Source organism: Schistosoma haematobium, chromosome 4 (assembly GCF_000699445.3).
Source record: "Schistosoma haematobium chromosome 4, whole genome shotgun sequence".
NCBI classification, from domain to species: domain Eukaryota; kingdom Metazoa; phylum Platyhelminthes; class Trematoda; order Strigeidida; family Schistosomatidae; genus Schistosoma; species Schistosoma haematobium.
In genome coordinates, this window is record NC_067199.1 from 23,989,532 (window position 1) to 24,061,620 (window position 72,089).

At 33.6% G+C, this 72,089-nt stretch overlaps 2 protein-coding genes across 4 annotated transcripts in view; both read left to right on the forward strand.

The window, feature by feature from the left end:
• Positions 1 to 5,340: 5,340 nt before the first annotated feature.
• Positions 5,341 to 45,287, forward strand: MS3_00007704 (uncharacterized protein; the record flags this gene model as incomplete). 2 transcript variants are annotated; one of them, XM_035729836.2, is made up of 25 exons in its annotated part: positions 5,341 to 5,510; positions 6,400 to 6,505; positions 7,000 to 7,118; positions 7,873 to 7,966; positions 10,431 to 10,535; positions 11,672 to 11,748; positions 12,718 to 12,828; positions 13,389 to 13,578; positions 13,740 to 13,808; positions 14,631 to 14,694; positions 15,506 to 15,642; positions 17,743 to 17,898; positions 27,577 to 27,693; positions 31,433 to 31,518; positions 32,728 to 32,854; positions 33,920 to 34,089; positions 35,309 to 35,414; positions 36,167 to 36,288; positions 37,047 to 37,140; positions 37,995 to 38,102; positions 38,307 to 38,383; positions 39,260 to 39,370; positions 39,917 to 40,133; positions 44,191 to 44,340; positions 44,391 to 44,444. In XM_035729836.2, exons 2-25 carry the CDS (start codon positions 6,479 to 6,481, stop codon positions 44,442 to 44,444), a joined length of 2,688 nt encoding a protein of 895 aa, XP_035585321.2. In that variant the 5' UTR covers positions 5,341 to 5,510; positions 6,400 to 6,478. The 2 variants fall into 2 exon arrangements, with proteins under 2 accessions (XP_035585321.2, XP_051066572.1); XM_051216022.1 differs by lacking the exons at positions 5,341 to 5,510; positions 6,400 to 6,505; positions 7,000 to 7,118; ... (8 more) ...; positions 17,743 to 17,898; positions 44,391 to 44,444 and adding exons at positions 27,392 to 27,544; positions 37,308 to 37,399; positions 43,554 to 43,690; positions 45,056 to 45,287 and having other exon boundaries at positions 37,441 to 38,102.
• Positions 45,288 to 57,694: 12,407 nt separating this feature from the next.
• MS3_00007705 (uncharacterized protein) overlaps positions 57,695 to 72,089 on the forward strand; it is a 16,435-nt gene continuing 2,040 nt past the window's right edge. The window contains exons 1-6 of one of the 2 annotated variants that reach the window (XM_051216023.1): positions 57,695 to 57,749; positions 59,502 to 59,615; positions 63,145 to 63,567; positions 66,621 to 67,092; positions 70,043 to 71,070; positions 72,006 to 72,089. The exon at positions 72,006 to 72,089 is cut by the window's right edge and continues 2,040 nt beyond it. In XM_051216023.1, the coding sequence (XP_051066573.1) occupies positions 59,559 to 59,615; positions 63,145 to 63,567; positions 66,621 to 67,092; positions 70,043 to 70,536 (1,446 nt within the window). In that variant the 5' untranslated portion in view covers positions 57,695 to 57,749; positions 59,502 to 59,558 and the 3' untranslated portion in view covers positions 70,537 to 71,070; positions 72,006 to 72,089. Of the gene's footprint in view, positions 59,616 to 63,144 lie in introns of both variants that reach the window. The other variant, XM_051216024.1, reaches the window with a different exon arrangement.

Here is a 72,089-nt window from a genome sequence, read left to right on the forward strand (position 1 = left end):
TACAGTATGAATAACCAATTGATTAAACAAGGAAACTTCCTATTAAAGTTGTCTTTAACTTCTTCAATGGCGAAATCGGGTTTTTTTTGTTACCATAAATATGTGTACAACTGTAAGTCTACCTTTTTCTGACTGATTACTAGAAAAAATCAAGGTAGATCCAAATTCATGATTTTTAAAAAATGAAATCAAGAGTTTAAACTAATTAAGCCATCTGCTGTAGGCGAGAGTTTGTCAAGTTTGTTGTTCAGACTAATAATTATCTGATTTGAAAAGTGTGGTAACATTTGTTAAGTTATGATTTTAAACTGTACATTCAGTGGATGAATAATCTATAAAGTTTGATCCAATCGTTAATCACTAAGTTGAGTAAATTTGGCTGGACTCTAATTTAGGGACGACCTTTGAACGAATCTTGAATGACCTTGACAATTATTAGCCAATCAGAAGACAGTTAGTATAAAGTGAAAATATATTATAAGGAAGTAATGAATTACAGTGGATATTCTTCTTTTACATGATTTAAAAACTTGTTAAGGTTCAGAGGTTCTGAATTCATAATGCATATGGTATAGAAACTCGTCCATAGGGTTAGGGGTTGGAATTTAGGTTTAGGGTTAGGTTAGGTTAGGGTTATGGTTAGGTTGGGGTTTAGTGTTAGCGTTAAGGTTAGGGTGGCGAGATTCTAATTTAGGGACCAGCGAATCAGAAGCGTTCGAGCGATTTCAAGTTCACCGAGCCAAGTTCAACACGTGATGCTAATATACGATCGGTGTACAACGGATTTTAGAGGAGAGGTGTTTATTGAGTGGCTACAACCCTAACCCCTAACCCTAACCTAACCATAACCCTAACCCTAAACCTAAACTCTAACCCCTAACCCTATGGACGAGTTTCTATACCATATGCATTATGAATTCAGAACCTCTGAACCTTAACAAGTTTTTAAATCATGTAAAAGAAGAATATCCACTGTAATTCATTACTTTCTTATAATATATTTTCACTTTATACTGTCTTCTGATTGTCTAATAACTGAAATTGCTCAGACGCTTCTGATTGGCTCCTCCTTAAATTAGAGTCTCGCCGTAAATTTATGTCTATATATTGTTTATTCCAGCTTGCATTTATAACTATTCACTAAATAAATTGAGAATTTCTTCCTTGTAATCATTTAATGAAGTGTATATTAGAGCAGATATTTTATATAAAACGTCCGAGTCTCTACAGAACTCATACGCTTGAGACAGTTTTCTGTTTCATATGATGACATAACTCTATATTCACTTATAAATAAACGCTTTAATTTGTTTTTTTCTAACTGGTCAACACATAGCAAGTAACATATTACAGTTGGTACTTGCAGTTTAACACTCTTCTGACCATTCAGAAATGATGTTAATAGATTTTTATGTCATTTATTGAACACTGTTTTAAAATCTGTATCAATGCATAAGAGACTTCACTTCATCAGGTATTTGAACTTTATTGAAGTCTCAGCTTGTCCAGGTAATATGAATACGTAATGACAAACTCGGAATGCAATGTCTGAGTAGTGTGCTTAAATATGATGAGATATGTTTTAATAATTCGATCGTTAACCACAATTTTAAATTGTGTAAAGAATAAAAATAATATATTTGTAAGTATAGTAAATATATTATGAAAGCAGGTAATTTGGTTGATTCGAGAACTGCTTTTAAGTCTTTATGTAGAAATCTGTAAAGGTGAATATTCAGATTATTCAACGTTACAGTCACATTATTCGATAATGAGACTATCCATATTCACATTTCAAAAGAAAGATCATTGTAAATATTGGAATATATATATAATATCTATATACAATGATAAGTTGTCGAATTACAACGTTTCCATTTCACACCACTTATATACACGTACCTCAGTAACTAATAATGTTTGTAAATATAGGGATTGAAACCAAGGTGTATCATAGATGTAACTATTGTGTACATACCAATTCCTTATATAAATATTTTCAAATCGGGATTATTTTCAACTTAGAAGTATAATTTTCTGACATCTATCAAAATCTTCTTTTAAATGTTAATTAGTTTACTCATAACAAAATGTTTACTTTGAGTTCATAAAATGAGTTCATGTTCAACGAATTATAAAAGAGCAAAAAATTATTTGTTTAATTATTTTCTTACAGAACCCAGCCCTCAATTCACATATTATTGTTTCTATTTCTTAAAATTTTTTTGTGACACCCTTTAATGACATTGTAAATATGATGAATCACTTAATATACTAGGTCAACAGGTTACATTTACTTGGTTACAAAAGTATATAAAGAAAATGAATAGACTTTTAAATCATTTACAAATTGAAATTCAAATGGATTTTTCCAATCTTGTACATACATTTCTTTTTCTTTTGTATATATCTAAACAATGTACATCAGTTTGTAAATTATCAAATGATTATAAATATGTAAGTATCATTTATGATAGATTCTATTAATCATTTCTAGTATCATTCAAATATTCAAGAAAGTAAAACTAAACGAAATGTTTTTATAAAACAACTGAAAGTGATACCCTACTACACAGAAACTATTAGACAACATGCTCATTTCGAAATAATACGAGTAAGTTATTAAACTATTTCTTATCATTATTATTTGCTTTTTGAAGAGTTTGTTGATTTATTAAAATTCATATATAGATTAGGAGAAATAAGTTTATTCTGTCTAACAACTTTATCCTTCATCTCATTGAAACTATTTTGTTCTCTCGTATTTCTCAATTATTGTAGACAAAAATAATAGAACCTGCTATAAAGATATGGCAGACACTATTAAAAGTAAAAGCAAGATCTAAACATTTAATTTATTTATCCAGGTAAATAAAACTTGTTTCTACTATTCATTATTATTTATTTACTTATTTAAACCCATGAATATTCGTACAAGAGGGCATTGAACACATATGCGCCACATAAGTCGCTTCATTTGTATGTGGGCTGTGATACTGCCTGGGTGCTCAGACTGAAGCAGGTGGTTTTCTTGGAGGGCCACACCCTGAGCCTTTAACCTAAAAGTCTGATTCACAAGGCAATGGAGCTACGTCAGGAGATGTAGTCCCGTAGTAGCTAGTGACCAACAATTGGTTCATACGCCATTTGTTCCTTCAGGATCCTGGAGCCCGTGTACAACATTAGTTTCGAATCAGGGTTTTCCAACTCTCATAGGTAAACTCTCCGTGTCCACTCATTCGATTCAAATGCCGGACATTCGCTTTTCGTCCTCTCAATTTCGTAAACAGCACGCCCGCCACAAGGAGACAGTGAGTAGGACTTCCTTGGTAATGGCTGTATACGCTTGGCCATGTGAGAGCATTTCCAGGGAGTGAGAGCTGGCTCTCCATATCCTTGGCCTTATCAGGGTATTTGAGGGCTACTGTTCATTACTTCTTCATATTAATTTATTAAACTCTTATTTTATTTATATATATAATAATAATTTCAAGGATTGCATTAAGTGTATGCTAGTTGAATAACGGAATGTTAATAATTCAATAAAACTTATTAATATTGTTGATTTTCATTAAAGAACATTTTAATATGAAGAAACAAAAAAAAACTTTGAAGATGAAAGAGAATTATGCATTACTTTTTATTTCTTCAAGTATTGATTAGAAAAGTAGATCCATAAAAAGTTCACATCTTAAATTCGACAGACATTCCAAAGTATTTTACGAAATGTGATTACTTGAGTATTGAAAACTTGAATCCATTGGGTTATGACAAAAAACATAATACAAATTGAAGTTATTGTGAATTGAACTGATGTAAGATAACAATAAATAATAACAAATAGCCTTACATATCTATAATTATCTTATGTTGCATTTTTAATCACCTAATGACTTATTTCGTATTAAAATCACCATGAATGTTAAACTAAGCTATAGATCGTGGTTAAAATACACAAGATTAGATGTAAGCAATACTGTTTCAAGAAGTGTCTTAGTGTTATTGATGCTTTCTAAATCTATTGATGTCACACCACCATTGAAAACCTGGAAGCACTCGATGGTCGTTTCGATCCCGTCTCAGTGGTTCAAAGATTAACCGTCTTCACGCGAGACCGAAGGTCCTGGGTTCGAATCCCATGGATGAGCACTGTTGAGGAGTCCCACAATATGACGAAACAGTCGTCCAGTGCTTCCAGGTTTTTAATGGTGGTATAAAATCTATCGATCATGATCCCAATCAAAATGTTACCCATCTCCACAACCCCATACTGTTAACTTTCTAAATCAGAGTAATTTATTGTTAATAACACTGTATTTTTTGTTTTACTAAAGAAGTTGTATAAATCATTCTAAAGACGCAAAGATACTTCCTAATGGTACGCGGTTTTATTACTGTAGAGAAGGATGTAAGGAGGTATCAGAATGTTATCATGGTGTTATTCCAGAAATGTACTTAGATGTAAGTGAATTTCATTCAGTGATAAAATTGCAAACATTTCAAGCTTTCTGAAAAGAACTTATCCGTTTGTCTATTTTATTCTGAAGAATATTTGGTGTTTTTTTTATCCTTTATTGTAAAATTTACAAAGAATTCACTTTATTTCGATTAGTTTTAATACTTCAAATCTATAAAGGTAGAAAATTTCGAACATTGATTACATCAAGATAGACATTATTATTTGCAGTTTTACACTGTGAAGATTCTACTGAGCAGAAAGAAATTTTAGAAGAAATGATTCTCTGACATCAGCACAAAATTGTCATCGTTTATATGGAAGTCAAAGTGAATTTCTAAGCAAAATAAATCTGAGTAGAATAATGACAAAACAAAATAGATAAAAATAAATTCAATCTTTAGTTTACCATAGATATTAACACTGGTATTTATTATCTATAATATAACCATCGTTAATAAAGCGATTCCTATTTGGTTTTATTATCAACCATTCAACAGCACAAACAATTTCTTTTCTAGTTTAAAGGTGATTTTCCTGAATACTCAACAAATTGCCAATGCAGCTACTTAATAATAAGAACTGAAAGCTAATCATTTAATATATAACCTATTGATAAACAATCAAACCATTAATTATAATAATAATGTGCAATGAACATTAGGGTTTATTCATGAGAACAATTTAATTTGAAATTCTTGAAATGGTTTGAGAAAATAGAGTTGTTGTCTACTGCAGGTTTCATTACTTAAAGCTTCAATTAATTATTCTCTGTAGAAGAATATGTAAATCAATTATCAGGTATTTTAGAAAAGCAAGATTTGTATTTTTCATTTTTATTACACTACTCACTAAATTACTTATAATTTATTATTTATAACTAGTACTGCCATACATATGTACAAGGACAACCCAAAATAAGTGGACGTCGTGGAAAAGGCATAAAGTTTCATCACTTATTATATATTGTTGATTCCCAGACAATTTCCCTTTGTCGAAGTGGAAACACTGTGGGTTATGCACAGTTTTGCAGGTTGGATGGACTAACAGACAGGTTAGTTGATTTAAGACAAACAAACTTGGAAGAATCATATTTGTCTGTATTGTGTTTCTTTACTAATTAGTAGAAACAAAATTTATAAACTTTATAATTAGCACAAGTTCTAGCTGTCTATGCAATATGTACTGGATGTTATGACGTGAAATCAATTTTGTAAATTATGTAGTTACGGGACGGCACTTATATAATGTATGTTTGGAAATACGAATTGATTGTTTCTCACTTAATATACATTTCAAGAATCACCAAACATTTATTCAAAATACATTTATGGTTAATGTCCTAAAAAGGTGCGATGTTTGTGGAATAAGACTAAGTTCATGATTTTGTCTAATCATTCTGTCATAGAACGAATGTTATTTAATTTATGACTTTATATTTCAAACATTTAAATGTAGTCTCCAGTCAGAAATCATCTAACCTGAAAACTCCATAGGATTAAGAATAACCATAAATTGAGTTTATTCTTACTTGAAACTTCCTAAACTCATCTTGAACGAGTCACTAAACTTCCAGGTTGAAAATAATTGTTGATAGTAATGATGATTTTTAGACATGTTTTCTTCAAAACATATGAGATGGTACAGTAAAGTTTGCACTGGTGCTGCTTTACTCATTCACTATACTCCTTTAAATGCTGACTTCAGTGTAAGTTCTTCCTTTTCCTTCTTTATTTATTATTTCTTACACTCGGATTTTCATCGCGTTTGATATAACAGTCCTTTTTAATTTTTATTTGGTTGATTTCTTCTCTTGTTGGTGCCAGGTTCAATGTTGATGTTGACTAGCTGTTATGTTAAACTATTGACGACTGGTAACTAGTTGTAGTGTAATTTACGATTTTAAACAGTTCGGTAGTAATTTCATTTGTTTCATTTTGTAGGCCAATAGCTGGCTACACAAATCTCTGCCCGAATAACATAGAACTTGGTTATGAAAATATTAGACTGGCTATTTCAACTATGGCACACGAATTGGGCCACGTTTTGGTAATCTGCATTGATTTATTTTTAAAATAAGAATAAATATAGTTTTCTAAACTGATAACAAATAAATGTGTATTTAGTCACTATTGTAACTAATCCTGTGTTGATGGTCAAACACATAACTAGCAATTAATGACTACCGGAACAGATATTTCAAGTCAAATCTTCAAATTTATTCATTATGTCTGAGTAGAATTTAAGGAAATTTAATCATCAGATTTGAATTATGATAACGAAATGTTATCATAGCCCCAGAGGGGCTCCAGATGGAGTTTGAACAAGTTTGAGAGATTTATCACAAATTAATACCATATAATCGTTTCTTAGGATATCGGTGCTAAAAACGTAATACTTTTATAATAGTATATTAAATTTATTTTCATTATACTAGTTAATGCTACATTTGATGATAGGCTTTTAATATGGGAACTCACATTTTTTCTAGTATTCTCTTATATTTTACTAATCCAATCAGTTTTCATTTATATTTTAAAAAGGGTTTCAACTCGGAAGCTTTCAGATATATGCGAGACGAGCGTGGTGAACCAAGAACGATGCGTGAACCTGCTACGAATGAGCCTATTTTAACGGATTCACTAGGATACAGAATTCCAGAGTGAGAAATAATTGTTTTGATGTGAAATATGGGTTATTAAAACTTCATTATTGCGTTTAGTTTGAAATGATAAATTTAACAGAATCTCGAATTTTGGAGTGTCATCCATCGAAATATAATTTGATCCAATAAGCTTGACTTCTTAACAGACTGAAGTTGAAATTTTGTGTGAATTTTTAAAAAAAGTTTTATATTGCCTATGATCTTCCACAATAGACACAGCAAATAAAAATAATATTCTATTATATAATGAATCCTATAAAGTACAGTTAATTTAGATGAACGGTTACACTAACGCGAGTTATAACTAAGAACAAAAAAATAATATTGAACTATCCTAGATTCATACTTTGTTTTGTTAACTAGATAAAAAACAAACATGTTTGACAACTATTATCATCCATAAGGTTAATATGTATGGTAATATATATACACATTCCCAGTAAACCACATGTTAAAATTATTATCTAGACATATCCTAGGTAAATTAAATTAAAAGCCATATTACTTTACAGTAAGGCTTACTACTTATCCAATCATTAAGACAATGTAGTAGTTAAGATACATATAGTATAGATGTTTTGTTAAGTCTAACTATGCTTCTTATTTTACTCTCAAAGATACAAAATTACTGCGATATCATATGGCCTTGATGAACTGTATGATCTTGAAAAAAGTGTTTAGAAGTTATAATAATTGATCCAAATGTCATCGTAAACGAAATATTTTTGTATTATTGTTTTGAAACGTTTAGCGAATCAGTTTTAAGCAATGTTACTCGTATTTGGAAGTCTGCTAAAACAACAGTTTATCGCCATTCGACTGCGCTTAAAACACCAATGATGCTGGTGAGTTTGTTTTTAATTGCATATATAAACGTCTGCTATGTTGAAGAAATTGAGTAACGTTAATTTTATGTCAAGTGCTTAAGAATAGTCTTGAATGGTAGAGATAATGTTGAACAAATAAACGGTTAACGGACGTATTTGAACTAATTATCTATGTGCTACCAGCTTACTAAGTCTTGATCTTCTCATGATGACTTGATTTACACTTTATTTCAGTTGACAATTTTCTATTATCTTTTCTTGTGAAGGAGAGGTTATCATGTAAGTTCCTTTTATCAGACTAATTTTCAATATGAGTTGCCAATCACCAATGATAATCGTGCGAAATTGAAATCTGGTTATTAATTTAATCTTTTAGTTCAGTTTGTAGAGGAGAGGATGAATACAGGGAAGGCTATAGAAACCGAGATTTCATTTTGATTCCATCTTCTTTGTCAGTTATAACCATTCGAAACTGAAGAGGCACTCGAAACACATCTTGCTAACTAATAGAAACAGAATACACCTTTAGTTTAATGATGTTGTAGATGAGATAGTATTGGACAGTCACTAGATTGTTCATCTAATAATACCAATTATTATGTGAAAAACAAACTGAATTGTATTGATTTTCTGTGGAGTTTATGAATGTTTCTGTTTCTTGCAAGTACAATATGCTAACATAGATATTTTGAATTGGCTTTAATTGAATCTGACTAATAAGGATAAAACAGACATTCAGGTTTGTTGTTTGTTCAGAAAGCTGTCATAAAACTAATAAATAAATCGGATTTAAAAGTAACGGTAACGATTAAAATCAATCAATCATTCAAACATATTTGTGTCATCCCATTGAATATGTAATGTCAAAAAGCTTAAAAAACTCATTTCAGTTAGTGTGACAGATTCTTAGTAAATATGGATGAATTATAAATGTACTTTTGATTGGATAAGAATAGGATGTGAGCATTTTTAATTGTTCTCGTGTGCAGTTTAAATGCTAAATTGGTAAGTTGAAAAAGAAAGACGACGGAATGTGTAGATTTTCTAATAGTTTGAATAATCATAAGGTAACAGATAGTTTTTAGAATGTTTTCTATAATGGTTACTAACACAAATTCTGTCTTTTAAAATTCATTCACAGTGGTGAACCTCTAAAATGTAATGCTACATCTTGTGGTATGTGTACAAAGCCTATACTTAGGCACACAACTTCGTGTATAATCGTTTCTATTCTATGATCTGAAAAGTCTCACGTTTTGCGTACGCTGTTTTACACAGATGCTACATGAAATACTGTTCACCAGATCTCAAGAACTTTCTTTCTTAACTGTTACCAACTACTGGAGATGTGAATGAGTCATCGGACGCTAGTTAGACTTAGGAAAGATATCATTTTTTTATTTTTACTGAATGACCAGTTCTTGTGTTATAAACATAATTAGATTATAACAGTTTGTCTCGAACTGTGTATAAAACTTAATGCAACCTTATTGTAGAACCCTACCTGAGATGATAGGTTTTAGAAATGTTTCATCACTGTTTATAACTTTTACTTTCATGTAATTGGCAGCAAACTCATGTACCGAAAATAAGCAATCATGTTCCATTTATTATGATGACATCTCGAAATTACGAGTATAATGTTGGATAAGATCGTTTTAAGAATATATTATAAAATTTATTTCATGTCAGATTCGCTTTGAACAAGTGAAAAGCACAACAGGCATTTTAGTGTGTTTATTTTAAATAAGTGTAAAGAATTTATGCCCAAATTTTTTCCACCAACAAAGTTTTTGACGTCTTGAATAACTAATCTGTGTGATCCGAAGATATTCTAAGCGGGAAAATTCCCATGTACCAAACCTAAGTTTTAAATAGACCTAAATATTTCGAAGATTTAGTTACATATTTCACTGTCATTAAGATAAATATCCTTTAAGAACAAACAATACGGTACAGTTTATTTTTTAAAACTTAGATAATTTGAGAGCTGATATACACCATTAGGAAATTAAAATTGTTGGATAACTTCTTGTTTCAGAACATTTAGCGATATATTTTCTTTCTTATTTGAAAAACTGCTTACTCGCGATTTCAAAGAGTTCAATTTGTGAATCTCCGATGGTTTACTAGTCTTATTTTCACGTGGTGTTGCCTTACTTGTATCTTCCCATTGTTATTTAGGACTGCAATTGATCATTCTCATGTTGTCATATGTGAATCCTGTGAGAATTGCCTCGATATAGCCAGGGTGAACATCAACTCTGGGATGCAGGTGCATCCAACTGACGAGTCCCAAAGAGGACAAAACGCGCGTCCTGGATTCCACTGCTAGCCACTATCCATCTTTGCTTACTAGTCTTACGTTGATAATAAGATTATAACATATTATGAATTAATATATGCATAACAGTGTGTCATTTATTTATTGTTAAGAAGTAACTGACGGTAAAATATCTTTTCCGAACCTTTTTAAACTTAGAAAATGGCGAAAGAATACTTCAACTGTCACGAACTTGACGGTGTTGAACTTGATAACAACGATCAAGTGTATGCTAGAGGTCATCTTGAAAAAAGGCTAATTGATGTGAGTGCTTTGTGTGTAGCTTGATTTTTATATCATTATTTTATGAAAATATTTCTGATTTTTTAACAGGTGACAATAAAATAACACCATAATCATATGATCACCAGTGACTAGTTTGAAGAGAGGATTGCCTGAACGTTTGTGAGAAGCTATAACCAACGAAGTTTAATCACATGGAATGTAAAATAGTTTCCATCAGCTACACTGAAAAATGGTCAACGATAAACAGATTGAAGTTAAACATTTAAAGTACCGAATACCGATCCAGTGGTCTAATGTTTAAGCTCTCCCTGTGGGACCTGAGTGTCCTAAGTTCAATCTCCAACAGAGTCGTGGGTATGCACTGCTGAGTAGTCCCTAGAATGTGATAACAACTTAATACTCCTTGATTTTCACTGAATATTTGATAAAAAGTCAATCAGTGATTTAAAATGCAAAACATAGCAAATAGTGGTCATAACAACAGTATCACCTAGTGAGTCTAAAATTATAGAAAGTAGTGCTGAAGGGTAGCTTCAGCTGTCTTCCCTACTTTATTCAATCTATTTGATTTCTGCATAAAACGTCGTCTTGATTATCAATATTTAATAAGCTATTATTTATTCTGCTATTTGATTGGCGTTCTACTGATCTTTAGTAGACTAACAAATGAACTCAAACTTGTGCTACTCTGCATAATAAATACATAAATTGATCAAAATGTATACAAATATTGGTTTTGAAGAACCTATCTAATCCTCTTCAATCTACTCTTCCTTTTTACCAATACAATTACCTCCCCTTCCTTCCATTGGTCAGAGTAGTACTAGAAGCCTTTAAAAGTTAGGACATTAAACTCTTTGGTTGTTCTAGGATTTTCTACAGTCGTCCAAACAGATGGTTGATTTAGATCCAGTTTTTCAGTCACGAGTGACCGCATTTATTCACTGTTTTGATTGACACAGGAAGTTTATGACTGTCATAAATTCGGACCATCATTGCAAGATTCAAGTCTCCTAATGAAAAGCGTGACCCACTTAAATATAGGTGTTATATTCAATTCCATGTTTACACGAATAAACTTCAAAAGTTTACGAATTTCCGAATTGTAGATGCAAGAAAGTATTAAATTAATAATATAACTTTTCTATATACAGAATGAATTAATGACTCCTCTCCTTTCATCACGTTCATATATATCGAAAATCACACTTGGATTTTTCGAAGACACTGGGTAGGTCTAAAATTTTGAATATATGCTAAATCTTGGATTTTCAGATGCCTTAAGAGCTATAAGTTAAGTATTTTTTCATAACACTAGTTAAAAATTTGAGAAAACAGTAAATGCCTCTTGTATTTACTAGTCTGAACTATGAATTTAGGCAACTGAAATATAGATTTCAGAATGTTATGTTCTCAGTGTCATAAATACCTCTCTCTCAAGCAAACAACAGGAGGTAGAATATTATCCACAGTAATTCCTAATCTATGAAACGAATTATCATAAATTCGGTCTCTTTAAAGTAGTAATTTTATAAGCTCCATGGATGGCTCACTAATTGCGTGAACCAATCTACAAAGGCTATTATCTCCAAATGTATTTAAGCAAGCTTTCAATCGTATTGGACTAAAACGGCTACACATTGAATCAGTTTGAATTAAGCGGACTGTTTGCATACAGCTATTCTAATCCATGAAAACTTTAACTTACGTACAACTATAGGAGTTACTGATAATTTCGGTTATTCACTATATCTCTCATTACTACGATTGTATCCATGTTTTTAGCCCGTAATTCGATCACCATATTAAATAACCTATCCTATACTTTAGGATTCGCTTCATAGAATTTTATTTGTTTTCAAAATGCGAACTGGTCATATGAAGAAGAAATGTGAAGTTTTCTTTTTACTAAAAAGTTACTAAAGGTTAAATACTAGTAATATTACTTTTCAGAATGTTTTGAGCCTACTCAATTCCCAATGAAATGCTAAAGTTAATTTATTATTTTTACCAGTATGGGGTTATGGAAATTATTAAGTTATTGATTGAGATCTTGAACAGATTGATGTTAGACCGACTTTCTCGTTTTCATTCCATGAGTGTTGAATAAACTTAGTACTTTTAGCTCCTTTACATTTTCGTTGTGTTACTTTCAAAGATACATTACTTTAATTTCGTAATCATTTCTTTATTAACTTAGATGGTACCGTGTGGATTATTCAAAAGCTAATCCAATAGGATATGGTAAACATCTTGGTTGTAATTTCGTTATGAAAAGTTGCTATGAGTATATGCAAATTCAACGAGAAAGGTAATAAACTTATTTTTGAATGCAATCTTTTATGTAAGACGATTGTATAACTGATATAATGTGTTTATTTTAACTATTTCACTAGTACACTATTAATTCAAAAGTAATGGCTTTTATCCATTACCGAGTCGTTTTAATTGTTTGAACAGTATTCATTTGAAGAAGGCAAGTGCTGTAAGTAACAAAATATACGTTATAAAAACCAACATACCTTACGGTTGTTCTCTTTCACTGTCATGCTCGAAAGTATTGAAAAATCCGTTTTTATATCGATGCTAAACTAATAGCACTGAGAAATCGTTGTTCATTTTCTGATCGAACAAGTCCGAAAAATTTTGAGGTAACACAGGCGTTCACTAAATAATCAACCGAAAAGTTTTCTTTCATTTTAAAAATAGGTTTAACTAAAGGTACTTCAATAATACAGCGAATGCTATAACAAATGCTAAATTGTTACATGAACTAAACAGCATGTGAATTATTGGTAATCTACTATAACTGTTTGTTTTTATGATTTCAACACATTAAAAAAGTACAATTTTAAATTTTTATTCTTTTAGAAGACAAAGTTTTTACCCATACTGTGATCAAATAAGCTTCAGTAACACTCTCTGTCTAAAGCATGAAAATGCATATGGTTTTTGCGATCTGAAGCAATATTATTCGCCTCTGCCACTTGAATTTCAGTACTTTGATAATCCAAGACTTGGTGCAGCTGACCGTTACCGAGATTATTGTCCAGCCTATGTGGTTAAGTGATGTATATTCTTAATTATCATCATAATAAAATAACTGTTTCTAACGTTTGGGTATAGTACTTACACATACCTTCAATACAAGCTATTAATTTAGATGTAAGGTCAGAACTGCTGGTATCATAGCACTATTTATTCCTCATCTTCATTAGAAAGGATCCATTTTTAGTTTCTAGTTGCAGACCTGGATTATATCAAAACAACCATAGTAAAGCATTTGGTCGAGTTAGTAAAAAACATACTGATTTAAAATGTTTCATAAAAAGAATTCTCAGATAGAGACTATTCATCTCTGAATCATCCTCTATATAATGGGATTTACTAAGTTAAAACTAGTCTGCTTAAGCAAAGTATAAACAATAAATTGAGTAAATTTACTTTGTACTTAAGATCTGAAATACTTAAATATCAGGATTAAAAATACTGTTGGTCAATAGCCAATGTGAGCACTTATTGGCAGAGCGTAAGAATAGATTGAATAGAATGTTAAAATTAATACAATATTCAAACAAAACGTCTGAAGAATCAGCTTGAATAGTAATAAGACTACTGAAAACAGCCAAAGAAACATTGGGGTTTCACGAACATTCATTGTTACATTTTCGAAAATTGAAAATGAAAATAATAAATGAGGTTACTGTCAAAATGACAGCCATATGTTCATATTAACTTGAAGATAGTAATGTGGTGTGTGCTACTTACATTGACATAAGTAGTATATGATGTTAGTCGTGAACAGAACGTCTGGCAGCAGAGAGACAAGAGGATCGAACAGTAAAGAATCGAAACGGAATGCAATTTGTATGAAAATTCAAGAACAATGAAGTCTGAGTCATTTTGAGATAAGTGATGGGCATTTTACAAATTAAGCATTTACTTTATGGTTGTTAGATTTTATTAACAAGTCCTGTAATTTTTTGTTAAATACATTCGATTGTCCCCACTGGTGTTCCTGTTCACTACAGTAGCATTTCCAAGATAGGCAATAGTACGATGAACAAAACTTTAACCAAAGTCTGTAATAAGGCATTTTTTCTGGAATTTTAGCCATTTACTGGGACGAGAAATATTTATTCATACTGCAATACTCCCGAAAAACAGTCTGAAGTTCGTAAGTTATAATAAATTATCGTGTTTGATATTTTAAAGACTAATAACAAAAACTATACATACTGTGTAGTTGACGAACTTATTTTTAGTGAAATTTCAGAATTTTCAATATTTTCTAGTTTTACATTAGTTTCGACACATTAACAAGTAAAGCGGTTATTATATCGATTAACTTTGATCCACTTATTTGAGTTATAGCTAGACACTTTTTACTTGAAGATAGTTTTTATTAAAAATGAAAATGATGATTACTTAAAACTATGGAGAATAAGAAAATTATTTCACTGTAGATTAAGATCCGTCATCACAACCCTAAACCCATAACTTAAATATTTTGCTTTAAGCACTGAATTCTAATTTAATAATCTCTATATTCAGTGGGACTTATTTTAAAGTGTACCAGTATCCTGGTCCATTGTTAATTATTAATTGCTATCTCTTTTGATGAAGAACACTCTTACAAATTGTTTCTCATTTGAACTCCGGAAAATCATTATGAAAGCTAGTTAATAGTGAGCATATGATAATAACTCTAGTTTTGTGAAAAGAATGTCATGTAAACATGATTTTAAAACTTAATATTTAAAAAAATCGTTATGTACCAAACTCAATAAAATAAAAGTTAGTAATAAACTTACAAATCATCACTAAGATTCTATCACTTTGAGAATAGACAGTCGTTTCATAATATAATAAGACAAATCTCTACCATTTCATTTTACTTTCTGTAACAATATAAATCCTGCATTAAATTGAAAATCTAATCCATATTTATTATGGATGATGCAAATTGTTTTGGATTTCTTTTAAAGACGAAAACAAAAACTACATGCTTCATTACTTTGGTAAATCTTCTGTGTGCATAAACCATGACAGTACCAGACACTGGCAAGTGTCTAAACAACATGAAATTTTCGAGGAAACTTCACCCAAATCTTCATGCATGAGTGTAAGTATTAAATTACACAGATAAAATATGATTATTGCAAAAGAAAGTAACTGTTTTTTTTCTTAATTTTTTCCGAAAAACATTCTGATTTGGTTCTGTTTTGTTCCTTTGATGAATATCTAATTGGTTGATTTTGTATGAATATACATTTTGGTTTAGAAATTATATACTATTTTTTTAAAATCAGGTTTTGTGATTATTAACGGGATAAAAATAAAGGGACACTATTGTTTGCTTTTTTTAATTTAACGACTAAACTACAAAGAATTTTATTTGTAAAAGATGTATTGTATTTCTTCATTTCATACTGGAAAAACCAAAAAGAAAACCATTGAGATCAATATAGAATGCAGCTATTCATTTTGACATATCATGAATGAATACAAAATTTAATAGTTGATGAAGCATCTCTCTTCAAAATGTTTTGTTGAATTTTCCAATGCGCTATCTTTAATACCATCCATTAGGTTATCTAATAGAAGTGATTCATAAGTTATTCAATCTTTGGTTAGATTTTCCAAATATTTGAAATCATTTCATTATAAATGTGTTATAAATCTTGTTCAACTGTAAACTGTATTACAATGTTATTTAGATATGAACATGTAACTATGTCCTATACACATTATAATGTACATTATCTTGTACAAATGCAGTTAATAAAATTCATGCTTTCAATCAAATATATTAACCGGTTAATAGGTATCCTTACTAAAATTTGACTTGATAATTTCGAATAAATCGAGCATTCAGTAGATTGTTATAAATAAATTAATATATTTGTACTATCCCAATAGGTAAAAAATTAGATTTTCTGACGTTTCGTGACTCGGTGTAAGCCACTTCTTCAGAGAGTGAATAACCAAATAGAAATCCTTCCAAGCTACTATTTATTACCTGAAGAAGTGACTTACGCTAAGTTACGAAACGCTGGAAAATCTAATTTTCTTACTCATCGGGATACTAAAAACATATTAATTTATTTATAATAAATGGTTACTTTTTCAAAAGAAAATGCAATTGATATCTGTTTATACACTTCATGCCATAAAAAGAAATGTTTTATATAATTAAAATAACCCATAGTGTCATTGAATAAAGAAAAGAGAATTCAGCTAGGAAAATTTTCTTTTTGACGAAATCATTTACTTAAGCTGTACATTCGATTATATATTGTTATCTGGAAAATATATATCTATGGGGGGTTAGAAAAGATTACATCATTAATTGATTCCAGACTAAATCACAAATGAGGTTACGTACTAATCAAGGGGTTAGGAGGAAAATAGTTTTAAGGGTCAGACAATAGTCCAGTTGACCAATATAAAGAAAAACGACAAACATAAAAGTCATAATAATAAAAACTGAATAATAATCGAGAAAACTTGTTTAAAAGTAATAATAATAACTGGAGTTTAAAATTACGAAACAATAATTGAAAAATTCAAAAAATTCATTGATAATCAAATAAAAGTGCAGAAAAAAATACAGAAGAAAAAAGCCCAAAACATACCCATTAAGGGAACTAAGGCCAAGGAAAGACGAAAGGTTGGACGAATTGTTTCTGCACGGAAAGTTCAGGCTTGAGTTCGCTGATTGTCCACGCCTCAGCAGTGCACAAAATATTGATTCGACACCCTTTCGATTCAGTTCCTTTGACTCTGTAAATTACTTTAAAAGAAGACTCTTTTGGTACGATGTATTCACAGTTAATTAAATGCTCCTGTATAAAACTAGTAATTGTTTTACATTCTCCTTTTAAAAGCCAACCCGGATAGTGTTCCGAGATGTGTTTGGACAGTGATCGTTTTATGCGGCCTATGTAACGTGCCCCACATGAGCGGAAGTTTGTCCTTAACACACCATAGAATAGTAGGCCGGCTAGAGAAAACAATTCGGAGCTTGGTTGCGTAGAGCGTCTTATTCAACGATTTTGGAATCCGTTTATTTAAGATTTCAGCAGCCTTGTCTTCTTTAAATTTCATATTCATAGTGTTTTGTATTATTTTTTAAAAATCAATATCATACTTCCTTACAAACTTACATGAATCACCAATTAATTTATATGTTATATGGTTTATTTACTTTTCTCTTACATAGCATATATGTTCTGAGATTGAAGGATTGATTTTGATTCTTGAAAATAAAGAACTCGTTTGTCCTATTAAAGGTAAATACATTGATTTCAGTCTAAGAGGAAAGTACTTCGATATTAACGGTTCAATCATTTGTCCACCATGTAGAGATATTTGCAAAGTACGTTGTTTTAAATTTTTAATTTTATCGTATAATAAATGATAACTAATACAAATGAACATGTACTTGTACAAAAATACCATTTTAAATACGTTTCTTAGTCCACAATCTCAGTTATTCGAATCTCGTAAATTAATTTGTAGAACACGAAAATATATGGAATTGATTGAATGAAAGATATCGCTATTAAAGAATTATGTTTATTATACGAAACTGTTAAAGCAAATATATTTAATTAACAAGTGGCAAATCTGTACCCGGCGAAAAATGCATTTTTTAACTGACCACTGGATATAAATATTTTTTTTCGTGTGAACCTGAGTTGATACAATTTTGATATTATCCAATTCTTTATGACATTCTATCAATGTAATCTAGATGGTTACTGATATGTATTCAAAAACTCCTTCAATTAAATATCTATCATTCAATATTGTACTACATGTAGGAAGTATTACATGAAAGTGAATTTTCCCGAACTAAACACTTTTTTGTAGGATTCAATAGTCTGTGGAGTTTAAAAGATAGCAGTATTTGAACAGATGTCATAGCTGATCTTTATATCATATAGCAAATGCTTCGAAGTAGAAAGTTTGAAGCATTGACCAAGCGTCCCACTGAAAGTGTGCAAGATGAAAACTGACTTTTAAACGGCGATTATTTCATAAAATAAAATATAGATTATAAATTTCACTTCATATTCATATTGGCCAATAAGAACCAATCAACATCGAGGTGCACAGAACAAGCTGTGAAACACATATGGAGAAATTCGAACACTTCACTTCTATCTGAAGTTTGTGCTGATGATGTCGTTCAGAAGAACGACGAAAGCTCCACGACCAAACCATCCAGCTCAGAGAACAAAACTCCACCAAAATCATCCACCTGAGCTACAAATCTCCAACATTTAACTGCTTATCAAACAGTTAAAAGTTAAACTCATAATAAACTAACATTAGACAATCATCTTTACTTTTTAAAGTAAATATGTTTTAATAAATTACTAGTATTAATAATTGTCGAGGAATATTATATCATTTATGTCTTTTATTTTACTTATATCTAGAAATGTCCAAGTGGCTGATGTTGAACGGACCATTCAGTGGATAATAATTGTGATGAAATATTTCACAGTTTATATCATAAAGTATATCGTAAATAAAAGTGGATTATTTATGGGTAAATTCTTGACAGTTAAAGATAATTATTGGTAGAAATCAAATAAATTTATTGATTCAATCATGCAAGTGAACATTTTTAAACTATTATCCCTCTTATCATACATTGTGTGTCACGAAAAAGTTTCTTTTATAAAATTATTCACTATCCGTTGGTTTTTTTTCATTAACAGTTGCTATTGAATCTAATGTGAACTTAATCTATATCCTCTTTATAGGTTGATATATTTCATAGGGAAAGCTAGATTGAATTTTTTAAAATGAACATTAGAATAATCGTTTGAATAAGTGACAAGTAATCTGATATCCACTATTTACTTATTAGTACAGTTGCAACTAAGGCATACAGTATCAGACACTGGTAAGATTGTAAATAGCAAATTATCATCTGATTATATCATCGTCTTATTCATTACATACCACAGACAACTTTTATACAAAAGGACAAACGGCAATTTTAGATTCATCTTTTGATCTGTTTCAACTATATGTTCAGCAATGAATATAATATTTAAAATTCCAGAAGTAATTATTTTATTTTGAATTTCAATCAGAGATATTGTCTAAGACGGACTACTTTGACTCATACTTGCCATGCAAACAGCATATTGTGGTCCTTAAAAATGTTTATTATGATCACTATTCTTTTCGCTGTAAAGTGTACCTTAATATCTTTTTAGTACTATTGCGTATTATGTTAACATAATTGCATACAAAACCTTTCTATTTTACACAGAAATGAACGTGTCAAACAAATAAAAAAACACTAACACTTCGGTGTGCCACAGCATTTCAAGTATAAAGTAAACATGTAATCATTTGCTAGAAGAATCAGTAACTTTAATAATTCGGTTGATTTTTACAAAACATTTTATTCCATTTTTGTTCAGGATGATGTGTTCTCAATGATACTGTTTTCACACAAGTATGTGTTTTCCAATCCAATACCTAATATCATTGTGACGGCCTAGTGTAAACAAAGTTATTTCTTTGTTTTGATACTGATCCTGGTGATCTATGACGTTCAATAAGGGATAGTCTGGCCACTCGACTGCTGTGTGTGGTGATTGATATCACACCCTAGAAACATGCTCTACTTCAGTTTTCTTGATGATAGCCCGAGTATTAGATATCTATTTTCCAGACTATCATGTGGTATCAGGGAGCATCTCTGTCTGTGGTTAAAGCGGCAAAATGAGAGTTAAGGGTTTCAACCATTTCTTAGTTGGTAAGACGACTGTTGTCATACTTTACAGCACAGGCTCTGTCGTTCGTAGTTTTCCATTTGGTCATAGACTTGTAGACTGTATATTAGTGAACAATTTAGTTGTAGACCACCTCCTGTAACGTTGTACTTTGACACCTCAACTAACCAGGTAGGAGCTGTTGTCAAAAACTTTTAGGACGATTTTGCATTTATATCAGGTATTCTTTTTGTCAGAAAAATCGTTCTGTACCTCAATTCAATCAGGAACATCTTTTTCCAGATGTTTTTCTATCCTTATAGTTATTATTCAGGATAACCGCAAAAATAATATATCTCACCATCAGCAAGTGACCATCAAGTGTTGGTATCAACTTTTATGGTCATGAAACGTGTACAATGAGCACCTTCATGATCGTGTAGTTTTATCAACGGTATGAAAGTCAGGGGGCATCCACTGAGGTGCCTGGACAGTAACCACACTAAGTTTATTTGTAGGTTGTATTATGTTAGGATTATCACAGTTTATTGTTTAGTGAGTACTTTCACACCTACAAGGTAGAATGTGATGGTCATTTATCTGACATGGACCTCTCTTAATATTTTATATAAGCCACCAACGGTCAACACTAACTAGTTTCTTTCTCCTGATTATACTGATTAGAACATATTTATTTCCTTGATAGCTAATGTCGCAACTGTTAACTTAACACCTAATTTTTAGAATCGTTCAGTAAAGGAGGAGTATCATCTACTTCTTCTAAATCAACCAAAAGGTCGAAATCTGTAATCCTTATGTCTGACTAATCAGTACTTGACAAAGTCAACCCTTTATCTTCTAAACTCTTCGCCTCTTATCTACAAATATCACTATCACTGTCTAATTCTAGAATATTCACCTTGGAAAAAACCGGATAAATAAACATGCTCACTCTTATTCGGATCTAGCTATAATAACGATGCAACACAGTCTATCAATTTAAGCAAAAATATTAGCCTATTGATTCCAAATAAAAACATGAAGGACACTCTGTACCTAACACCTTGCCAATGTTCTAAAAGATGTGAAGCGATAAGATCTCATGGTCCAGTTACAGCTAAAAAAAATACCTGGGACAATTCTCAATAATGTACGGAATGTGATGTGAATACACAAACGACAGATCACTTTATAGACCTTGATGAGTTTAGAGGTCATAAATTTATAAATGAGATACGGACTTCAAATGACACCAGAAAACACAATGACATTTCTAAGTCTAATCCAGATTGCTTGGGTAGTAATATGCTGGAAGTTGAGCCATATATTGACACAACCAGCTTTACCTAATCAAGTAACAATTAGTCCACTGCTAATCACTGATATTCTATCACAACACCAGTAATATCTTCAAAACAGCCGCAGGTTTATAATAATGGAGACCTCAGTTTTTTAAACATCTGTACAAACCCGTCCGTAGACGAAGGTATCCTCGACAATGTTGCATCTAGATCCACAAACTTAAAGACTTTTCCTCTTTAGTTACAGTGACAGAAATATTTTTCCAGACAGAGGCAACAAGTACACAAAAACAGTTGCACAGAAACAACGTGCTATCGAAATTAGTGATGACTTCTACACACTTATCAAACTCCTTCAAAATAAACTTCTGCATTCAAAATTGAAAGGAGACACAGTAATTGAGGACAGTCAACGATACGAAGATCCAAAACTTGTTACAGAACTATTTGGTAAACCATTTGTCGCCTAAGCAACTAACTAAAATCCTTTAAATAAACCAGAGCTCACCTCATTACCCTCCTGTGAAATTATCAATGTAAACTCCAGCTTACAGAATATTTCTAATTCAAAAAGCACACTGAAACACTCCTACACAGAAGGATCTGATGGCATTCCAGTAAGCATGCTAAAAAAATGGAGGTTATAATCTGTGTGGCATACTTCTTAAACTACTTGTGAGACCACTCTCTACAGCGTGCTACCATTGAACTTGAAAAACTGCACACCCCATTCCCAAAATGAAAACAGGACCTGAAGCGAATGTTGAAAATGACGGACCTCTAAACATAACCTTAGTGGTTTCTAGAGTGATGGAAAATATAGTTAAGTCGGCGGTAGTTCAACATCTACTTACTAGTAATCCCATCTCAACCTCCTAGCATGAGTTTCTGATGTCTAGGTCATACGACACATTCCTAAAAGACTACCCGTATGACATAAAACCGAAACAAGATAACGGATTCCCTGTGTCTGTCTTATTAATAAACTTTAAGAGTTCTTTTGATAAAATTCCACGCAAAAGGCTTCTCGTGAAATTAAATTTCTCCGAAATCAGTGATCCACTATATTCATGGTTTGTTGTATTATTAACAGAACGCGAATAAATGGCGAAGTACAACGATCCCCTCTCATCACCGGAACCAATAACTAGTGAAGTTATCCAGGGAAGTGCATTAGGTCCACCCTTGTTTCTCATGTATATGTAACATCATTAAATTAGGGAGATTTCACTTATACGCTGATGACCTCAAAATAGTACACAGCTCTAAGCCTGAAGCTCTGAGTGAAAGTGTATCGCAAATTTGAAGTGACCTCAACAACCTGACTATCTGGAGCTAAAGATGGCAATTACCCTTACCACAACAAGTGCAAGATCATGCATTTTTGGAAAACATCCCTATGAACTACAATTCTACCTTAATAAAAGTAGTGTTCAAACACTCAAATCAGTACACAATCTAGGTGTTATTTACATAGGAAGCCAAAAATTTAAAGAACATGCCTAAATTATAACTTCTAAATCTAGATGGCTAATCGGTTTCATAATAAAAGAAATTCTTCAAAACAGAAACTAAGCGCACTGCTTACAAAATATGTATACGACCCTCCCTTGAATATTGCTCTTTTATCTTTTCGAACATGAATACAACAGACAAGATGAGAGTAGATGTCAAAAGACGCTTCACACGCCAAAGGTGAGGATGCGGCTAGACTCTTGGATATACTGACAGATGTAAGCACCTCTCTTTAAAACAGTTATGGCACTATAGGTTAAGTAACAACCTAATATTTCCCTACAAAGCAATATATGGGCTCACTTCTAGCCTCCTGCCCAACCATAATCCATGAGACAGTCTACAGACTCAGAAACAAAGCGTATATTCTACTAACTGTGGAATACCATAAAACAATGCGTTGTAAGTATTTAATAGTTTATTGCGAGACAGGCTGTCGATACCTATCCGTAACTGTGACACTAGCACTGAGTTCAAAAGACTAAAAACCCTGTTTTTAGACTTTAAAGAGCTTCATCAACTATTCCCAGATCTCACAATCAACGATGAGACACTTTATTCTGGACCACCTAATTCCAAACCGATCATGCATATATCGGGCTCCTATTGTGTGTGCAACCAAATCATAATGGTTTCCATTCTCCCATTATTCATTCGTTATTGGTCATGCCTTTATGCTCCTACCATCCACATGAAATTCCTAATCCCTCTTATATTTAAAGTCACACTGCTTTTCGTATGAAGTGCCATGTCTCTTCTTACTTTTTCAAGTGGACAGATAACTCATTAACTCTATGGATGGTGGTCAGCTATGGCTTGTCATATTGACTCTTGATATCTCAAATTATTCACCCTCGTGATGTGCCATCGAGAACACGAATGGAACGTGTGACTTAGTCCGGCGCCATTATTAACACCTCAGGTACGTCAGGAGGACATAAGGTCGCGCCTTCTAAAGCATTCATCGCTGGCCATCAGTCGCACGTCACAGTGCAACCTCCATAAAGCGCTCCAACTCTTATATTGACATCCCCAGTTTTACTAACATTATTTTCATTCATATGTGAGACGCGTTATCCCCCTGAATCGATGAACAATGTGCTTTATAACACATCGACCCTACTGATTAACTTATAACAGTAAGACCTGCATCGTCTATAACAATTTGATTTTTCCTGTAAACTGGCGTTTCTCGTGTACGATATTGTTACTTGAAAAAAAATATATGCAACCAATATCATTCCTTTGGACGGGCTGTCAACAGATTTGGGTTCAGAACCCGTTGGCAACCCTCGTGCTATTGATAGAAGAAACCAGACAAGTAGCGAATAGGTCTTTATTTATTAATAATAATAATTTATTCTCAAATAGCAGTTTGTTACATGAGGCATGCCAGTTTACAGGCACGATCAAACCGTTACAAATGATACAATATCTACTGCAGTAAATTACTTAGCTGGGTTGATAATTTATGAGATATGAATGTAGATGGTTTTAATCAGTATCACAGTTGGCGCGCTTCATGAAAGTTGCGTTGCGAATGTGCAACTGAAGGTCAATGATAGGTCCACTGAAGGTGGGAGCTTCTAAAAGTCGCAACCTTATATCCCTTTGAAATATCGAAGGCTTTGAGGATGGTGCAGGATAAAATCTTTCGTTCCATATCACTAGGGGCCTGAAAGAGGGAGCAAGTAAAAGAAAACACGAGAGGCAGAGTAGTCAATATTCATGAAGGAATGTTTAAGGTATGATTACTCAGTCTTATTTTCTTTTATTAAGGTATTTGTTAAGAAAGAGCATTTAATAGGTTAAAGAAAATAAGTGGTATTATTGTGTGAAACAGTTTATTCGTGTGTCGTTACTACTGATAAATCAAGAACAACATTTTGTGTGAGATAATCTCAATCCATGCACGGAACATTTTGTTTTATTACGGCTCCTTATGGTTGATTGGGATGCCACAATTCAATGGTATTGATGCCATTTTCTTGTGCCGAACACCTCTCTGACTCATGTCCGTGACTCTGAATTGGTTTTTCTTACTGCCGAAAAATCCTATTGCAAGCAAGCCTGGACAATTAAGCTAAATATGAGTCCACTTGTAACTCCATAAAAGTTATAATAAAAACAAGTTATAATAATTTTGACGAAAAACGCCAGTTGATGTTAGAACACTGTTTTCCCTTATTATATATATCAAGAATACGCATCCTCAACTTCCACACTGTGCTTCCACCACCAACTGCTCGTCGCAACGCAACCCTCACAAAGCGCGCCAACTCGCATATTGGACATCAGAGTCATAATAAGATTAATGTTGTGATGTATGAAAATTTGTACTCTGCTTAGATTATTCATGTGCGCTATGACATATCTACATAATTGAGTAACCTAACAAAATAAAGCCCGTAGCATTTGTAGCAGATCAATCTCGCCTGTAAGCTGACATATCTCATGTAACATATTGTGATCTACGAAAATATTACTATATAAACCAACCTAAACAGTCGTTCCATATTCCGAAATGCTTTAGTTTGTGAGCTACATAATTGACCTCGATCAAGCAATTGACAGGTGATACAAGGCTACTCATTGGATATCTTGGTTTTAATGCTTCATTTTGACATGTGTTTGAAAGGTTGTTCAAAGAAGATTGGCAAAAACGCCGCCATCAGTTTTATTAACTTGCGTTCATTAAACTAACAGTGACACTGGATATGAAACTCAGGTTGTATTCACTTGCGTGGAGCGGAATATGAGCACACGTACTAATTTTCATTCGAAACAATTGCAGGCGCATCTGACGGACAAAATGATAGTTGTAATTTTTTAAAATGCAGTGAGGTTGTATGTCTAATTATCCAGCAAATGTGGCACTACTTATCGACTAAAATGCCTTTTCAACGATGGTTACCAACATCACATAAGATGATCATCAAATACAAGTTATTAGGAATGAAAAATATCAACCACACCTAAATAGGGACCACTCGTGTTAGGAAAACCTAATAATCGCAAAGAATCAACATCAATATAAGTGGTTCAAAGAGCAATAAGATAAGACTAATCAAGGACCATGGAGTTATTCTTAGCTAAATGTCTGCAGTTAGTTGCACAGCTGAATGGTTGTGAACGTTAAAAAATTTCACACTCGAATAGCATGATATCGTCTAGGCTCCAGTCCGTTGGGCTTACTATATGCCCGTATAAACTGGTTGTATAAGTTGATGTCGTCTTGTTTAAAAGCTTACATCGATGACATTCTACGTGTTCAAGATAAATCATACGTGGCTGGTATGAAATACATTTACTAACAAGGAATGGACAACGACCTTTGGGAGCTCGTTCATCTGCCTCCCGTTTGATCGTATAGTTATTGTCTTAGTCTGCATTGTTGAACAATGGGATAAAATAAGTCAAATACGGTAAAAAAAAATCTTCGAAGCGTATATTTCAAGCTCTCGGTAATCCATACAGATAACCAGGGAAAGTGAGAGGAGAAACAGACAGAAGAAGCCAAGTGTGCCAATTCCATTTGATGAGGCTTTACTCAATATTTACAGACAGATAATATAAGTTGCAGACGTGTGACGAATAGAATAAGCAATACACATATATGCGGTCGAACAAGAATAGTTTGGGTTAGTACGAGGATAATTAACAGGGCCAAAATGTAAGTCAGGTGAAAGAATGAGCCAGTCTTTCCGAAAATTGGAATAACCTATGTGAGTCTTATATTATACAAGACATTACAGACCGACATTTCTACGTACCAAGTTTTTCATGCGTATTAAAAGTGTGGAACATTGCATGCCCCATAAAATTAATGAACGTACGAAGTATCTTTACTAGTGCAGTTATCTGAAACGTGATTGAAGTTTACATCTTTCCCACTCTATCTGACCTGACTGCCTTCGAATGAAAATAAGTTGTGACCTACATTATTCTTATAAACGTTAGACACGAAATTATCTGTTCACCATTCTATTCCTATTCTCCATGCGGTCGCATAAGCAGTCGACTGCTTATGAAAACCTCTGTTAAAGCGTACCTTGATGTTACCTTACTCTTCATTCAGAAACTATCATTTTATCCGAACGGAACCATGGCTTACTGCTGATTTCAATACTTGGCATTACCAATTCTAACTTGTCAAGAACAACTTCTTTATCACCAACATATCTTTAAACTATTTATTACATTAGACATGCTAGACAGAATAAAATAATTCTGTCAGGGTTTGACGGACATATCACAAATTGAAATAAGGCAAATGCCTAATTTATTGAACATCATTGTTTGTTTGAATTATTCATTTTGGGAGAGTTTAATAGTTATATTACTTAACGCGTTAACTATGATTCGAAGTCGCAAAATGACTTTAGGAATAGCTCTAACCATAGTGTTTTTACTGAATTTGTGTCAAACAAAGCATGTTTGCAGAGTTCCTAGAGCTTCACCAGTAGTAAGGATTTACTTTTAAACTCTAAAAACAAGATTCATGCTACGTCATATGATTCTTTATCAAAACGGAGCACAGTCAACACTCAGTTGAAATTTTCCATCGTATACACATCGGGATTTCAGAATAATACTCTGTTTGAACAGATAAAGGTTGGTTGACCCTATGCGTTTCCATTGTCTTTGTTATAACTATTACAGTCTAATTCATCTAATTTGTCTCTCTATATGTGTTAAACCGGTTTGTTTAGAACTTTTAACAATATCCATCAATAATTCAGTTTTGTCACAAACACCGAGAATTCAAACGATGGCTGTTTCTCTAAATGCGTCGTGATTGTTCACTAATTTAATGAAACAGTTGTTCTACTATTCTGAGTTGTTTTGCAGTTCTGTGTTAGTAATATGTTAACACTACTCGACAAATGGTTTTTAGGACGTATTTGAGTCGATTTGTTTTCTGAAAACATAATTAGTGCTTTGTTTCTTTTTTGATAGGTTCCAAAAACATTTATGTAACTCGGTGTTTGTATGCTGATTAATTTGTATGCAACTCCACATATGGCTTCTATTTTATTTTATGCAATGTACATTGTTATGCTTTATTCTTGGAGGAAATTCAACCAAATTATATACTGATGAATATTACTGCTCCATATAGTATCAAAATTCTAATGAAGTGATTACAATATTGAATATTTTTTCGTTAGTATACATTATCCTGCCGTTTGTCTAACCATTCAAAAATATCAGCAGTGTAGTGGAGATATCAAACGAAAGAATGTTTTTCACTTTCATGATTTTAAACAAAATTAGCGCACATTATGTGACTAATTCTTTTAATATAAGCATATCATGAATAGCAAATATTATGAGATGGATTGACTTTGTTTCGTATCGTGTGTTCATTCCTTCAAATAATCCAGTTTGCTGCAAGGCGTACTTTAGAGACATGTTCTGTCTACCTTTGAAGACAGCATTCTACTGGGACATTTTTCTGCGATTAGATAAAACCCTTGAACTGTAAATATTATCTTATCCTATGTTCAACTGAACATAAATAGTTCTTGTTTCTTGCTATCTTAAGGTCTATGAAACTCACCGTATCTTGTGTCTTGCACTAACACACAAATTTTGTTTTGAGAATTCGAGCAGCAAGACCAAGCCAGCTCATCGAGATGGCTTTTGTTATGATATATGATGAAATTTATTTAAAATGCTTCGAATACAGCAACGTTTGTTCAGTCCCATCTGACGTCTGGTATTTTGTAGCTCGACTATTAACACCTAGACAAATGCTGATGCTGGTGGATTGATAATGGCTACATCTGCTTACAGACTGTGCCTCCCATTAAGTTGGGACTGAAATTGTTTTGTGCATTATAGCATTAGTTCTTCTTGCTTTTTCTTCGGAACATTGATCTAATTGGAATGATTAGATATAATGCTAATAGTTGCTTAAACGAGGTCCTAGTCAAAACAAACTCAAAATCAATTGACATTGCTGACATTTTGTTTAATTTGCTGTCATCTATTGTATTAAAAACGTCAAAGCCAGTCTCTAATCTGTTTATGAATAGTTTTTTTCTCAAAGACATAATTAATTAAGTCTGTAGTCAATCAATTCTTGTTTAAGTGGGTTTTAATGAAGTAGAAAACACAATTTTAGCAAAAAATTAAACCTAGCTATAAACATACACAAGCTATTTCAACCGATATGGTGTTATATAGCAGCTGACTTAAAACCTCTCTAATGTTCTTCACAATGCCATGTGTTTGTTCTACTTGTCTAAAACGAAGCACGAAAACTATTTCATATAACTTTGTCTACTTAATTCATGCAAATTTGTCTACTAACCATATGAAATTGGTAGTGAAGTCATATGGGAGTGACGGTCATTTAATAATAATTATATTAACTTTTAACCTCATGTTTACTAAAAGCTTGATGAATATTTAGTACCAATAAAGTCGCTATATTATTTCGCTATTTCCATAAGTGAATGATTTGAGTTGATGTGTTTCAGTTAAGCTGTCGTAAAGTTTGGCAATTTCAATCAATGTTTCTGTGAATATCTGATAAATTTCATCTGGACTTGAGGTTAGCGGTGTAATATACGTTTGAAAGTAATTCGAGGTTTTCAGCAAAAAAATGACTGTAGCTGATACTTGGTTGAACATTTTAGTTGATTTGAACAAAACGTCCAGATATATTTGCATAGTTAGCAGCTTTTAACTAACTGATGATATCGTAATTGTGATGACTTGACAAAGTACTGATGCCGCTTCCTGTTATGCTTGTGGACGCAACTGTTTACTTACCATCGTGTTGATCGGCGCAAGGAAGAAAGGTATGAATTCATACAGAGTCTATTATGCAGCAACCACTAATCACCGAATGGTCTAAACAACTTCAGTTATTGAATGCATGTATTCAATTTTCAGTGTCAATATGTTAGCCAACTGGGTCAGAAGAATTCTTAAAACTACGAGAATTTGTTCAGTTTACATTGAAGGTATTCGAACAAGTGTGATGACTATGCCTACTTCCCTGTTTATTCCAGTAAGACTGCTTCAGTCAATGCGTCTATTCACTAAAATTAATCTTCAAATTTTGTACAAAACGTGAATGGTTAAATTAACAGTTATCGATGATGTTTTCATGTCATAAGGTCTCAGGAAGTATTTACAACTTGTAGTTAAGTAACGGTTTTCCGCTAAGAGTTTTCGACGTTTATTATCGCTGTTTTTCGAAAACAGAAATTCAATTTTAACGGTTGTGGCTTTTACAGATATTTTTGAAGTCATTTTAACAACCTGTGATACTGAGGAGTATTTGAATTAAAGTATGAACTAAAAATCTCAGAAATAACGTAATTGGATCAAGCAGTATTAGATAACCACAAACGAATGTACTGTATTTAGAGTTCGAAATCAAGCATTCAACAAGTACAAAGGTATCATTAGTTCATTCACACACCACACAACCACACAGACAAACACTATTCTTGGTTTCCGATTATTTGATTTATTTTTCGTCAACTTGATCAGACACATTACTAAGTTTTAAGTTTACATCTCTATGCCCATCGTGCCTACTAAAATTATAAAACTTTCAGCTCTATCACTATCATTATTCACTGACTCGTTCACATACATTTAAATTTAAATTTAAATCTTATTTTATCAAATTATTGGTTCTGACCTTTTCAGTGTTCTTTCAGATAAGTATACTTGAAGCGCATTTTGTTTGCTTGGCAGTTAAATTGTCATAACTAGTTAATGCTTGACATATTTATGTATGAATTTAGATGTAAATTGTCTTAATGCTGTGAATTTTTTAAACTCTAAATACACTTGAAAAGCGAATGATTAATCTCACTTATTTTGAACTGCAACATAGTACTTTTTATAAATATAATAAAACATTTATTTTGTCATGGACAAATAATAGTAATGTATTTATGATGTTTTAGATGTGAATATTTTCATGATGCACTTGTGAGATCCTTGACCCACAAATACATCTTTACAAACACTTCTGTCATTATGTAGTGCATAGTCTTTTTAAAGTACTTAATATTTAATTTAAAAGGCCGTGATTCAGTGAGAGAAAAGTATCAAAAATTCATACGAAATTCGGAATCATAGATACTTATACGTAATTGCGTTCACTAATGAAAGTTCATTTGATTGTTTCATTACTCAATTGGAGTAATTGAACGTCTCGTATTATTGTACATCACTTATGATATCCATGAATTAGAAACAGATTTGTTAATGAGATAAATAAACGTTTTGTCTGGTTTTTATTTATCGTTGATTTTTGATCTTATGAAACACTGTTGTTACATGTTAAAGACTGCAACAATTGTTTCTGCACTTTTTAAAGACAAAAATTGTTTTGCCTGCGCTTACGTACTGGGAAAAATCATTAGGTGTGAAGAAGATTGCTTCAGACAATATCATACTTGAGAGGTAAGACAGATATTCTTATTTTTGATAGCTTTTCATTCAGATCATCGATGTTACGATAGTCGTAAATCACTTATAACATAAACTCCTCAAATCATTCAGTAAGCGATAATAAAATTTTGTCTGAAAAGGTTTAGGCTGAAATTTTGTGGCAAACTATATGTTTTGACTGCAGAAAATAAACCTGACTAGCACCTGTAGAAGGTGAAATATACCGAATTACGATTTTTTAAAAGTGTGCAGTGAAATATTTTAATCTCTTTTCGTTGCTTTTACTGTGTTTGTCATGAAAATTCAAGTAATAATAAGCTTAAAACATAAATTAAACAATGCTTCTGATCTTTCCTAATCTATCTTTAGAATTACAATTTTTATTGAATTAATTAATATTCTATAAACCTGAGTGCATCGTCTAAATGTTATGACCAATAATATGTGAGAAGGGAGCTAGTGACAGTCAAACAACAATATGGTATCTGTCTATGAACTTGCTGACAGATGAAATGAACCGTGTAGGTAGGTAGAGACTATCTATTTAGGGTTAATGTGATTTTCGTAAACAATAGTTACAGACTGTGAGACATGTTCGTATGAACTTTCGTCTAAATTTAAACGGATAGTTTTACGGTAATTGAGGGCGTACAGTATCCAGGTAACGGCTGAACAAGGTATTTATATTCGATATTTTTGATATTTGATTATATTTCCTTGCAAAAAGCTTGAACCAGTATAATGAGTGGAACGCTGAATTTTTAAAGTTTATTCGTTGAACTTTCTTACTCAGAATCGTTTGAATTAGCGCAGATGGATTCATTTTTTATCTTTCCTTGGATTCTAAGCTTCAAAATTATCTCAAAGTTGTTTTCCTCCATAGACCTCTACATTCCCACTTGTTTCATATTTTTTTATGCCTAATCTTTTTCACTACCACTAATACTGTTACTTAATAGATTACTGCAGCATCTCACTGTGCTAATGTAGTGTAACAACTGAACGTAACACAAAAATTTACCAAGTTTTACACTTCCTTGATCGACTGACTTGTTAACCCTATGAGGCAAATAAGTTAACCCTAAGAATTCAACTGAATACTGTTCATCACTAACGAAAAGCGAAATTAGCAAATTAAATTGAAGTACTGGACTAGTCGTAAATTTTTTTTATCAGATTTGTGTTTTTATAGGAATGCTAACGTTTACTTTGTTTTACAAGACAATGTTTGGATGGGCAAACGTCATATGTAAAATGGCCAAATGGTACAATTGGTATATATTGCAATAAAGGTTGTGAAAATATCACTAGATGTTTCACAGAACCCATACCTGATAACTATCTTAATGTGAGTTACATGTGAATTGATCTAAATTTATATCTATTCAATGTTTGGTCGTCTAGTCATTAAAAACCGTGAACTTTATGTTTACAAATTGTGTTAGGATCTATCCCAAAGCCGGTTTTGTCCCTTTCTTATGAGGTAGATTTAATGTAACTTTGTCTCAATGATATGAGCTGTGAATAAAACGGAAGTGAATGATATATTGACTAGATAAGAATATTGATTATCCATCCAATCGGAACACAATTTTACTTTTGTTTATCAGCAAATCTCCTATCTTGGCAACTTCATGGTGAATTATAAAGCGTCCATTCAAACCAAGTGCTTAAGAATTCGCAACCTGATGGTTGGATTAGCACCGTTTAAGATAAAGTGTAGGATTTTTCAGTATATTCTTCCAGTCATTGCAATAAGCCTGGCGACTGAAAAGCTCCCTGAGATTTCAGGATATATTCATTTTCCTTGCCTATTTATGAAGTCTTTTATGCCAAGTAAAACACAGTATTATCAAATAGAATGTGATATGTTTTCCATTTGGAAGTTTAATTCTTATTTATTTAGTTCTAGCTGAAGTAAGTAGGCAGCGTTATACACTAACAAAATGAAACCATAACCCAAAAACTCTGTTGTCGAATAAACTTCAGAAGCTCGTTAAATGTAGTTTAATAGGTTTTTTGGCATAAAAAATAGTGTACAACATGGCATAGTTTCTTATATATGCTCCGTTTGCCATTAGAAGGAATAATAATAAAGCCAGATTATTAAAACAGTTCAGGCGTATAAGAATATAATTATTAACTGGCTTAACTTGATTGCTGATGCAGATGCAGAACCATATTTGAGGTTGTTTTAAGAAGTTACTCTGGTTTAACTCGCAGTAATAAGCAAAAACTGATCATTTTTTCAGTTTAGGATCCAAGCGATTTTGTAGCCATTAGAAAAGCGTTATGCTACAAAATTCACATGGATAATGATAAGTAAGAGATAATTATTCCGGTAATTATTTGTTTTTCTCATATGATTGTTATTTAGTTAATTGCTTAATGAAGTTCATTTTTATTTCTAAAGGGATGTAAAACGTTTGTTGCGAATAAGCCTAGTATACAAGGTTCAAGAGGATCAGGAATACCACCAAACGGTTATTTGGTTTTTGTGGATGCTTCAGCAACTGAACCATGTCAAAGTGAAGATTTGTTGGCTTATGCACTGGCGTGTCAACTTGAGTTTGGTACTGACAGGTAGAACGCTTAGTTTTTAATGTTATCTAGTTTTCCATTAACTGTTTTTAAATCAATAATGTCATAAGAACGATTATGTAAAAGACAAGTTAACCAACCTAGTTGATAAAACAAGGTTGTTAGGCTGAGTACATAATTCATTCCCTAAACGATTGTTGACGACATTTAACTTTAGTGTAACTTAGATTGATTTTTTAATCCCTAAGTACCAGTATTTTTATATTACATTGGATGATAGTTTGGTTCTAAGAATATTTCCATTCAGTCATCATTTTAGTCATATTAGAGAAAAGATTACTAGCCCATTTATAGGAAGTAACGTTCTATAATTTGTATGAACCTAACCAACTGTATTTTGATATTCTGATTTACATTACATGTAAATCAATCAAAATGTAATTGATTTACGTTACTAATTTAATGGATGGTTTAAAATATTTTCCTCTCTCTCAACTATACTACATTATTACGTTAATATGATAATAGGACTAGTCACGCTGTATCAGATGCAGGATTCACGACCCAGAATAGGGAACTATATTAACACTAGATAATACTTAACCCAATACAATTACAAGCAGTCACACTCATTTAGTCTGAGGTAGTAATCAGTGAGAGGAAAGGAAATCATCGAGGGGATTTTAAGAGAATGTAGCATTTTCATAGCTGCAATCACAAATTCATCTAAGCTAGACCACTAATGAAAACCTGTGAGCACTGGATTGATTCAGGTTAAACATTAACACTGTTGGATGCCAGCTCGCGTTCGCGTGCGAGACCGTAGGTTCAAGATTCGAAACCCTTATGAAGGATTGTTGTATGCGTGATGCTTAGGATTTCTATGATGGGACGAAACGGCCGTTCAATGTTTCCAGGTTCTCAGTGGATGTAAAGGAGATCATATAATCGATAGTTTGTGGGTTTGTCGATGCTCAGTGACCAATATAATTTCCTTTTGACTTCTACACATCAGTTACATCTAAATCGATTATATTTTTGATCGTCAAAGAAAAAGCCTATTAACTCAAAAGAAATGGTGGTTATTTTGAAATCTGCATAGTAAATTCCGTTTATAAGTAATTTTCTATGTCAGTAAAATATTCATTCCCCACCAAGTATATTTTCTAGTATGTTTTAAGAAGATTTCCGCTGTTTAATTTATTGTGTCCGAGTCAGTAAACAGTTGCATTGTTAACAATGCTTTATTTTTTCGATTCAGGCCAGTGGCAGGTTACGTTAATATGTGTCCAACTCAACTGTCAATAAAGCCAGAAGACGTTCGTTCAAGTATTTCTACTTTCATTCATGAAATGGCACACGCTTTGGTTAGTTATTTATTCATTGAGAGCAGTTTTATAAGTTACTTAGAATGTAAAGGTTGATGTACAGATGCATTTGTTGTAATAAGTACGTGTATCAGAGTCATGGTTTATGTTGTACTAGCGGACTGGAAAAAAGCGGAAGACTTCGAGGAAAGGTTTATCTAGTCTCCGAATACTCTCCAGTTGTCTATCATTGACAAGTCCTTCGGATTAGAAAACAAACTTGAGCTGCAACTCTTAGAAAAGGTAATAATTAAATTATGGTCGTTCATCACGAGTGGCTTCCATATGTCAAAAAACACTAAGACTGATAAGCAACAGCCTAAATAAATAGAGCTGATTCACAAATCTTAGTTGTATTTACTGGGTATATTTCACACTTTGGACAATATTTTCATGTTTTTTCTAAAATTATTAGTTTTTATTTATTTCTTCTGCTTCCTAAACATTCTCAGGAAGGAAAGGAAACAAAGTTTAAAGTTAATATATTGCTGATGTTCCTCTGGACAAATATGCGTTATAAGTTTTGTTTACAACTATATGGCAGGATCTCTCAATTGTCAATGAACATATTGTTTCATCATAAATGTTTTTTTATATATCTATTTGTGGATCATTTATTAATAATGTAAACACGTTAAATTAGTCAAATTATCTATTTCTAAAAGTGCAATAATTTACCTTGATTTTTAAGTTGACATAATACCAAATGTCATTTTGCTAAACATTATTCATGCTTAAAACATTTTTGGCAGGGATTTTCAAGTACATCATATGCATTTCTACGTGAAGAAGATGGTACACCACGTACACCTAGAGACCCTCAAACTAACTTACCTGCGCTTGGTCAAGATTCGGACTATATTTATCTAGCCAGGTAACTGAGAAACGTATTTTGTTGTTAGAAATTTGTCTGAAAATATCATACAGATACTAAGCTTCTGCGTTATAAAAGAAGACTTACATTCACTGAAGCTATCAGACGTCTTACCACTCAGTGAAGATGACTCCTTACATTTAAATCCTAGATGCATTTTCTTACTACCATTAAACTAAAGTTTTTGGTCATGTTTAACATGACGAACAATTCAGCCTCTTATATTCAATATTTAGCTTATCATATATAAATTGTCTCTTGTTCATTAAGTGTTATTTAAACTCTGTGGTCATAAAGGGCAAACATTTTGTCTCTGAAAATCTTAAAACCAGATCACAGATGTCAATGACTGAAAATTTAACCAATCTTAGATATGTCGGTGCACTGTTTATGTGGTATCATCACCTTTGGTTTTGAACTTCAAACAGACACTATTGCTTACTGCTGAATAAAAACAAGCTGATTTAATAAATATATACACTAATTTGAGAATCAGGTATTTTAAGTAACAGTTTATCCCAAGCTTCGTGAGATGAGCTGGGTTTATATCTTGAACATGACCTCAGAGAGTAAAGTGAATAAGCTGTAGAGTCAAAGCCCTGTTTTCAAATAAACCTTCAGATTTTATACATATGGCATGGTTTTAGTCAATTAACTGACTTCAAAATGTTTATCTTGAAAAAATTAACTATTTTGAGCTGTTTTGGTAATACTAAACACCCGAAATTACTACTCACTGTCTATTTCTTTCTTTCTAGTAAATCGACTGTTACAAAGGTTCAGCGAATCTGGGTTTCTGCAGTCTCCACAACTATACGAACTATAGATGTCTTTGTGCTTCCAAGTGTATTGGTAAGTTAATTTTACATTATAGGTAACTGAACTCAAGAGCTTCTATACGTTATCGTTTACTGAATGAAACAATGAAACTTCCGTGTGCTCTGCTAATAATTTACTACTCCGGCTTCAATAGTGCAAATGAAACTACCACACTTCTCTTTCTTTTTTTGTTTATCTAGTTGAAAATTCTTTTCATAAGTTATATCATTATTAGAAATATGTTATTGCTCTAAGATGATTTTGCATCTGTGATTCCCAAGAAAACGCCTGAGTAAGCATTTCTGTACAAAATAATGTGAAATATTTTTTCAGTTGAGACTCAAGAGATGGTGCAATTCAGTGATTAAGGTACAATCAGATGTGACTCAGAAATAGAAGACAGTGAAGATTCTACTGTAGTTTCCTTTATCGTTCTTCACCAAAGCAAGGGTAACTCGCCTGACTGCAAGAAAGTTTTCACTATTGCATTTTTCATCTGTCATTCCACGTATTATTATTGTTAACCCATCTACTTTATTTCTACTGATTGTAATTTCTCCCCTTCTTTATTTTTGTTACAATCTAGCTTCTTTATTCGTGTTGGATGAACAAAATAAAAAAAGCAGTTTAAAAGTAGTTCCTCTTTGCATGATTATCTGATAAACGTTTTCATAAACTGAAACCCTCGAAATGTAGATGCTAAGTGATAATGATGAATAAAAGAGATTAAATTTAAATCAACCATTCTTGGCGACAAATGGTACTTGCCTCAATAAATAATATTATATTACTTATTATTCCACTTAATGCTTTATAGATACTTAACCTGTGAAAAAATGTTTTCATTCTTATTGCTTTTAAGATATCCGTTTGCACTTGACTTTTAGGCAGAGGCTAGAGCTCACTATAACTGTCCTACAATGGATGGAATGGATTTAGAAAATGATGGAGGATCTGGAACAGCTTTTGTTCACTTTGAAAAAAGAATCACTGAAGTAAATTACCCATGATTTTAATAACTGACTCACATGATAGTACAATAAATTGTTTCAGATTTTCTTTACATATGTAACGATTTGAAATGTTGACATAGTTCAGACTGTCAGATTACCATTTTTGGCTTTCGTTTGTCATTTTCAACAGTGGTCGTAAGATTTTATTATATAATCACATTATTAAGGATGTTTTTTATGTTTCAGGATGAACTCATGTCAGGAAGTTATTCAAAAGATTCTTACGTGTCTTCTTTAACGTTGGCCTACTTCAAAGATACCGGGTAATAACATATTTATTAAACATAAATCCTGATGAATTTGGAGAAATAAAGCACGTCATAGTATCAGTTAAAAAGATTTATAGTTCAGATGGAAGATAATACATTTTCCGAACCAGTCAGGTTACTTTTAAACATTTTATCATCATCATTACAAGCTTTGGAACATTTTTCAAAAGGATGTTATCTAGAAAAAGTAAACCTCCAAGTTAAAACAACTCCCTTTAGAGAACACATCAATGCTAGTCGAATAAGATACTAATTTTGATTTGCTGGACTTTTGACTTTCCACATGTTAACATGTATTACTTATAACTCTTGTAACTGCATTTATCCATTCACCATTGTTTAACATCGGATAATATTTTGCCCTTCAATACGAATAGGGCTGCAAACAGCTGATAAGAACCCTCAAAGTAAAGTCAGTGTATATTATTTTGCTTTAGTCTATTTTTTTTATCAAAATTCGTAAAGATAACTAATTGAATGAAGTTTAAGACCACATAACTGAGTTATTTCTGAGAAATTTCATTTTCTGTAGGTGGTTTTCAACACGAATCGATCTTAATTCGGATATTACTGAAAACCAAGGAGGACTGGGTAGCTGCTTATTTCTAGAATAAAACTTCTCAGATTTGCGGATCAGCTACCTCACCTGTGATCTGGACGCAGACTTTCAGAATTTGTAGCAGGCGATTAACTACTGAACCCGCTCAAATAGGGTTGAATTTCTTGCAAAACCAAAAATAGTCATTCTAGAAACTTATTGTCTCCACTGTTACAACTTAACTATGCCTTTTGAAACTTTACTATTTATTATTCTTGTGTTATTAAATTTCATTGTAAACTGCTGTAGCATTTACTTTAATTAAAATTCAGGTGGTATAATGTAAATATGTCTATGGCCCAAAATTGGAGGTTCGGTAAAAACTGGGGATGTGAATTTGTTCAACTGAGTTGCTACGAATACATGAAAATACAAGTGGCAAAGTATGTTAATATAATATTACATTTTTGTTTTTAGTATGAATGTTCATGGTAGCCTTTTTCGTTAATAAAAGTATACTTTTCAACATTTTGATGCGTTAGTAATCTAAGGATAATAAAATCACAGTATTTAACTTGGTATTGTTAAACAAAATGGTGAGATGCTGTTTGAAATGATGAACTTAACAGTCAATTATTTTTACGTAAAAACATTCATGGATAGTAAATTGTGCCACACATATTATGCATTTATTATTTAATTAATGAAACAGAATAAGTACTTCAATAGTCTTAAGTAATGGAATTTTGTATTATGAATATTAAAGTGCACTCACTTTTTTCTTCAGGCCTAGAAAGAATCAAGTTGTGTAATAATAGTACTATGGTCTCAAAATATCTGCAGAATTTGAAACAAACACGCTTCACTCGATAAGTGAGCACAGAATTATTTTGTGGTTCTGTGAAATGAAACTAGGTAAACAGTTAGAGTTTTATTAAGTTTTGTTTCAAATTTTATCTAAGCAAGAAATATATTGAATTTTTTCACAGGAATAATCCTATCACCCCTTATTGCAATAAGCTTTCAAGCACTGATGTAAAATGCTTAGTTTACGACGATGCCTTCGGCTCCTGTGACCTTCAGCGCCAAAAAGAGAAAGTACCTGGGGAAAATCAATATTTTACCAGTATAGATGGTGTTTCTGCTTCTGACTTACCATATTATGCAGGTGGACCTTCTTTAAGTGACCGCTGTCCAATACACAGGGTTTGTTGTGTTTTCTTTAATTTTTATTACAAATTTATATGACTGTTATGTTGCTAATAATTTCATAATATGCGACAATTAGTTTCTCTAATAAATTTGGATAATTTAGTGAGGAGACGGAGTTTATGTGTGATCAGATTGTTTCAAATTTATTACGCTAATATGTCACATAGTTCTGAGAATCTTCTTATTACGCTATCCGAATTTCAAAATAATCTATTCAGGAATCAATCTGCTGTTTGAAAACTAGTCTGTGGACGAAACTTTAATACAAACAGATTGTGTTAAACAGTGCTTGTATTATGAACGCTTACGATGTCCTACAACTGTTTGTCCTTTTTCCAATTCCTTGAAGTTTTTCATTCATCGTAGTATCAACTGATTGTATATAGTAGTATATCCAAAGTTGAGCAAAAGTTTCCATTAAAGGACTGTATGAAATCATTCATTATGTCGGGTGCATATGAGGTTAGGAAATTCTTCAATAGTGTTATCAATGTGCATCATATATTAACATGCGTCTATTAAATGCAACTAACATTCATTTACTTAGTCACCAACGTTATTAGTGACATTTTGTTGATGAGCTGAGTGCCACTATGTGGTTTTTTCATTGTGCTCTGATTAAGAACCAGATTGCTTGTCGTAATAAGTAATATTCATGTTAACTTTACATCTTAGTTGACATCCGAATGTCGACTCATAGTAATTCAGTTATAAATGGATGTTGTTTAAAAAAAATAATCGATGTAAGTGCAAACATTTACAGATTGTGAAATCTATTTTCTATTTAAACTTTAGTCATTGTTGGATATTGAAGTATTCACTAAGACTGTAGTCAGCTTATAAATCTGCTAGTTCTGACTGAAGACCATAAATCATTACCTAAATTTCAAAAAATAGAGTCAGTAAATCAAACTATGATAGGAACGTCTTTGGACTTCACTCTTAGATTCTGTAGTCTGAGAGGATTCTTGTGAAACTATTTGTCAGTACACTCGTGTGTACTAAATTATAGGCGTTATAATAGTGACGTGACTGATGCCTAACAGTAAAGTTTTTACTCATCCGAAATGATCTACATTAGTTTGTTATTTTAATGAAAAAATATCCAGCTTAAATAAAATTTCTACATCTACTGCTTCCCTATCACATTAATTATGCTCGTGTTTTCCTAGACCATTTCAATTTATAGATTGTACTGTATAAGTTCGGTGTTATTTATTTCTTGTTAGGTTAATGTGATTTGAATAGCTTGTATTAAATAGCCATATTTTAACCTTGATTATTAACGAAAATCATTTAAGTATTCAGAAGATACTCAAAAGAAACTAGTTAGAATTAATCTTGGTAACTTTTATCACTGAAGTAAAATAAATACACTTATTTTGAACAACGATTTTTATATACCTTTCATACCTTTGCTTTTAAAAACCACTTTACTTATATCCTTAAAAGAAAACAGTGGTTTGACTATATTATATTTCCAAATTAAAATAGTACTTGTGAATCTGATAGTTGTTTGAAATTATATTTATTTAGCCATTTGAACCAGTAACTGGATATAAATATACATCATATTGTCGTCATACTGAAAATCAAGATAACATTGGTTTGTGATTTCTATATTCACTATATATACAAAATTATCGGTTACCTCAATATACTAAAATAGTTGGCGCATTGTAAATCTGAAATTTTTCTGCACTGACCCATATTTCTAAGATTGTTTTGGTGTTCATTATGGCAAAAATTTAACATGCAAATAAAAAAACTGTATTTTTATAACTAGTCATTAACATCTGTCACTTTCAAACTACATTGCACAATAACGCTTTATAAACTTTCTTTTAAGTTTTATTCATGGTTGGATGTTGGTGATGTTCATGTACATTTTGATTCATTTATTAACGGATAGTACATTTGTATTTAGTTGTGAAACAAAATTGTCATCATTATTTTGAAACTAACTAACCTAGTGGCAACACTATTTTTATCAGGCACTTTCGAAGTAATCTATATACAATTTCTGTCAGCAAAACACTCATGCATCTTTTTAAAAAAATATTGTTATTTATTGGATTGGATGGACGATTATAAAGACAAAGAATTTTTATGTTGAACTGATTTTGATTTTGATTGTTTCATGGACTTGGAGAATCTAAGGGTATATTTTATGTATTGAATCATGTATTACATTCAGTTAAGTATTCGTTTATTGTGGGACTTATTGATGGGCTGTTATGATGGAATTACAAACTTTTATCTGTTAAGGTGGTTTGGTGTGACTTACGTGAGATTTTACCACACTAAGTAATGTTAGATATCACTGCTACCATTTATGTCTTCATTCAGTCGTATCCACATGTTGTTAAATCACCTACTTCTTGTTAAAACAAATGTAGTAATCAAGGTATCTTTTATGCTCTACAAGATTTGTTTCTGTTTATTTTTCAGTAGATACACTCACTAAGTGCAATGAACTATAGGAAATGATGACATGGTGAACAATTTTTCTCCTTGTTTTTATTTGAATAACAACCATTCATCAATGCATAATTAGACCATATACATTTTAACTCTTCTGTCTGTTTTAAATGTTTTGAATTTGTTTTCAACATAGAACGAAGTTGAATCATTAATTAATGAATGCGGAAACACTATTTACTTCTCTCAATTAACGATCAGAACACAAACTGTTTGAAAATCATTATAATAGACAATTTCAGTTTATATTTTTCTGCTGATAAAGTCGATAAGAATAAAAATATTATTGTTTTCAATGAGATTCTCGAAACTCCTTACGCCTAAACATTTGTTTGTGCATGCACTTAAAAGATATTTGATATTAAATTGCGTACCATAAGGAAGGAGACAATATCCATTAGGATGTCTACTCTCTGAACTTAAAAATAAACCAAATGAGTGTATAGGTGTTTTGGGCTTCTGAAAAAAGAAACGTTTTCGAAAGATTTGACAAGAATAAATCAAGAAACAGTATCATGATGTTATTTTTCTAATAAATCGAAATCTCTGAACTAACAGATAAAATTTTACTGCTTTTCAGTAGTTTTATGTAAACTCTACAATTTGTTTTATACGTGAGAGTGTCTTTAGGAAATTTGATTCATACACCAGTCAAATGCTGACATATTGCTAAATGAACAACTAAACTGAAATATTATCTTAGATTAATGTTGACGAGCAACATTTAAAGTATTTATAATTTTAAGATTTTATACAATTCGACTTGATAGCTGTTAGGTTAACATGGAACAAGACAATTCTGTCTGAACTTTAATTCATCACATGAATTAGTCTAAGATGAAAATTGCGTATTTTATTTTTTTTAACCTAGTAGTTTTTTTTTGTTTATCAGTGTTGTGCTAAATTCAACACTTAAAAATCTCTTTGTTTCAGATTCGCAAAACAATTATGCTTTACAATATTTTGGTCAAGATTCAATATGTGTTAATCATGATACATACGCACCATGGATCAGTATTGTAGGGGGATTTTACAGAGATATATCTTTTCCCTACGCAAGTTGTCATAAAGTAAGAAAGTTATATACATGTCAAATATTTTGACTAAGTTAATTAGCTTTATTAATAAACAAAATAAATGGGACTGTAGATTATAATTTTTAGAGTGAAAAAAGTGAAATGTCGAAATTTTTTAAATCATGGATTATATGCTGATTATTCTAGGTTTATGGAAACTTAGCGGTCGTAATAAAATCTACCAAATTGTGTTGATAATAATTACCCATAAGTCTTTGTAGAGGTATGAAAAATGAGTTATTTGTTTCATCACTTAGTCTCTACATAACTAAATGTTGGAATGAAAGACTTTTTCGTTATCTTTTCAATAGTGAATTGTGTAATATGTATTTTGTTAACACCAAACGAATAGTTTGTGGTAAACGAAACGTTTTAGAACCCCTCAAACATTTAAAACGTATTGATTTAATTAAGTCTGTACACTGAGTAAAGTAAATGTTCTCCTCACAGTTAGATCAGAAAAATAATAATAAAGACTATGTTTTATTTTCTAGTACAATTGTTCAAGTGTTGGTATTGAATTACTTGTTGGACAACAAGTTACAAAATGTTCTGATGGAGAATCTATTCCAATAAATGCTTACAGTAATAACATTAATGCCAGAGGATTAGTACTATGTCCAACTTGTAACGCAGCTTGCAGTGTAAGTAACTTCATTTGTTGTTTAAGTCTACATCTTATTAATTAATTCAGCATCGTAATATTGTTATATTAATTGTTTTACCTGCTAATTATTTATTAAATTAAAACATTATTTAATAATTATGATATTTATTTTTTATTTATCTATATTCTATTCTTGGTTGGATTCGGTTATGTTTTGAATAAAAGTGTCATAAATTTATACTACTCAAGCTCTACTTACTTTTAGTTCCCCTTTTCTTAATCGACATAAATAAATAAAACACTCATCGCAAATATTATTTTACGAAACATTATTATTGCCTCACAGGGGGCGTGGTCATGGATGCGCACCGCTGAGGAGTCCCACGATAGAACGAAACGGCCGTTCAGTGCTTCCAGATTTTCCATGGTGGTCTAGCTTCAACTGAATCATGACCTTAACCATTGAAAATATCAGTTAGTTAATTCTCAGAGAAACTTATCACTGCTCATAGGTCTTATTGATTAGTTATTCTATCATATTTTACAAATACACAAACTTGTAGTTGAAAATATTTTATTTTATTTAGATTGTTTCTTTAGTTGTGAAATAAATTCATCATACAGAGTTCTTATTAAATCCGTGACTACAAACAGAAATGATCATTAGTATCCAAAAAACATTGATGTATAAGTTCTAACACTGATTTTGGATGTCTTTAATGTCTTTTGTGTTTATTTTTCTTTGGACTTAGGTTTGTTCCTACACATCTGTTGTAAGCAACCGAACCAATTCAGCAGTTCATACTACCAGTAATAACAATATATTACTTATTCATTGGATTATGTTGTATAACGTTTTTAATCTACATATTTTTCTCATTTAGTAGCCTGGTGAAGACTATAAAGTAACTAATGGATGGGTTCCGTAGTTCTGTAGTTTATTCAATTGTTTACATATATTAAATATATTCTTCATATAAATATATTTTTATTTCATTCATTGTTCAACTTGAGAATATATTACAGTTAAGCATCAAGTAAATGTTAATCGTTTTCCACTATAGTCACAAAATATATGAACCTGTCCTAAACTATATCCAAGGTTTTAATCATATTCCGATGACGGATGGAAATTATGAGACTGATGATTTTATAAGTTCTAAGTTTCGAATGTTGTTAAGTTGTATTACATAGAATTCAGCTAAAAATAGTTATTATATTCTCAATTGCATTTAATTTTGATCTGAAACCTGAGTTTTTTCTTTCATGATCTTTAGATATTAAAAGTATACATGATTAAAAAAAGAACCGCTTAACTGGTTTTTTAATGAATTCTAAGTGCAGTTGACATAGATGAGAACACGAAAGTAACCCAAAACGAGTATTCCAGAAATTTCGTTCCTAAGAAATATCTTTATGTAAATCTTCGACTTAAAGATAACCAAACTTCAGGCATACTTAAGAAGAATGTTGTCTTACAACTTTTTTGGGGCAAACCAGTCTAACTTTAGATTGCATATCGTTAGTAGTTTAGCAATTCAATAAATTTATGTGTGTAGAACATTTATTAAACTCGCTATGATCGTATAAATTATCTTTAAAAAACATTTCATATAAATAGAAGTGTACAGTATGTGGAAATGAAATCTCCGAAAGTAAAAATTTCTTTGTTGGAATATTCATTTCGATTACCATTACAAAGTACAATCAGCTGAAATTTCAGCTATTCAATAAACTTTGGTAAAGTTTATTCGAAAAGTAAGTGATATACTGTTCACTTACTTGAAGAATGATCAACAAAACAAACAAACGTTTTTAGAATCTATGTAACAAAAAGTATCATACACATAATAGTGTGACTGAGATATGAATATATATATATATATATAACTCCGCCTGTAGCTCTTCTAGAGTTACTGCTGGTCCCAAGCCCGGGTAAAGGAGGAGGGTTGGGCATGGGGTTAGCGTCCCCATCCCGTAGAAAACTAACTCGCTAAAAAAACGCTTACCAGAAAAAATAATTCAAACCATTTTAACTCTGCCCTGAGAGTTAGAAGGTCTTCATTTAGAAGAATTATGACGCTTCATGGTGAAAGCCGAATTCCTTCGGAAGCCACGAGGCCGATGCCCCTTCTAACAACCAGAGCAAAAATTTTTATAGGTACATGGAACGTTAGAACAATGTGGGAAACCGGGAAGACCAGCCAAATAGCAACGGAAATGAGGAGATACAACTTGGCAGTACTGGGAATCAGCGAAACCCACTGGACCCAAGCTGGACAGAAAAGGCTAGCTACGGGAGAGATGCTGCTATACTCCGGTCACGAAGAGGAAAATGCTCCACACACACAGGGAGTTGCTCTAATGCTGTCCAAAGTAGCACGAAATGCACTTGTAGGATGGGAATCTCACGGATCCAGAATCATCAAAGCATCATTCAAAACAAAGAAGGAGGGGATCTTAATGAATATTATCCAATGTTATGCACCCACCAATGATAGCAACGACGACATTAAAGATCAATTCTACGAGCGGCTGCAGTCAATCATAGAGAAATGCTCAAGAAAGGACCTCACCATTCTGATGGGAGATCTAAATGCCAAGGTCGGAATAGACAACACTGGATATGAAGATATTATGGGACGACATGGACTGGGAGAGAGGAACGAAAATGGAGAAAGATTTGCAAATTTGTGTGCATTCAACGTATTAGTCATAGGAGGCACAATATTTCCACACAAACGTATACACTAGGCTACATGGATCTCACCGGACCACACTACAGAGAACCAAATAGATCATATTTGCATCAAAAAAAAATTCCGAAGGACAATGGAAGATGTGAGAACCAGGAGAGGAGCTGACGTAGCTTCAGATCACCACCTAGTTGTAGCCAATTTAAAACTGAAGCTAAAAAAGAACTGGACAAGTGGACAAACAGCAATACAAAGGTTCAATACAGCCTTCCTTCGAGATACTGACAAACTCAATGAATTCAAGATAGCTCTCAACAACAGATTCCAAGCCTTTCAAGATCTACTGAAGGAAGAAGAAACCACCATGGAGGACAACTGGAAAGGCATCAAGGAAGAATTAACTTCAACGTGTCAAGAGGTTCTGGGCCTAAAGAAACACCATCATAAAGAATGGATCTCTATAGAAACACTGGACAAGATCAAAGAAAGGAAGAACAAGAAGACAGCAATTAACAACAGCCGAACACGAGCAGAGAAAGTCCAAGCACAAGCTGAATACATAGAAGCAAACAAGCAAGTGAAGAGGAGCATTAGAGCCGACACGAAGAAATACGTGGAAGAATTAGCAACGACGGCAGAAAAAGCTGCTAGAGAAGGAAATATGAAACAGCTCTACGATACAACGAAGAAACTATCAGGGAAATACAGTAAACCAGAGAGGCCGGTCAAAGACAAAGAAGGCAAGCCAATCACTGAAATTCAACAACAGCGAAACAGATGGGTAGAATACTTCGAGGAACTCCTGAATAGGCCGGCTCCAATGAATCCACCGGACATCGAAGCAGCACACACAGATCTTCCTATAGATGTCAACCCACCAACGACGGAAGAAATTAGAATGGCCGTCAGACAAATCAAGAACGGGAAAGCAGCAGGACCCGATAACATACCAGCTGAAGCACTGAAATCAGACGTCGAAGTAACCACAAGCATGCTTTACCCTCTATTCAAAAAGATTTGGGAGGAGGAACAAGTGCCAATGGACTGGAAAGAAGGACACCTCATCAAGATTCCAAAGAAAGGAGATCTGAGCAAATGTGAAAACTACAGAGGCATTACACTACTGTCAATACCAGGGAAAGTCTTCAACAGGGTGTTGCTGAACCGGATGAAGGATGCAGTAGATGCCCAACTTCGAGATCAACAAGCTGGATTCCGAAAGGATCGGTCGTGCACAGACCAAATTGCAACACTACGGATCATCGTCGAACAATCAGTTGAGTGGAACTCGTCACTATACATCAACTTCATTGATTATGAAAAGGCATTCGACAGTGTAGATAGGAGGACATTATGGAAACTTCTTCGACACTACGGAGTTCCTGAGAAGATTGTCAATATTATCCGGAACTCATACGACGGACTACAGTGCAAAGTAGTGCATGGAGGACAGCTGACAGATGCATTCCAAGTAAGGACCGGAGTCAGACAAGGCTGTTTACTCTCTCCCTTCCTCTTTCTTCTGGTGGTCGACTGGATTATGAAGACCTCGACATCTGAAGGAAAACACGGCATACAATGGACAGCTCAGAACCAATTAGACGATCTGGACTTCGCAGATGACCTAGCCCTCCTATCACGTACACGTGAACAGATTCAGATAAAGACAGCCAATGTAGCAGCAGTCTCTGCATCAGTAGGCCTCAGCATACACAAAGGGAAAACCAAGGTCCTCAAATTCAAAGCGGAGAACAGCAATCCAATCACCCTTGATGGCGAAACTCTGGAAGATGTAGAATCCTTCACATATCTGGGAAGCATCGTCGATAGACATGGAGGTTCAGATGCAGACGTAAAGGCGAGGATTGGCAAAGCAAGGGCCGCATTCCTACAATTGAAGAACATATGGAACTCAAAACAACTTTCAACCAATATCAAAGTGAGAATCTTCAATACGAACGTCAAGGCAATTCTACTGTATGGAGCTGAAACTTGGAGAACTACAACAACCACAATCAAGAAAGTACAAGTATTTATAAATAGCTGTCTACGCAAGATACTCAACATCCATTGGCCGGATACCATCAGCAATAGCCTTCTGTGGGAGAGAACAAACCAACTTCCAGCTGAAGAGGAAATTAGGAAAAGACGATGGAAATGGATAGGACATACATTACGCAAATCGTCAAACTGCATCACGAGGCAAGCTCTAACTTGGAATCCTGAAGGGAAGCGGAAAAGAGGAAGGCCAAAGAACACATTACGTCGGATAATAGAAGCAGATATGAAAAGGATGAATTACAACTGGAAGGAGCTGGAAAGGATTGCCCAGGACAGGGTTGGATGGAGAATGCTGGTGAGCGACCTATGCTCCTTCACGAGGAGTAACAGGTGTAAGTAAGTAAGTAAGTATATATATATATATATAATGACTATCAAATGATTGAAAATAACTTTAAGACATTTTGAATCAGATTCTATAAGATAAGTAAAAAAGCAAATAATAAACATTATTTCGAGAGCAAAGAATATTTCCCTCACGTGAAATGATGAAATGAAATACATAAGCGAAGAAAATGGTTAATTGTGTGAATTATTTTTATATCACTTGATGTTTGTAAATGCACGTTCAATATGAGCTAAAATTTGTTTAGAATGTGAAGGAAAAAAGAAGTAACTGTGCTCCTTTATATTTTTTATTTCATGCGCTGTTTATATTTGCCCAGTGGTGTTTGCAACATTATTTCCATTTAAGTCGTTCACGTTTTACTCATTGAAAGGTAGAGTAGAAGGTTCCGTAGAAGAAATGTTTAAAAGAATTTTAAGATAAATCTTTACTAGCTAAAGTTAACATTTGAACGACTTCAAGAAGACTGCATTTCTGTCAATATCAAGAGCCTAGCTACAATCAGTGTTTCGGACATTTTTTGATATATCACCGACGTTAAAAAATAGGATGGAGTGGAAGTCAACTTCTCAGGAGCACAAAAACTAGAAAAAGGATAACAATTCAATTACTAATATCGATTCTATGAAGTAAAAAACTGCCTATTTGACAAACACGCTCCTTGAGAGTCTGCTACTCATAATGACTACCTCAGCTTACTCTGCAGATTCAAAATACCTCAAGTCCAAACAGTTCAGTATGGTGAAACGAACTTACAAGAATTTGAAAATCCTTTGTAATCTGGGAACAGATCACAGTAGACGGGTAGTTAAAATTGTCTTTCTCGGAATTCGTCGTAATATTTCTGCGATCGTTAGAATTTCAAATCGAGTGAGAAAATGTTTTCAGGGCATTATTATTCGTACTACAAGAGAACCAAACCTTTAATCGATATAGCAAAAGTTTATTCGCCAACAACGGACGCTTTTGCAGGTTAAATAAAGCTTGCTAAAGCTTCTCAAAAATCGTTTCCTCAGTACTTCTTTACATACCTTTTATTCGTTGTTTATGAATACTGGAATCGATGAAGTGAACATTATATGAAGCAAACCAAATGTTTGCATGTTTTATTTACTTATCAGTGCATTTTCATAGCATAATGACAGAAACTTTTCCGAAAATTGAACGTTATTACGGATGTTATTGGTTTTAGCGGGCACTGTTGGCTGATGGTGCTCAAGCAAACATTTTATTCAGATCTATGATGCTTCCTCGGCTCTGTGTAGTTATTGGTTATGACATACGCATACTATATATTGCTACACAAGAACCTTACTATATTAGAAGCACGTCTTGTCCAACTTCTTGAAGTTAAAGACCTTACAATCTTGTTAACAATTTTCTGCACAGGTGAATGAAACATATAATTCAAATATCTTGTGAACTGCTGGATAATTTTTAAAATCTGGAAGATGGATCACTTCAATTATTTGAGAAGAAACTTATATTTACAAAATCTTAGCGATTGAATTTTAAGGAAATTCAGACGTTTTACTCGAAAATCTAGTTCACCCTTCTTCAGACAAATACAATCAAAATTGTGGAATAGACACATGATTCTCCGGTTTACTGTAGAGTAGTTAGATCATCCAGTCATGTTAATAATGTTGATATTAGGATTTTTCTGTATCAGGTATGAGGCTTCTGGTGTGCAAAGTATATCATGTTCAGAAACAGTTGTGAGTTTTTCTAAGTGGATCTAAAGTAAGAGAAAAAGATCATTGACTATATATCACCTCTGATTGATGACGTTTTTGATAAAAACACAAATTTTATGGATGATATGAGTTAAACATGTTACTATATACGTAAAATGAAGATAAATAAACAAAAATAAGATATTTGTTTTGTGTTATTGTGTTGACCAAGTTAATTTTTCATTATATGTTTAGATAAACCAACTGATTAAAACAGTTGGAAGTAACAGTTGTTGTTCAGATAATAAATGATGGGTTAAATGGAGTAAAATGTAATCAGGAGTTGAGATTTAATTATAAGCTTTTACGTGTTATGGCACTGCCAATTGTATTCCATCTCTTTATTTATATTGTTTGGATATGCCTATATATGTAAGGCTTAAACTGTTAGTTACTCTTTGAGAGAACAAAAACCTTTAGGAAGGATTTTGTTGACAGTAAAATCAATTGTATAGCTCGATTATGTTGAGTGTAATTCTGTTGCTAACTGGTTTTCTAGTTTTTATTAGTCATCTCAAGATTAAGGAATGTACTTAAAGCAACCTTTGTGTTCTTTTACCTTCACTTTCAATCGTAGTGATGTCTTACATACATTTATAGCATTAAAATCACTGTATTTGATCCTATCTACATAATTTTGTCGTTCCTGCTTTAGTATTGAATCTAACCATTTTGTAACTTAGAGTCTTGTTCGTTCGGAAAAATACTCTTATATTTTGGGCATTTATGATTTTTTCTGGTCCCTTCTGAAGTTCATTTACACAATCTTCTTAACCCATTCCTTTGATTTATCTTTGTCTCTATCTTTTTGGTCCTTGTTAATTATTCTTATGAAATCCTTAAGATCATTATTCATCATAGAAGTGGACATCAATTGATGCATTTCAGTTTCCATGTCACTTGGTCCAGTGGCGAGCTTTTGAGGTCTGTTTACTGGCTCTGTATCTGACTCGAGTTTGATAATTTGAATGATTTTTTATTGAAATCTACATACCGCCAACTCCCTTATAAATTATCTACTCAAATCGCGTTAGTGAATAACGGAGCTAAATAAATCAAATACAAGAGCGGATTTTGAATGCGTATATTTCATACAATCGTTGATCGCGAGAGATCACAGAAGCGAAGTGAAGAAAATGGCGAGGGGAAGGGGATGCGAAACGAAATGACGCGCGGTGGAGAAACTGTGCAAACCAACTCGATTTAACCAAGCGTGACTCGATATTTAGTCAGAAAAAAATAATTACGATATGTGATGAGTGTGATAAGCAATGTACACTCACACACTCACATAAAAACAGCCAAGAATAAATAACAAGGTAAAAATGTGACTCATGAATAATGAATAGATTGGTCTGTCTGTAAGCTAGAATAACCCATGTAAGCTTGATATGGTACTAAACATTTATTCTGTTTATCTAAGTCCTGACAACTTTCGCCGTAGTGGAATGGGCATGTGCTGGCTCCTAATCTTGATATTCCTTCTTAACACTTCAATTACTATCATTATGAGGATTTTCAGAGACTGTATTATATTCAAGGTTGACATCACGAATTGATCTAAGCTAGATCACCTCCGAAAACCTGAAAGCACTGGACTGAAGTCCCTATCTGGTATGGGGCTTCTCAGCAGCGCTCACGCACAATCTTGCACGTGGGACATGGACACGGGACCTTAACTTCTAGACCACTGAGCTAGCATCATGAGCTCACTATTGACTAGCTTCAAGATGTAAATCCTGGAGTTCTGGTGAGGACTCGTGACCAAAGAAGTCCAATCCATGCAGTGTGTGGGGGTTATGTAACTTAGATAATGAATGAAATGAAAAGCAAAATCGTGGATCGATTGAACCTGTGGATGAACACTGTTGAATGCTCTTTCAGCGGTTTAGATGCTGTGCGTTCGTACATGAGATCAAAGATCCTATGTACGAGTCCCACATGTGGGATCGTTGATGCGCACTGCTGAAAAATCCCAAACCAGGACGAGAGGATGGTCTAGTGCATTTTACTTTACAAAGGTGGTTTGAATTAGACTGGTTCGTGATTTAAACTGTGTAAATATTCAAATTATTGTTTATTGCTTTGCATTCTGCAGCCCGAAAATTCCTCATTATTTTGGTGTTTCTTCAGCTAGGCATAATTCATGAGTGGCTTTAATGATCTACAACAAGTAATCACTTCACCCGATGCAGGAATATCACAAACGCGGAAGACATGCACTGAATAAAGTAAAGGAAGTCGTAAAAAATGTTGGAAATCATTATAATTCGTCTTTAAATGCACGTTAGTTGTTTTTACAGGTGGTACTGTAGTTATTTGGAAATTTCAAATAACCAGTTAGTTATTTATTAAGGCATTTTGGAAGTTAGCAGTTAGAATCACATTTGTCTGCCGGAAGAGCTGTTGTTTTTCCTGGACGACCGAAGCGGTTTCTGTTCTACATGCAACGTACTCGTTTGAACAGCAACATAATGCTCTATACACTTGGAGATGGTTATACCGCCAAAGTTCACAAGAAAATTATTTGCTATGTGACGAAGTTCCTCAGCAAGTAAATATACTACAATCAGCCAGTCGTAATCATTATGCTTGAGGTTAAAGTTGCCCATCTCTTAATGACGTAATTTGGTGAGTCGTCCAACATCAGGTACGCATTCAACACATGGAGTATACCCACACTATTTATTTCCCATATTTCATTAGTGCTAACATGTGGTGAATTAACATTAAATTGGCTACACATGGAAATATATTTTGTTGTGTTTAAACCCATCATAACAATACAACACAATTCCTTAATGTGCGCTTAGAAATTCATTTCTCGCCTGTGACTTGTCGAAGTTCTAGGCTACATTGGAGTTAAAGTTTATGAGACTTTTGGAAGAACACAAGCCATCTTTTGAATAATATTACATTACAATTGATTTCCATATCAGTTAAGAGTTTAGTATCTAATGTAACCTGTAACTAACCAGATTACTAAGTTCAGCACTGCTCACCGCTATTTGACTAACTTGTGAGACAGCAGATGAAGCTTCCTAAACATATTAAGTTTTTCAGCTAAAAAAATATTTAATTCGGCGTATGATTTCATGGTATTTCGTGGTACAATCACACAAACAACTTTGCATTACAGCTAGATGGATCAAACGATTTAACGTCAAAGTCATGAACCTAACATTAGTTGAACTTTTCTCGCAAAGTGCTTTTTCCGTATTGTAAATGATTATTAACATTACGATAAATTCATGCCGCACATAAACAATTCACAACTTTAGTATAGTGAATCATACGCTTCATTCTGTCACATCTATTGAAGTAGGAAGACTGGTTTGGTAGTTGAGGCGTTATCAATATAAAATAAGGTTTTCATAAGTTATTTATCGGTCTAAAGTGAGTAGAATTCACGGAGTCACTTATCTATCTGTCACGATTCCTTAGACAGTTCACACTGCATAATTATGTGCATGAATACCGAATTTCGTTAACGATTTTGTGAATGTGTTGATAGTATACCCACCATTATTTTGAATTTGAATAACAAAAACGTACATTCTGAAAAAATCAAGCATTTCGACTTTCATTAAATCCGAAATTCCTTAACATTAATGCTCTGCACCTGAATGAAGGCGAAAATCACCCGTATGCGACTCCGAGTGAATTAGTATGAAGTTGCTTTACAACATGAAACTTTTTGGTAGCAAAATAGGTATACTGTGGTTACAGACAATAGAAAAACGCTCAGATTCGTTTTTCACTCAAAACCATCCTCCAATGTCATTTCTTTGAGTATTAGTTTGGCGGTCAAATCCGTTTTCATATCACGAATCAAGGGTAAATTTGATTACTAGAAGTAATGCAGTTTAATCTTGACCAGTTAAAAGACTTCCAAAATAATAAATTTCCACACAAAAACCAGATTCCATATGTTAATCATGAAGAACTCATATCTCTGATAATACTGTCATTCCATCAGTTAGTCCTGCAATTTGCCACAGAACAGATCTTAACAGCGTTTGGACTGTTAAAAATAAAGTTCCGGTGAATAGTTGGACATAACTAATTATTTACAACGATTTTAACAAATGCGATAAGAATAGCTAAAATACACGTCAACACCATGGTGTGACTTGTAACGCTTGCCCTAATGAAGCAGTTGACCCAGCCACCAGGATAGGGTAAGTCTTGCGTGGTCAGTGATCTGCTTGAATAAGATATAAAACTATGAGGGTGGAGCACTCAATATCTAAGCTGACTAGATAACAAAATCATGGTGTACGCAGGAATGAAAAGTGATCATTTAAAGGCTCTTGTCGAGCAACTTTGGTCTCTTATTTGTCCAGCGTATATGAATCGATCTTAAAATTACAGCAGGCCATGTGGCATGTGGTAATCTGACTATGGGACAAATCACTTGGAGGCTTTTTGAACGCGTCGACAGATGGGGTTTCAGTCACTTGTTGAGTTTTGTAATTTAACTCACTGATGGCTTGATGAGAAGGTTGGTTCAAGTAGCTCCCCATCACGCAGCAGCCTAGTGATTCCGGAATGCAATCAAGCTGGTAATATTAAAACCTTTTCCAATAGACCATTGTCTTATTTAAGGCAGGAACCATGTGCTTACATGCAGTAGTCGAGCAGATACTTTGTACAAATTCATAAGGGTTTTAACACAAACGTGTCTAGATGCCTGGAATCTATTTCAGTATGCCTGTGTATAGGATTGTATGAAATTCGTCAATGGACGTTTTCTGTGTGGATGTTTCTATTCTCTTCCCTTATTTAGTTCGTTCGCTCTGTCGTTGACCGTGCGGACACATATTTAGCTTCCTTTTTTATTAATAATTATTATTGCCAAATGGTTTCGTGAATTTTGGACCGGCTGTTTGTTGTTGGTACTGTTCTAATCGCTGTTATTTTTCTAAAATTTGAAGTCTTTAAGATGTTTGATAGTGATCATATTGCAAAACATCTACTTGGTTGGTTCCATTCTGTCTGTTGTTTGTTTCTGCTCTTGACGGAAAGAAAATATTTTTGCCAGTTGTAAGGAACGGGTATTTTTTCGAACAGCCAATTATTTATTCCTTTTTCATCCCAAATTCAACATTGTATCACAGTGATTGTTCATTGAAAAGTTTTCATAGTTTTCCTTCTGGGTAGAATCTAGTTACCTTACTTGCAGGGAACTGGTTTCCGCCACATTAAATGGTTGTCTTATTCTTTTATGTTTTGATCATTTATTGTGTAGTGGCTTTGTTGTACATTGTGGTTTCGCCTGGTAGAGATGACACTGTTCGAAAAGAATTCAATTGATGTTGTATCTATATTCACTGTTTCAGCGCCACACTCGATACCATTGTCACACTATTTTCTACATTAGTATATTGGAAATGACTTTGAGGATATTCTTCTACACGGAAACTTATCAGAGTTTCTACTAAAGTCGATGAAGGTCACGGCTTTAGCTGCTTCGTACCTGTCAGAAAAGTTGGACTTAATGTGGCTTTTTTCAGTCACTTGATAACCTTTTTTAGATTACATGGAGGTTAGGTGATTTAAAATATGGTCCAGGTTCTCCCTTAGTAATCTAAAATGCATTTCGCTGGATCAAGTAGATATAACCACATCAAGTCTATTTAATAATATTGACGATAATGTATTCTTAAATATCAGTATATTAGCAGACCAAAGACACTGAGATCGTCAATCGTCACTGTATCCAGAGTGTGAATGGAGGGGGTTATTTGTAATCGAAGGGAGGGCTCCTATACGATACATATCTTGATAAACCAGTCAGACAATATGTGGACCTTATCTTTATTATTTCATAGTGTCTCTTGAGTAAAAAACATTTAAATAATCTTATGACTTTGCATTTCCTCGTCACCCTTTGGTTTACGTACGAATATTAATGTTCCCTTCTTCATACAAACTCCTGGACATTGGTAAAGAAATGAGTAAAAAGTTTTCCCATAACTTAGTGTTGAGATTATTTCCCATAAGTGATTTAACTCTTTACCACAAATGTCTTTATACCAAGTGCATTGACATTACTGACGGATGACAAGTATTTCGTATTTTTTTGACATAGTCGAAGAGACGTGTGCTGCTGAAGCATTAGTATAAAAATTCCTAAAGGCTTTCAAAGAAAGTCCTTCAGAAATTCTGTTCTCACGCCAATGATTTACAAAGATTTTTATTTCATGAATTTTTTTACCACTACAATTTTTATATAACCAGCTTAATTGAAAGGGTTGGTGATCCATTGGAAATGTAAACAGAGCTTCGGTTGAAGAAAGTTGTTTATTTGCCTGAAACCTTAGCAAAACACACCTCATCACATTTTATTGATCGAATGGCTGATTTATAATGAGCGAACTTACCAATCATTCCTAATTTTAAAGATAAATTACTCCTTCACTTGATAGATAAATTAATTCTGAAGTACTCAATGAATCTAGGTCGACGTCCGAAGGTTTGTGGCTTGGCTGAACTCAATGTACATTGGGAAGTGTATTTAACTGTATTGTATATTGAATCTTTAGAACTGTGTCCTTGAAGCTGAATGAAGTTTCAAACGTATGCACTTTAAAAGTACTAGACAGTAAGTTATTGAATTCGTCATGTTCAGTAATTCAAAGTTTATCTATTCATGTTATTCTGTGTGTAATATATGCATGATATGACACAGTGCATATACGTAAGGTTCTCTAGAATAAAAGCTTTTGTGGAAGTAATGTATATGGACGACCTTGAGCTCTTTTCTATTCAGGGATGTTTGGTTATGAAGCTATTTATGACTAAAAAGTGATAGTTATAATTGGTCAGCAGTTTGTATACGAATAACCAAAACTCGTATGAACTATCGGGTTTTCGCCAGGTGCTATTATGATTTATAATGCGTCAATGAATCCTGCGAACCGTCATTGGTTTGTTAATATTGCCTACTTCTCCTAAACATTTAAGAAAACTGAGCCGACGAACAAACCTCTTGATACACTAGCTTTGAGCAGTTCGTTAAGCAGCACTAATTCGCTTGTTTCCTAAAACAATTTTTTTCCGTTATCATGGATAGACAGAAACTGTTATTTCCTTATCCTTTGTAATGACCTTTGAGGGCATTCTAGATGAGTTTTAAGTGAGAAATTCGGGTAATGGCAATACATAGATCGTACGTTCAAGCACATCAACCTAAACCCCCCTGGAATGTCCTATACACAGGACAGGCTAAGAATTAATGAATTATGGACTCGACTTCGGTCAGCGAATGATAAATCCTTACACAAATCTATATTCACGGTTGTTGTTAAGTGATATTGGTCTTTACCATTTGTTTCGATTCGGGGTTATCGAATGATAGATTAATCAACGAGACTAATTTATGAACGAACCGATGAGATATAAGATGGTAGGTCTTGGATTTTGGTGCCAAATTCTTTCATCCTCTTGGCTAACTAGCGTTTTGACATTTTAGCTGATGTCAGTTCGGGATAAAATCTCTAAGTTTAGTTCGTGACCCCCCCATTAACTGTCAATCACAATAACCGTCATTTAGTCTTTGTTAATAGGTGGACATTCTCATGATCACTTTAACGTCTCTCAAAGGTCGTCCATAAATTATAGTCTCCGATTAATCGGTAAGTAGAATTTGGTTTTATGCCGGGATAGAACACCTGAAAGTTTAGATCGGTAGCACTAAGAAGTTCTGTAATAGCCACAATTTGATGTCTAAGTCAGTCATGTGATGACTTGTCTGTAGCTCTTTACGAGGATAGAAGCAGATCCTAGGTTAGTTGACTGGGCAGATTTTTTTGGTAAGATATGACAATTCAGGTATCCTATCACGCTTCAATTAGTATACTATCGTAGTAAATTCACAGTTTTTAACGACTAGTTTTTAGGTTTAAAGCCTAATTTCCCTTAGGTTACTGAGTATCATCATTAACCACGCTAGTTTTGGTTTTACCTTTTTTCGAGTTCCTAAACACCACTAAACTTATTTCAGTCCAAAAACCATTGTTTATAATAGATATTATTTTTGTCCATTTATTGATTATCCAGCCTTTTCTTTTCTGTTTTCATATCGTCTTTTCAACTTGTGTAACCTTTTCGGTGCTATGTTGTACAAAAATGTTTCATTACAATTGAAAACAGTTTAGTTGTCACTTAAAACGTGCAATTTCATGAGTTGTTTGCATATAGTATTTAGGATTCTTCTGGCCGGACTAACTTATATGTTTTGGTTGACTTGCTTATACACTATCACTAATCATCTGTTCGTTAACTAATCTAGTTAACACCAAATCTGTTTCCTTCAAACTATGTGACTTCCCTTCTTTGTTAAAATGTAATACAGAGACGTTTTGCAACCCTCAAGTGGTTCAAAGCTGCCAACCAAAATTCATATCCAATTATGGTAGAACCACCTCTCCGTCGAAAACGTGCGTTATCGTTCGCTGGATACTCCGAGGTGAGGCAGGATTACAACTCTTGCTTAATTAGTTTATATTTTTCTCACTTGAATGCTATTAACTATTTATATTAACCAATCACTTTGGACTAAATATTATATGTACCTCACAATCACCGTTTAACCTTATTTATTTATTTATTTATTTGGACACAAATATTGGTACAAGAGAGCGCCAATATATATGCGCCACACAAAACAATGAGAATTCTAAAAGAAAAGAAGAAAAGGTAAGGAGCGTAAAAAAAAGAACAATAACGAAGAGATTGGTGTAAGTTAGTGTGGTAGTAATGAGGGAACGGAAAGGTACAATCAGAAGAAATCTTTCAGGTAAGGGAGACACAACCACTTTTTATGAAGAAAGTAAAAGAAGGTTACAGCAGGATCGCCACTGGCTTCTATTCTGAGCCATATCTGATAACGTCTCTAGCCACTGTGTAGCACCATCTCTCGGACCCCAACCAGGGAGTCGTGAAGGACCAACAGAAGCCAGTCCTTTGCAGCTTTCTTTCATGCCACGACACCATGTCATGCACTGACCACCTCTCCGCTTCTTCCAACCAGTCCCAGAGTCGGCAAATAATGCACGACGTGGAGTTCTCTGGGATGACATTCGGAGAACATGTCCAAGCCACCGAAGTCGGTGTTTCAAGATGGTGACACTAATTGAACTATCATCTCTATGCCCGAACACACGATGCCGAACCTCTGCATTACTGACATGGTGTTGCCACTGGATATCAGCAATCCTTCGGAGACAGCGATGATCGAACACAGAGAGTCGTCTAACGTCCTCAACTCGGAGAGGCCAGGTTTCACAAGCATAGAGCAAAACTGCTCTCACCGACGCGTTGTAGATCCGACCTTTTATAGTCAGACTGACATCACGAAGGCGCCAAAGGTGGCCCAGATTGGCATAAGCCGGTCTGGCTTTCACTATTCGTGCATTGATCTCATCACTCACACCCCCACCAGCACTTATGCAGCTACCCAGATACACGAACTTCTCAACTACGTCTATCTGCTCACCATCCAGGGTGAGTACAGGATTAGAATCCTGCCAGTCTTGTAGAAGTACTTTGCACTTCGAAGGTGCAAAGCACATACCATACCTACGGACACTGATTGCCAACTGATTAAGTGCGGATTGCATGCCTTGGGCATTATCGCACAGTAAGACAATATCGTCCGCATACTCAAGGTCGAGAAGTCTTTCTCCAGGCAACAGATCCACACCCCCATTACTTACATCCATCAGAGCTGTTTCCAGAATGTCATCGATGGCAAAGTTGAAGAGGAATGATGAGATTGGGCAACCCTGCCTAACCCCACTGCTCGAATGGAACAATGGAGAGAGGTGGTTGTATGCCCTCACTCTGCCTGAGGTGTTTTTATATAGGGCTTTCAGGATGTTAATAAACTTCTCAGGCACACCCTTCTTCAATAGACAATCCCAGAGAACAGTCCTGTCCAACGAATCGAAGGCAGCCCTGATGTCAAGAAACACTACGATTGTTGGCCTTTGAAAAGTATGGCGGTGTTCTAACATTTGGCGGAGGGTGAAGATATGATCAATACATCCTCGACCAGAACGAAAACCAGCCTACTCCTTGCGAGTCAATCATTCTCGGGTTTTGAACAACCTACGAAGTATAACGGAAGCCAATAGCTTGGACGCAATCGGAAGTAGACTTATCCCCCGATAGTTGTTACAGGAACAACGTGAACCCTTTTTAAAGATAGGGACAACTATCGACTCATTCCATGACGTTGGTATACTCTCTAGCTCCCAAACCTTTGTAAACAACGTCGTTAATTCCTTAGTCAAAAAGTCACCACCATCTTTAAAAAGAGCCGGAGGTAAGTCATCTGGGCCAGGTGATTTGTAACGCTTCAAGAGTTGGAGTTCCTTGCGGACTTCCTCCTCGTTTGGTGGATCAGTCGTCACCGGCCATGGAGGGCAGGACAGTCTGACCGATGTTGCCGGAGCAGCAGGCCAGTTGAACTGCCCTCCGAAAAATTCTGCCCATCGTCCTTTCCAGTTGACGTTATTGGGTAAACTGAGTACTTTTTTGGATACTACGAAATTTAAAATATACAACGAATTTTCGATAAGTCCACTGTGGTCGTTTTGCCGAAACTTTAGCTCCTAGAAGTTAAACTTTGCTATTTGTTGTCGTTATTCAAAGTTAAATATCCTTTTGAGGTATTGCTCCCTCGTAGTGGGATCATCTAGACAAAAGATTTGTGGGTAAACCTACCCATGATATAAACTTAATGGATCATTTAGTACTGTAGTTTAACTGAATTTCCAGTAATTTAGCAATAACTACTATTTTATGGTCGAATATACATTGTGATTTATTTTGTTTATCCTTGAACTGTAAAGTTTCATGGTATCAAGAACAGGTGAACTTATGTGCTTCCTCGTGAAGACTACAAATGGTACTTCGAAGGTGGTCAGGATTTTTTATCCAATGTGACCATATTTCTTTAAGTGTGTAGAAGTATTGAGTTCTTCACTTAAGTTTTATTGTCATATGATTTTTAACTGGATCTGATAATGGCTGTGAAGGGGAATCAGTTGGATTTTACTACCTTCCCCCCTCCACATCGCGTATATAATTGATATACCTGTACGGTCAATGACAGTTGAGTGTGTTGCGAAAATCTGTGTTGTTTTCTCATTCACCTGACTGTAGAAGTTTTATGATTTGAGTAACAGTTGGATGTAAACACTGGTAAGTCACAGTCCCAGGCTAGTTTACTAAATTATATCACATAATGAGACAGTATTATCTACTTTTTAGTTAATCATAAACAAGGACCTGACAAAATTATCCATTAGTTGAAGTTGCCACTTTTTGCTTCAGCACTAAAACTTTCACAACGAACATTAGAAGGATCAAAGCGATAATGATTTTGCTGATATCAGAAAAATATGCATAGAGAATATAATTTAGGAAGAATCATTGATGGAGAATCATCAGTGAACAATAACTTCTCGGTCTGATGTGGAATCTTAGTTTTGAACCATAAAACCTTCTGAACCATCTCCATACAAGCCCTAGTTGCACGCTACTGTAAAAAGTGGCTTGGATGTGTTATACCTACCTAGTCATCCTAGTGAATGTGGCTTTCAGAATCCTTTCAATCAATTTACCGTTTCTATATGGTACTACACACTTCATCTCAGCAGTGCCTACTCGGTAGTTCTATTACATGTGAAAAATTTCCGACGAGGTTTTTCGTCAAACGCTAGTGATGTTTGGATATCTTTTATCCTAAAGTCCATAAACTAATACGGAGAAAAGTGCTTCACAGTATGATCTCTTTTTGATATGCAGATGAACTTGTGTTCTGTGCCACAAGTAAGGCTTGTAGAGAGCTATATACTTACACTATGACCAAGAATCAGTTTGTGTGAAATTGATACTGTATAAGAATATTTTTGGTTTTCTGTAGGTATATCGATTGTTATAATTCTTAATAACTTAATTTGCAGTAAATATTCCCTATTATCGTTTAGCTCCCCAAAATTTCCAACAATGTTAATTTTGGACAGTTACCTACTGCCTTCCGAATTCGCCATCCATCGTCCGTTTATCCTGATGGTGGTCCAGCTCTTGATCAAGTTTTCGGGGGTTTTTCACAGAAGTTAAACAATGAAGAAATTGGATTTTCAGCGTCTAAGGATTTATCAGATATCAAAGATTTTGGAATAAGAGGTTGTGATTTACGCTCAAGAAAGTCTTCAGTCGCTACAGTTGTAGACCATCCACTACATAGTTGTATATCGACTCCCGAAATTTACCCTAAAGTACCAAGTTCCTGTTCTGGTTCAGTAGCCAAATTGTCTCAGCCACTTAATTTATCATCCTTTAACTGTTCAGATTATGTTCTTCCTGATAGTCTATTATCTTCGAATCTTGTTAAACTCTACCTTGCCAAGGTTAGTATTATCCCTTATTTGTTATAATCGTTACATACATATTACTGGATGCTGGAAATAGTGTTTTAAGGAATAATTCTGTTATTACTGTGATCCCCTGGGTGCTTTAATTGGAATTTGTTTCGAACTGTTGATCAGTTGTTCAAAAATATAGTCATAGGTCCAATGTACATTCCATTCGCTGCATTCAAGGGAGTGCTGTCGATTCCCGAGCTGCTAAATTCTAACTGCCGATCACTAATCAACAAAGTGGACTATCTTCAGTTCCTACTAAGTCAAAATATGTATCGTAATTGTGGTGTCATCATGATTCAAGAATCTTGGTTAAATGATTTACAGGAAGACTGCCTAGTATCACTACGTGATTTCAAAAAATATCGTCAGGATCGATCAAACAACAAAATGAGGTGTGGCGGCGGTGTAGCTACGTTTATAAACATAAACTGGTGTCGATCTTCGTTTGTGTGTTTTAAGTTTTCAAATGACTCTATCGACTGTCTAACTCTAAGATATCGTCCAAAACATCTGAATAAATAAAAATATATTTATGTTACCAATATCTACGTGACTCCAGACTGCACATCATCTGCGCTATCCGTTTTCGCTGATGAATTCACTGAGTTCGCTGTTACTGCCTTCAGTGATTCACTTTCAGTTGTATGTGGTGATTTCAATTCATGTGACTGTAGCTTCCTTACATCACTAGGTCACCAAAATGTAGTAGATTTTCTTACCCGTTTGGATGCTCATTTAGACTTCGTCTTCATTAATGAAGTGGGTATATATGCGACTCGTAAACGTGCTCCATTGTCTAGCTCGGATCACTGTATAATTCGTGTTCTACCTAAAGTATATGGAAAGCATGGGGAGAGTACACTCTTACATCAAACCAAGAAAGTCAAATATAGGAATTACTCAGAAAATATCCGAAACCTGAAAAACATGTTTCATACGACTAACTGGGAATTATTTACAGATGACTCACTGGAAATCACCACTGATGTTATCACTTGTTATCTTAAATTCTGTTTTGATACTTGTTGTCCCACTGAAACCATTTTTGTAAGTTTTGATCGACTTACATCTACACAACTAAAACGACTACGGAAAATGAAAGAAAGAATGTACAAGGAGAAAAACTCTAATGAAGTTCGTAAGCTAAATGGTCTGATAAACCTAGAGATTAAACGTCTCAACTCTATGTTTACTCAAAAACTCTCCAAGTGTGTGGAAACCCCTTAAAGAACTTACAAGTGACAGACATTAGGAGCGATAACCAGCTGAATGTTTGTGACTTAAATAAGTCTCTTGTACGTCAGTCATCTGATGTGATGCTCCCTTTATCCACAGGTTTAAATAATATCTGTGTTCCTACTTTCACTGAAACTGATGTACAAAGATGTCTCCAGTCACTTAATTTATCTCGATGTTTAGAACCCGATGGTATCCCAAACATACTTTTTAAAAAGTGTGCTGACGTCCTATGTTATCTGTTCACAACTATCTTTAACAGATCCTTCTCATCTAATCTCATACCGAAAATGTACCTTCTTAATCGTTTTATTATTATGGCCTAAGTATGTGTTTTTTAAATTTCTACAAGCGTGACAATCTGTGTTATGTATCGCAATAGTGTAACTCGTATAGAACTTTTTTTAAGCTCGGGATTTCATAGGATGAGATTTTATGATCATAATTCATCAAATATGCGTCCGCATATTTACCGTCAGAAAAAGATGCAATTTCAGTGAACGAAGACTTGGTAGGAAAAATCAATTCATTGTTTAATGCGAAATTACAGAGTGCCCTCGTGAAATATGAAAACCATACACTACATACAGTATTTGTACATATTCCTCCATTTGTCCTGTATTGGCTTCATGATTCTTCCAATTCTGTTGTTATTACAATCGCTCTTTATTTCCCTTCTTGTTTTCTTCAATTTAGTCTTCTGTTGGCAGGCATTTCGCTTCCGATCGTTTCTGCATACTACTTATATCTGTCAGCATAAGCAGCATGCACCACACAATCAGCTTGTAATCCGAGAAGTGTCTACCTAAGAGTCTTATATACCATGAAACTGACCAAATTCATTCGGAACAACTAAGGAATGGATAATAAAAATAATTTTAACTAGTGACAGTTTCACATTTTGCTTCTACTAAATAGTCTAAATGGAAATATGGGGAGATGTGTGTCCATTTTGTACTGATTTTAGATACATGTTAAGAAAAATCTAGAAATGCAGTGATTTGTCTTCATCGATCTAATCAGTCATTTACGTCAGATTTATTTTGTTTTTCCGATCAAATCAATATTCTGAAATACTTTGTTCAAAGTGTCTGCTATTCGATATTTAAAACAAATAAATTGAATCACATGGAATTAAGGTGTCACGGGTATTTTTTTTGAAATAAATATTGCCTACAAATTATATAAGTTGTATATACTTATTTGTATATCTCATGTGTGCTCGATCATAGCTCGATTCATGTGGGTCTTTTCACCAATTAAACATCATGCAAACTCGGTTGTTTTACATACCAAAGAACTTAGAAAGACTTCGTGATTTACATGGGATAAAAGAGATTAGTTTCCTATTTAAGAGGCCAGTTTTTACCTAGATAGTTTGCCAAAAGCACTTAATAGCAGTACGAGTTACATGAGACTGAAGTGGATTTTTTTTAGCGAAACGGTTATTCGACTGTATCTGGACGTACATACTGTTATTGTTGATCGTCAGAAATACATCGTAGAAATATGATTTACTGTTGAACAGTAATATAAATAAATTGTATACATCAGCTGCTAACCATGAAATTGTGCATTAATAATTGTCAAGAGATTTTCAGTCTTATTATTCGACCTCTACATTTGGTTTTAATAAAAAGCTTCGGCTTCATGGGATCTGACCCATCATCGCCTCGCATACGCCATCATAAATCTTTTATTCTCTTCAGACATAAATAATGAGTTTTCCCTTTAAGAACCTAAGTGTTAAACTTAAATGTTATCAAATTGTATTACTAATTATTATCACTTTTTATCCAAAGGTTGCCACATCAAAGCCTGTTGAATATACATGCCCAAATAATTCCTCTCGATCGAAATCTCCACAGACTTTTACGCAGGATGGTCATCGCTTACCAGAATGTTTACAAATTCACCCACTCACTCTGGCTTCTATGGTTATGCCAGTAAACCAGATAATTCGAGCACATGCTAGCCAGAATAAATCTGAAATGAAAAAATCGGGCGAACTTGCAAATTCATTGAACGTTTATTTGAATGGTCGAAATGCCGTAACGGATGCAAGCTATTCTAGTGAATTCAGTGATGGTGAATCGTGGGGACGTCCACCTGTCTGTGATCATACTAACACTGGATATCTTTCAGATAATCACCTTATAGAAGCTGTTTCTGAAGCAAAAATGCTCAACATGAGTAAACAACAACTAGATATGCGCCTAAGTATCCGACCTGGTTCTAAGATTATCTCCTCTAGTCGCACACAAACAAATTCAAGTCAGTTTCTCTATCTTTTTCTCATCTTGACTCATTGGTGGGTTGTAGGAGAGTCGGTATATGAGTACATGACTTGTTCGTCATCTCTCAGTACTTATTCTGATAGTACTTTTAAGAAATCTAGTCTTACGACCTTTCTGTTGATGTTAGGCTTCAAAGCTTATCGTCTTTAATCTAATTACGACGACCAGGTATTAACTCTGAGGCTTATTAATTAAGAGTATTTTTGCCATCAGATATATTTGCACTTATTTGAACGCTTACATATTGACACAAATGTGCACCACACAAGTAAGATTTTGAAGAAATAGGTGAAGATGAGGAATTATAATCAAGAACTAATCAAATAACTAAACGAGAGAATTATATGCTGGGAGGCACTGTAGTGTTGGTTACTTCGTTAAGGCCGCATAACTTACTCTAGTTTCTTGACAGGCGAATTTATCCATTCCTCGTGAGTCACTTTTTGGTCTTGCTAATTATTTACTTACCAACCCTGACTGTTTTTATATGAGTGTATGTGTGTGTGTATCTTATCTTACTCATCACGTGTTTAGTTATTTTTGTGTGACTATAAATATTGATTAACGCTTAATTAGATCGAGTTGGCCCATTTGCCTTCTCCATTGTGCGTCATTTCGCTTCGCTCTCTTCTCTTCGCTTCATTTCTCTGATTGTCTGTTTAAATCAATGAGTGTACAAAACATACGCATTCAAAAATTTATTCTCGTATTTGGCTTATTTAATTCCGTCATTCACTAACGCGGATTATGTCGGTAATTACATACGAGAATTGACGATATGTAAATCTAAATAACAATCAGTCAGACGATACAACTGGAGTCAGATACGGGCCACAAAAGAACCATTCAAATTATGAATTACGACTAGAAGGAATCTTTTCAGTCAAAGAAGCTCCTCTCACTTTTATGAGGTAAAAGAAAGTTACAACATGGTTGCTATTTATTTCTGTCCTATAGCATGCCTTGTAACGTCTCAAGCCACCGAGTGGCATTGTTTCAAACTCCAACCAGGAAGTCATGATGAACTGAGAGATACCGATCCGATACAGTTTTCCCCCATAGCACGGCTCCGTGTCACAAACTGACTACCTCTCTACTTTTTCCAATCTGTTCCGAATTCGGAAAATTAGTGACGATGTGAAATTCGCTTGGACGACATTCGTAGTACATATCCAAGCGGTCGAAACCAGTGTTTCAAGATAGTGAAACCAACCCGGTTATCGTAGTTTTGCCCGGATACTTGTTACCGAACCTCTGCACTACTAACATGATGCTGCCATTGAATGTCAGCAATCTATCCGAGTCGTCGATGATCGAACACAGAGTTTTTTTACCATTCTTAACGTGGAAAGGCCAAGTTTCACAAGCATACAGCAAAACTGCTCTCACTGGCGAGTTGTCAACTCTACCTCTCACAGTCAGACTTACATCACGATAGCTCCAGAGGTGGCTCCAATCGTTTTTCATCACACATAAGCTGATCTTATATGATGCACCACCACTAGTATTCACACGCAAGTTCTAAGCATTCAAAAATCCGTGAAATATTAGATTTTAGAATATTGTTTGGTTTACTTTTATTAAAATGTTCTTTTTAATTGAAATTTTGATGGAAGTAAAAATATTCTTATCACTAAGTAGAAATATATATTACTAAGTGTTGTAAATAACGATAAATAGTTTGTAAAGAATGTAAAATGTTGTGTGGTGAAGAAATTCACAAAAGTAATAATGATAGTAGGAACAATGATAGAACGTGTGAGATTATTAGCTTTTAAAAAAAGTAGTCGAACTAATGAAAGAAAAACTTAACAGAACAGTAATGAAACTGATCTTAGTGGTTTAGGTGTTCGACTTTCAGCTACTTAATCCCAGGTTCGAGCCCCGCTCCACCTAATTCTGTTTGGAGAACCATGTAGTATTTTTAGCCTTCACATCGTGTGGCTCACATCCCAAGTACCTGGAGAATAAGTTAGTTTTCATGTATTTAGATGTTGGAGGCTAAAGGAAGAGTAAGGTTAGTTTGTGAGTGAAATTTTGGATATATTGGACATTTGATTTAAGCTAACATAAATATGTGATATACTTTCTGTTGACTCTTCCTAAGATGGTACTTATCGTTATTCTCAGCTCTTGTGTATGTAGTTAGTACTTACTTAGGAATAAACTAAAGAAGTATGTCCCTTCAGCACTTATTAACTGAGTATACCTACTGTACTAAAATGGTTGTCAGTATTTCTGATATGATTTAAACCAGATCTTGCTCTAACAAAGTATCGACACGTAAGCTCCTTACACACATGCCTTTATAAAATACCATTTTTATGTTATAGACTGTTTGGAAGTTCAGTAATTAGGGATTATAAAATCTTCAATATTTCCAAAAATATTTTTTGATTTAGAATTCTATAAGATACTGGAGTTTCTTGTTATTGGTACGTAAAGTGTTTTGCTTAGTTTAATTTTTAATGAATAAAACATCAAGTTCATTTGTTGAATCACCTGAGAATATTCCAAATTAGTCCTGTTGCTTTGAATTTTGTAGATGTTAACAATGTTCGTGTCAAATACTTAACTATAAGTATTCAGGCAATTAATATAACTAGTTAAGAGTTTGTGGAAATCGTTCACGTTTATTCAGTACATCACGAATGTTCATCAATCCAAGTAGCCACACCATAAATTAACACAGTGAGATGGGATTATCAAAGCGAAATATCTCGTGAGTAACATTAATGATTGTTAAAATACTGAACATAGAGAATATGATTGGAGAAAGTAGACTGAATTTATCGAAATAAAATATATCGATCAGTTTGAAACTTACGTTTTAAAGGTTTAGAAATAGTTAAGTCATTTGCGCTGCTGTCTCCGATTTTTAACCATTTTATCTAATGTCTCAAACCTATTTTCTTTCTTATCTTTAGGGGAGAATTTAAATCGTAATCACTTAACACCGAAATTTGAATTCACTCACGTTTATGATGGCCTAAAAACATCATCAAATGCATTTCCAAATGCAAATAAATCATTTTCTAATTTTCTGCATAATTCTAATTTAAATTTAAACTTCACTGACGATGATTTCAGTGATGTAAAGTCATCTGTTTGTTATTCAGTTCCTGGTTCACCCAACATTAATTCAAAATATTCTCACTTAATAAGACAGAGTAACTCAAGTGAATTCAACGACGCTTCTCATCATATAACTAATAATCCAACCGCCATCAATAATAATAATAATAATAGAAATATTCGAACAAAGCGATTTGAACGTTTGCGTGATTTTTTGGGCACTTTTAAAAATGATAATCTCTCTAATACAGATGAAAATGATCATTACTTTTACATGGATCCAAAATCTGTAGAACGTAGAATGAAATGTCAAGCATCAAATATAATTCTACCAGTATCTTTTTGATTCACTTTTTTTAATTTTGAAAATTTCCTCTTGTTATTACTTCGTATTTTCACTAAATCATCCGTCACTATTACAATTCTTTTTCTAATTGTATTTGCAATGTATTTACCTTCGCCTTATTTTAGAGAATATATAAGTGCTGAGTTATTTAGTGTATCATTCTTTAGTTTGTAGATAGATGGAAGTCATAAACATCAGCTTCTTGTACTTATTTTCTACTTCACTTAATATTCTATGTATCAACTTAATTGTTTTCTTATCATTTCTTTAATCACCATTGTATTTACTATCATTATTTTCAGAGCCCATCTCAATATTGTTTTCCATTTTATTTTATTTTTGTTTGCGTTTATCATTGATATTAGTAACTGGGAAGTTTATATTTTAAGTTGCTTCTTTTGGTTCTTATTCTAATCGTTATTGCCATTGTTTACTTTTCGGTTGACGTTTATGGACATATACCGTACACTTCATTACACCACTGATATATTTCAAAATATCAGTTTTACTACCGATTAGTCTAGCTATTTAAAAGTGAGTGATTGTTTTTATATGTTGACTTTTTAAACGAATTCTATATAACTGAAACAACAGTTCACAATTGACTGATCAGTGAATAATAACTGATGTCATGCTTGTCTAGTTCTTTGCTGCTGATCAAATCGCAATGTGACTACAAGTCAAAATGAATTGAACGTGAACTTTGTTGTTATGTTAATATGTTGGAGATAGTTGAAAGGAAACTATAGACCTAGGCTTATACTAGTTGGCACTGGTTACGAAGGTGCACCTGTATTCTTGTGGGAATTGATACTCCCTATGGGGTTTGAACCCGAGTCATCCAGCTTCATAGCTTGAGACCTTACCATTGATAAGTTAAGGTAGTAACTGACTGTACAACTAAAATATTTGCGTTTCATTGTCCACTGAATAGGTCACTGGACACGCGATATTATGCACCAAATTGCTTGTTTAATTATTTTGATAGTATTAATTGTACTTCCCGTTGACTTTTTAAAGAAGCGAATCTTTAATGCAAGCCCTATGTATGTTATGTTTAAGGGTTTCCGTATCGATTGTTACTTCGTTTCCTGATCAACGGGGACTGATCATTATTAGGTAGGGAGATAACCGTTACTGTTCGAGGTTACGAGTCTGAATCTTAGTTTGAACCCATCGTTTGTGTACGAAATAACTATGCGACACATCAGTTCAGGTTTAAAAGTAAATTCAGTTATTGTAATATGGCAGCCGTACGCTCATTAGTAAGGTCACCTGCAAAATACGACCAAAAGAACTAGGTCTTGAAATATAAAGCTTAAAAAAAGCCACAATCTTACTTTTAGTCAAAATTTGTTGACACATGAAACTTCTTCATAGTTGGTAGTGATGAGCGGAGGTTGCTTTAACGCAAATTAATTAACTGTGCAATACATCTATTTTCTATTCTTTCGATTAATGTATTGCAGATTCGTCCCGTATATGCTCTTGAAATTCTCCTGTTGGACATTGCAGTATTAAAGGTCGTCTATGTAATGTATTGGGATAACACT